This window comes from Papaver somniferum, chromosome 4, assembly GCF_003573695.1.
Source record: "Papaver somniferum cultivar HN1 chromosome 4, ASM357369v1, whole genome shotgun sequence".
NCBI lineage: Eukaryota > Viridiplantae > Streptophyta > Magnoliopsida > Ranunculales > Papaveraceae > Papaver > Papaver somniferum.
The window spans coordinates 34,997,521-35,069,609 of record NC_039361.1 but is presented as its reverse complement, the minus strand read 5'-3'; the positions used below and the strand labels follow the sequence as shown (position 1 = coordinate 35,069,609).

The 72,089-nt window shown below is 36.7% G+C and overlaps 4 protein-coding genes and 2 long non-coding RNA genes across 6 annotated transcripts; 4 read left to right on the top strand and 2 right to left on the bottom strand.

Annotated features, from left to right (window-relative positions):
* Window positions 1–21,606: 21,606 nt before the first annotated feature.
* LOC113273720 lies at window positions 21,607–24,359 on the top strand. Its single transcript, XR_003322567.1, has 2 exons — window positions 21,607–21,781; window positions 24,184–24,359. It is a non-coding gene; the product is annotated as an uncharacterized LOC113273720 (long non-coding RNA).
* Window positions 24,360–28,707: 4,348 nt separating this feature from the next.
* Window positions 28,708–30,937, top strand: LOC113272326 (probable fatty acyl-CoA reductase 5). Its single transcript, XM_026522178.1, has 9 exons — window positions 28,708–28,810; window positions 28,934–29,037; window positions 29,129–29,331; window positions 29,419–29,519; window positions 29,637–29,835; window positions 29,920–30,084; window positions 30,269–30,350; window positions 30,454–30,768; window positions 30,866–30,937. The coding sequence occupies exons 1-9, from the start codon at window positions 28,708–28,710 to the stop codon at window positions 30,935–30,937; spliced, it is 1,344 nt and encodes a 447-aa protein (XP_026377963.1).
* A 15,944-nt stretch (window positions 30,938–46,881) lies between these two features.
* LOC113273719 lies at window positions 46,882–47,397 on the bottom strand. Its single transcript, XR_003322566.1, has 3 exons — window positions 47,259–47,397; window positions 47,068–47,164; window positions 46,882–46,979 (listed from the first exon to the last, which is right to left on the bottom strand). It is a non-coding gene; the product is annotated as an uncharacterized LOC113273719 (long non-coding RNA).
* Window positions 47,398–47,419: 22 nt separating this feature from the next.
* On the bottom strand, window positions 47,420–48,575 carry LOC113272325. Its single transcript, XM_026522177.1, has 3 exons — window positions 47,735–48,575; window positions 47,526–47,639; window positions 47,420–47,427 (listed from the first exon to the last, which is right to left on the bottom strand). Exons 1-3 carry the CDS (start codon window positions 48,573–48,575, stop codon window positions 47,420–47,422), a joined length of 963 nt encoding a protein of 320 aa, XP_026377962.1.
* A 984-nt stretch (window positions 48,576–49,559) lies between these two features.
* On the top strand, window positions 49,560–51,398 carry LOC113273718 (geraniol 8-hydroxylase-like). The gene is made up of 2 exons (XM_026523350.1): window positions 49,560–50,453; window positions 50,626–51,398. Exons 1-2 carry the CDS (start codon window positions 49,569–49,571, stop codon window positions 51,232–51,234), a joined length of 1,494 nt encoding a protein of 497 aa, XP_026379135.1. The 5' UTR covers window positions 49,560–49,568; the 3' UTR covers window positions 51,235–51,398.
* Window positions 51,399–64,139: 12,741 nt separating this feature from the next.
* LOC113272324 lies at window positions 64,140–66,866 on the top strand. Its single transcript, XM_026522176.1, has 7 exons — window positions 64,140–64,154; window positions 64,278–65,114; window positions 65,218–65,439; window positions 65,526–65,618; window positions 65,793–65,895; window positions 65,981–66,203; window positions 66,309–66,866. Exons 1-5 carry the CDS (start codon window positions 64,140–64,142, stop codon window positions 65,808–65,810), a joined length of 1,185 nt encoding a protein of 394 aa, XP_026377961.1. The 3' UTR covers window positions 65,811–65,895; window positions 65,981–66,203; window positions 66,309–66,866.
* Window positions 66,867–72,089: the final 5,223 nt, after the last annotated feature.

Below are 72,089 nucleotides of genomic sequence, written 5' to 3'. Positions count from 1 at the left end.
GGTTAAGTTTGTTTTTCCTCTTAGTCTTAGAGATGGATCCTGTTTGACATGAGAAATTATCATAAAATTTACTGTCGTCAAAATAAGAGACATAGTTAGAGTTCTTACCAGAAGTGCCTTGACATGAGGAAGAAGATAATTTGTTGACAAGCTCTTTGTATCTTACAATTATCTCTTTAATATCCTTTCTTATCTTATCAATTTTCCTTTCTTCTGGAATGATCTTCTCAACAGGAACAATGTTGCATTTAGAGACAAAGCGTTGAAATTCCTTAGGATAATGTTTATTAAGACGTCTATTCTGCCCTTGAACATTGGAGGAACTCACTGTACTGACTTTCCTGGTTGCATACACAGGATAGGTACGAAAACCAATTGGTTCAATCATACGGATGTCAGTCACACCTTTGAGAATCAAATCTAGGGTGTGTTATAGTTGAACTAAGGAGTCTTTATTCAACTTGGAGTTTCTTTTCTGTCTAACAGAACACTTGGTCTCACAGACAAGACATACCTTTTGATCATAGGAATGATTGGAGGATGTAGTCTTAATATTACCGTCAGAAGAGTTGACTCTTTTACGGAATATCCCAAGTTCATGATTGGAAGAAACATTAGGAACATCTGTATTTACTTCTGAATGTAAAGCATCAGAAGTTCTTAGTACATTAGATTGCTTTGAACATCCTTGAATGGAGAGTTTATTCAAGCGGTGTTCAATATCCAAGGCATCCTTTTCGAGGCTGGCCTCAAAAGTCAAACATGAAGACTGATCTTCGGCGTTTCCATGGACTTTGCAATCTCTTACAATACCAAGAAGAGCATTGACATGGTGTTTTAACCGATTCATTCTAACAACTTGAATTCTAACAAGATTTAGAATCAATTTACTTTCTTCATCTGTATCCCATTCATTAGAAGAGAATTTCTCTTTCGAAGGGTAATCATGAACACTCATGCCATTGTTTGGTTGTGTCGTCGAACCACAAGGTTTCTCTATATTCGAGATTGAACTTTTATCTTTAATAGATTTAGACGAGAGAGAATCTTTATTACTGGTGACGCGTTTATCAGAGATAGTACTCTTGTCCATAGAGTCAGATCGCTACAAACACATACTTGTAAGGTCTTAGTGTGTTTGCCTGCTATGATACCAATTGAAAAAGCGGGGGTCTAATAACACCACCCAATATTTCTGTTAGCAATCTGTATGGACTAACTTCAAAATACTTTGCTAGAGAATCAACTAGACAGTCAGACTCAATCTAGATAAAAGTATCTCAAGGAGTTAATATTTCTCTCTTGATTTGATTTTTACTCAAGCTAAAAACAATAGCGAGTCTTTATCAAATACAAGGAATAACTTGAACGGTACCAAAGACCAATGTCCAAGTGTTAATCAATGAAATCGACAACCATAAGGTCGGATCTCCAGTCGATTAACCTTTAACGCACAACCTGTATTATTTCAATTATAAAGATAAACAATATAATGCGAAAATGAAATAATACAGACACCAAAAAAAAAATTAACGAGGAAACCGCAAATGCAGAAAAACCCTGGGACCTAGTCCAGATTGAATACACATTGTATTAAGCCGTTACAAACACTAGCCTACTCCAAGCTAACTTCGTACTGGACTATAGTTTAACCCCAATCAATCTCCCACTAATTCAAGGTACAGTTGTACTCCTACACCTCTGATCCCAGCAGGATACTGCGCACTTGATTCCCTTAGATGACCTCACCCACAACCAAGAGTAACTGCAACCCAAAATCGCAGACTTGATAAGAAACAAATCGGTCTCACACAGAAAAGTCTATCAAAGGATAAATCTGTCTCCCACAGAAAAACCCTAGGTTTTTGTTCCGTCTTAAGATATGAAATCAAGGTGAACATGAACCAATTGATAATCCGGTCTTATATTCCCGAAGAACAACCTAGATTAATCAATCACCTCTCAACAGTCTTACTTGAATACACAAGAGGACGTCGAGGAATCAAAAACAGTGAGACGAAGATGTTTGTGACTTATTTATCTTGCCTATCGGAGAACTCTCACGATCTCAATCCAATCAAAGATTGTACTCGTACGATAGAAGATGCAAGATCAGATCACGCAACTACGATAAAAGTAGTATCGGTCTGGCTTCACAATCTGAATGAAGTCTTTAAGTCGTTAACCTGGTTTTAGAGAAGAAAACCAAAGGTTAGAGGAGAATCGACTCTAGCGAGCGCACTAGTATCACACAGACGTGTGGGGATTGGTTTTTCCCAATGCTAGATGTCTCCTATATATAGTCTTCAAATCAGGGTTTAACCTTAGTTACAAAGCAATCAATATTCACCGTTAGATGAAAACCTAATTTAGATTCAAGCTAATATTTATCAACTGTTAGATCGAAAACTTATCTTGTCACACACACTTGAGATATACGTCTACTGGGTTTGTGAAAACCATGCCCAAACGTGTACGTGTATGTTGGTTCAACATAGTAACCCAAAAGGTCAACCATATGAGCATTTCATATTAACGTTGTTCTTCTTCACCATAACTAGTTCAATTTACTCAAATGAACTAGTTACAGAGTTGTTCAATTGCTATGAGATCTTATGTAACTACACAAGACACAATTGAAACAAAGATGATTCGATTCGATTGAATCGGCTCATGAACTTTATAGCCACGGTTTGCATACTGCATTCCTTAGTAATTTAAGTTTCATGTTCAGAGCACATCTTTAGATCATAACCCACTCAAGTACGCAAACAAGTTCGCGGATTAAGACAACCGGCAGAGTTTTCCAAACTCAGCATAAAATCTCGGCAAGGAGACTTCCGCCAGTTCGCGGACTAGGTTCGCGGACTAAACACGCAAATGAGTTTTTGGAAAATCCAGCAGAAATTCTCGGGAAGAGAACTTCCGTCAGTTCGCGGACTGAGTTCGCAAACTGAGTTCACGGGCTTGGCAAATCCAATTCCTCCGGTTTCTCTCAATCAACAAAGTTCGCAAACTTCGGATTAAGGAATAGGACTTATGCACATATGTGTTTCCACACAATGCTTATATCCATCATTGGTTATATAGACCTAAACTCTCATTCCAACCATTGAAACATTCTTAGAGGACGTTACATAGCTGTTGCGCATTATATATCTCGGTCATAGACCTCCCCCACCAGCTAAACTCAACGCCCTCGTCGATTCTTTTCGCATTAGGTAAGCCTGAGATTTGTTATTCAAATTTCCACAATCTAGTATCCTTATCCCAAGAAGCTTCGGAGTCTGTTAATAAGCCAAGCCACTTTACCAAATAATAAGTTCTCATATTCTTCTTGCTTTGACCCTCAATTCGATCATTAAGTATAGCCTCAACTTTCTTGTGGAATTGAGATCTGATTATTGGTTGTGCACGCTTCGCTTGTTGTCTCGAAGTGTCCAGCAAATCAGGATGTTACTTTTTCAAGAATCTTACATGAAAAGTGGGATGCACTTTCAATCATTCCGGCAAAACGAGTCTGTAAGCCATCTTACCAACTCTTTTCATCACTTCAAAAGGACCCTCGTACCTTGGAATTAGGCCTCCATGCACTGTCTTGTTAGAAATCTTCTTCCAAATTTAGGGCTTTAGCTTCACCAACACCATATCTTCCACCTCAAATTCCACATCTCTACGACGTAAATCAGCATACTTCTTCATTCATATCACTTCCTTGGATAAATTGTCACGCGCTTGCTCAGTCATCTCCGTTTTAGACCTTGCACAGCGATGTGTTGCTGGACAGGAGCCTTGCTTCTTAGCCTTTGGCACCTCATGAGAGGTTAATGGTTGTTGGACTGTTGTTAACTCAAAAGGACTCAACTCTGTTGATGAACTCTTGTGCAAATTGTAACAAAATTGGGTTGTATCGAACAACGCCACCCAATTTCCCTAGCCTGCCGTCACATAATGACGCAAGTACTCTTCTAGCAATGCATTTATCCTCTCGGTCTGAACATCATTTGGGGGTGATTGCTAGTAGAAAATGTTAGAGAACTGCTCGGTCGAACTCGCAGGCGTTTCTATCTCAAGCTTGTTTGTCAAGTTTAGTTGCCAAAACTATAGGTCTTGATTTCTAGTCTACCTATAGCTAAGTCTCGGACTAGGATAAAAAGTGTAGTTGAGCTCTAGACTCCACGGTGTTCATCATACAAAGACGAAGAACTACTCAAGGAACTGGTGGAACTTCATCGACAAAAATGTATTTGGAGACTTGAACTTATCTATCACTCAAAATTATATCTAGTTTATCTCCTATCTTGAGAAAAAAGTCGTATTTCTATATAGACTTCGATTATACGCATTTGTTATTTCGAGCCGAGTTTATCTCGCTTATCTATTTCTCGAAATATGTGTTGGTAATCTTTCGCTTTGGCCAAGTTCATCTTTACAAGTGAAGAAAGTCATGTTGATTGTTTCAATATCTTGAAAATCGCTTTGATGAAAAATATTGTGTGAATAACCGCTATATAACATCCTCTAAGAATGTTTCAATGATTGAAATGAGAGTTTAGAATATGTAACCATCTTTGAATATAAGCATATAGTGTGTTCGCACATTAGTGTATAAGTCCAAAACCGGGAACCAAATGTATGCATACTTGTGTTGGTACTAAATGGTTGATAGAGACTGGGTAAGTACGCGTACCCGTACACATACTGGCGGAAGTTCACGATCGTGAATTTCTGCTGATTTTGGAAATCAAACCCAACTCGATCTGGATACCTAAGTATGCGTACCCGTACGCATACTGGCGGAAAGTTCACATCCGTGAATTTCCGCTGAGTTTGAAAACCAAAACAAACCCAAATCCGGTTACTTAAGTAGGCATACCCGTACGCATACTTAAGTGTGTTACTTTCTAAAGTTGGTTTGTTCATGAACTAAAACATTTATATATTAAGGAATGCAATTTGTAAACCTTGACTATAATGTTCATGAATCGATTCGAGTGAACCAAAACCGATTTTGCTTCGATAATGTCTTGTATACTTCTATAAGATATAAGCAATTGAACAACTCTCTAACTAGTTATTTTGAGTCATTTGAACTAGTTATGGTGAAGATGAACATGGTTCATATGAAAGTTATCATATGTCTAACCATTTGGTTAAGTACTGTTGAACCAACTAGGTGTACACGTTTAGGTACGGTTACACAAACCTAAATGAACGTGCATTTCATTTGTGTATAACAAGCTAATATTCGATCAAACGGTTAAAAGATATTATCTTGAATCTAATCAGGTTTTCATCTAACGGTGAATATTGAATGTTTTTTTTACCAAGGTAGCATTGATTGCAAACCCTGATTTGAAGACTATATAAATGAGAACTCTAGCAACTGGGAAACCTAATACCCACACTTCCTGTGTGATACTAGTTGTATAAGCTAGAGTCGATTCTCCTTTAACTTTAGGTTTCTATCGATACCCTGTAGGTTAACGACTTGAAGACTCTATTGGAATTGTGAAGCCAGAGCCAACTATTTTCTCTGTAGTTGCGTGATCTGATCTTGCTGTTTCTATCGTATTGAGTACAATTTTAAAATTGGTTCGAGATTAATTTCTCCAATAGGCAAGATAGAAAAGTAGTCACAAACATGTTCGTCTCATCGGTTGTGATTCCACAATATCTTGTTTCTCTAGTCGATTAAGATTATTGTGAGGTGATTGATAATTCTAGGTTCTTCTTCGGGAATATAAGTCCGGGTTATCGATTGGTTCCTTTTCACCTTAATTTATCAAAAGACAGAACAAAACTCGCAGGTATTTGAGACAGATTTATTTATTCCTGTAGACTTTTCTGTGTGATACAGATTTGTTTATTAAAGTCTTCGACTTTGGGTCGTAGCAACTCTTAGTTGTGGGTGAGATCAACTAAGGGAATCAAGTGTGTAGTATCTTGCTGGGATCAGAGACGTAAGGAACACAACTGTACCTTGATTCAGTGTGAGATTGATTAGGGTTCAACTACAGTCCAGTCCGAAGTTAATTGGTAGTAGGTTAGAGTCTGTAGCGACTTAATACAGTGTGGTGTTCAATCTGGACTAGGTCCCGGGGTTTTCTGTATTTTGCGGTTTCCTCGTTAACAAAATTCTGGTGTCTGTGTTATTTCTTTTCCGCATTATATTTTTTTATATAATTGAAATATCACAGGTTGTGCGTTAAGGTCAATCAATTAGAATATCCAACATTTGGTTGTTGATTTACATTAATCGACACTTGAACATTGGTCTTTGGTACCATTCAAGTAACTCCTCTTATTCAATCGGGCTCGCAGATTTCTATTTGCTGATTCGGATTGAATTAAGAGTTAGAGATATTAAACTCTTTGATATAATTTACTCTAGATTGAGTCTGAATGTCTAGTTGATTCTCTAGAAAGTGTATTCGAGTAAGTCCTCTCAGATTTCCAAACGAATTGTTGGGTGTGGTTGTTAGACCCCCGCATTTTCAATTGGTATCAGAGAAGGCAAACACGCTAATACCTCATAAGTCTGTGTTTGAAGCAATCTGATTTTTATGGACGATTATATCTCTAATAACGTTCCAGTTCATAAATTACCAGATGATTTTCAAAGCTTAGATTCATATGAGAGAATTGTCACATCTAGGTCAGTATTTAAACATTCTCTTAATGTAGAACCTGTTGAAGTTTGGGAAATACGCCTAGAAGAATAGTTGGATGAACTTTCTGATGAAGGCGATTCAGATATTGATAGAGATGTTGATGAGGAAGTCTCAGAGTATGTTAAGGTTTTGAAATCATTGGAAAAGAAGAAGATGACAACTTCTCATGTCACACCTCTTCCGACTCCTCTCTGTCGAGAAAACAAGAAATTGAGAAGATGTTACGTAGGTGTTTATGTTTCGAATCGTTCTAACGAATCGATCCTCAAGGATTCTGAGGAAAACCTACGTATAAAGTCACTTGAATGTGATAATCTTTATCAAAAGCATTTTTTGTTGGAAGAGAAACTTGCAGAATCTGAAGCAAGGATTAACTCCCAGCAAACAAGTTTTGATGATAGAGAAAGTGCTTGTCTCGCTCGAGAAAAACGCCTTGAGGCTGATTTAGCTGCTGCTCTTGATAAAATCAAGATGTTGGAAGTTGACTTGAAAAAGTTCAATACTAGTTCAAGAAATTAACCACTATGCTAGTAGCAATTAAAAATCACCGTGATACACGAGGATTGGGCTATAAGAGGGAATATATGCTCCAAGTATTAGCAAAGAGGTAAAAAATTTCAAGGTTAGTGATTCTTCTCAACAAAAGGTTTCCACTGACGGAAAAAGTGAAATACCTTCACCGGAAGTTAAGGTTAAAAAGAGCAAAGTATATAAACCTCCAAAGTCAACACACACGGATTGAGGTAAGAACATTCCTTATGTTTGCCACTATTGCGGAAATAAAGGTCACCTGGAAAGGAGATGTTGTTTCCGTATAAGGAATGAGAAACTTCATGATGTTCTTGTTTGGGCATCACAAGAAATTGTGAAACCAAGATCACATGTTAAGACTAATCCCCTTAACATTACAGGTTGTAACTGTCCAACCTTTAGGTAAAGGAATCAGTGCTGTGATAAACCTAGATTTGCCTATAAACATCATACGAATCCTTTTCACAATCGCAACGGTTATCAAAAGGATAACTTCATAAAGATGAAGACAAGATCCGATGCTCCTAATTGGAGAAAGACTAACTTGCAAAATAATATTCAATCCAATTCTTTTCAGAGAATTCTAGAAGAGAGTAATGGTAAGAAGGTTCCGGTTGTTCCTAAACACACTCATAAGTGGATATCAAATAAAGTCAATGATGTTTTGAGTGTGAAAAAGAATGATCTCCCAGAAAATTCCATGACTATGGAGAAAGTAGTATCCATGATGTTGGAACTTAATAAGTTCTTTGGAAAAATGGATTTGGATCTGAAAGGTTCTAAAAGCGATCTCCTTCATGATAATCTAAAAGTCACTTGTGGTGAGCAAGGAATGCCCTTCTTTGTATACGGTAAGGGAAGCACAAGAATTGGGGCGCACATATTATGTTCGGTAAGGTTGTAGAATTCGATTGGATACTTCTAAAAAGGTATGTCTATAGATTTGAGCAAGATTTGTGTTTTTATTTTCTTAGAGTACTTATAATGATCCATGTACCTTGATTATCGTTCATTTCTACCTAACTTGATCTGTGTTTAAGGTTCTTAAATGCTTAGGTTTGAAAATAGTAGTTCCGGATGTTTGGACTTCATGGTACACATATCAAGTATGCATACCATCATTTAAAATCAAAATCCAGGGGTTTTAGTACGCAAACCCGTTTGCATACTTCTCCAGGTCACGAAAATTCGTTTGCAAACCTGTATGCATACTGGCCTGTAAATGTGGATTTTCGGTAAACTTGTTTTGGTCGTAATTTTTTCATCCGAACTCGGAATGACCTCATTCTTTTTGCATTATATCACTCTTTGAATTATATTCAAAATGGTGATGATAATTTCTAAATTTGGATGAGCTAAGGTTATTCTTTGTCCCGTCTCTTTTTAATAAGTGCATAATTCATATGATCTTAATGTCCATTCCATACTTGTTTTAGCTGTTATTCTTGCATGTATTCGTATTATTACTCTTTTTTTCTCTTATTTGTCTCTATTAGATGAATCATCCAAAAAGGAGCTATAAAGTACTGAAAAGATCTAAGAAGAGAAGTATCCCAAGTATCCAAGCGCCCAAGTCCAACAGAAGTGGAAGAAGTGCGACGAAAAGGAGCAAAACGCTCAAAATCAAGAGAAGGGCCAAAGAACGATCTTAACTCATTCAAATTAAGGATTTATCATCATCATCTTGAAGAGAATTGAAATATAAAAAGAATTCAAAAATAATGAGGTCATTCCGAGTTCGGATGAAGAAGTTGTGGCCAAAACAAGCTTTTATTGAATACCGAAGATAGTAAAGTTCGCGAACGGGTTTCATACTTTAATTCCGAAAATTTCTGCTGGAATTTGAAGTTCACGGACTAGGTTTTCGAACTTAGCAAGTGTAAAACGTGTATTAATACCTTGGAAAGCCTAAGCTCACGTTTGGGAGTCTTTATGTCGTATTTTCGGGTCAGGTTCTTGAACCGAACTAAATACTTGATGACCAAGCAATGTAAACCTATAAAAAGGTATTAGGTAACGGAATCGATCATCTCATAATATACTTTTTTTCTTCATTAATATTTTAGGTTTTACCCCTTTAGGGGGAAACCGGGTAATTGTGTAATCATGAGAAACTAAATCCTTTGTTGATTAAGGATAAATTCAATGTTCCAAGAGTGAATCTTTATTAATAATACAAGTCTATTTGAGGTTTTAATCATCATCGTTTGTTTTCATTATATCTAGGATTTATGATTGATTCTTAGATTGGTTTGGGTGCGCAACCAGATTAGTCTATTGATCATTCTATTGCTAGTAGTGAGTTGAGCGATCCGTAATTGTTGTGCATCTCCTACACAAGTAGAAAACATGAGACCTTGCAGAGGGATTCTGTAAAGCAATCATGTGTGGAAACAAAACCAGTAAGTGAACCGAGCGTACTGAGTTTAACTGCTGGAATCAAACCTAAATTCACAAACCCTAAATCATTCGATTGAGTTACACCTTGTAAGCGTACCTCAAGGCGGCTCAGTTGAATAGAATCCGGTGACTAAGCGTACCTGTTATCCGGTGATACAAGGAGTTTTTGGGATAACTAAGCGTACCTGCTATTCTACGGTTGGTGATGAATGGTTCTAACGAAAAATAGATAAGTATTCTAATCCTGTTAACGCTTGGTAACGGCGAAGGATTCCTTAATCATCTTTCTTTTATTATTCTCTTTATATTTATATCTCATAACCAAAACCCCCCTTTGTTATTTACTTTATTTTGCTAATACAAATAACCTATTAATTACACAACTCTCTGTGGGAACGATCTCTTACTACCGCTATATTACCATTTAATTAGTGGGAAATATATTTATGAATTTGTTGAGCCTATGACAGCCCAAACAATTTTTTTGAGTGTTTTGCTCCGTTTCGTTGCACTTGTTCCAATTCTCTTGGACTTGGGTACTTGGATTATTGGAGTACTACTCTTCTAAGATCATTTGTAGCTTTTACAAGAATGATGTTGGTGAATCACAAATAAGGAAGCTCAAGAATGGGCAATAGTACACATTGCTATGGGATTCTTGAATGTTCACAATCATCTTATGTGAACTATGGTGCATGGTCGTCAATGACTTTGTATGTTCTTCTTTGTTAAGAAAATCTTTTTATACGCCTTTGATAGGTATTCTTGGTGTAAATCCGTTCGAAAAAGATTGATTCTACCCTCTAAGGAAAAACCATCTTGTATGTGCAAAAAAAAAGGATGATTTTTGCAGTATTAGTCTTTATTATTTCATATATTGCAATTTGTTATGGGATATGTGTGTTTGCGTCCGCGAACTATGATTGTCCATACGTGGTCAAAAGTTAAGTCTGTCATATGTTGATATGCAAGTATTGATAAAAGATTGAATGAACTTTTGACAAACAAAAGTTAAGCCTTTCATGTCATTTTTTGATGGAAGAAAGGATAAAACTTTTGTTTACAAGGATTATGTCTATTGAATGTCATTGTGCAAATAGTGATGGAAAATAGAATGAATCCTTGTGTATTCCGCAGTATTGGTCGATCTCTGATACATATTTTTGTACATATACTGTGTTGCTCCGTAAGTTCTCTTATGTCGAGCATGACCAATTGAATTGATCATTTTTGTGGTTGATTCAATTGAGAGTTTTGGATTCAAATTCATGTTTTCATGTGATTTGGTTATATCCAAAGAAATCCTTATTTTCTTGTAAAAGCAAGGTCGCCTTTGTTGTTCTTTCGGGAATGACATTTTGTTAGAGCATAGCTCGGTCGATCTCGCATGCGTTGTTATCTCAAGCATGTTTGTCAATGTTAGTAATCAAAACTATGATTCTTGATTTCTAGTCTACATAGTTAAGTCTCGGACTAGGATAGAAAAGTATAGTTGAGCTCAAGGACTTCATGGAAATTTATCATACAACGACGAAGATCTACTCAAGGAACCGTGGAACTTCATCAATAAAAAGGTATGTGGAGACTTGGAATTATCTATCACTCAAAATTTTATCTCTTCTATCTCCTACTTCTTATGAGACAAAAATCGTATGCTATGTAGACTGGATCATACTCATTTGATATTTCGAGCCGAGTATGTCTCGCCTATCTATATCTCGAAATCATGTGTTGGTAAAGTGTTTCGCTTTTATCGGGTTTATCTTCACCTAATGACGAAAGTCATATTGTTTCAATCACTTCTCTTTGACGAGAAATAGCGTAACAACTATATAACGTCCTCTAAGAATGTTTCAATGGTTGGAATGAGAGTTTAGGTCTATATAGCCAATGATGGATATAAGCATTGTGTGGAAACACATATGTGCATAAGTCCTATTCCTTAATCCGAAGTTTGCGAACTTTGTTGATTGAGAGAAACCGGAGGAATTGGCTTTTCCAAGTCCGCGAACTGATGGAAGTTCCCTTGCCGAGAATTTCTGCTGGATTTTCCAAAAACTCGTTTGCGTGTTTAGTCCGCGAACCTAGTCTGCGAACTGGCGGAAGTCTCCTTGCCGAGATTTTCTGCTGAGTTTGGAAAACTCTTCCAGTTGTCTTAAGTCCGCAAACTTGTTTGCATACTTGAGTGGGTTATGATCTAAAGATGTGCTCTGAACATGAAACTGAAATTACTAAGGAATGCAGTATGCAAACCGTGGCTATAAAGTTCATGAGCCTATTCAATCGAATCGAATCATCTTTGTTTCAATTGTGTCTTGTGTAGTTACATAAGATCTCATAGCAATTGAACAACTCTCTAACTAGTTCATTTGAGTCAATTGAACTAGTTATGGTGAAGAAGAACAAGGTTAATATGAAATGCTCATATGGTTGACCTTTTGGGTTACTATGTTGAACCAACATACACGTACACGTTTGGGCACGGTTTTCACAAACCCAGTAAACGTATATCTCATGTATGTGTGACAAGCTAAGTTTTCGATCTAACGGTTGAGAAATATTAGCTTGAATCTAAATCAGGTTTTCATCTAACGGTGAATATTGATTGCTTTGTAACTAAGAAAAAACCCTGATTTGAAGACTATATATAGGAGACATCTAGCATTGGGCAAAACTAATCCCCACACGTCTGTGTGATACTAGTGCGCTCGCTGGAGTCGATTCTCCTCTAACCTTTGGTTTTCTTCCCTAAAACCAGGTTAACGACTTAAAGACTTCATTGGGATTGTGAAGCCAGACCGATACTACTTTTATCGTAGTTGTGTGATCTGATCTTGCATCTTCTATCGTACGAGTACAATCTTTGATTGGCTTGAGATCGTGAGAGTTCTCCGATAGGTAAGATAAAGAAGTCACAAACATCTTCGTCTCATTGTTTGTGATTCCTCGACAAACCGCTTGTGTAGTCAAGAAGGATTGTTGAGAGGTGATTGATTAATCTAGGCTGTGCTTCGGGAATATAAGACCAGATTATCAATTGGTTCCTGTTCACCTTGATTTTATATCTTAAGACGGAACAAAAACCTAGGGTTTTTCTGTGGGAGACATATTTATCCTTTGATAGACTTTTCTGTGTGAGACAGATTTGTTTATTATCAAGTCTGCGATTTTGAGTTGCAGCAACTCTTGGTTGTGGGTGAGATCAGCTAAGGGAATCAAGTGCGTAGTATTCTGCTGGGATCAGAGGCGTAGGAGTACAACTGTACCTTGAATTAATGGGAGACTGATTGGGGTTCAACTATAGTCCAGTCCAAAGTTAGCTTGGAGTAGGCTAGTGTCTGTAGCGGCTTAATACATTGTGTATTCAATCTGGACTAGGTCCCGGGGTTTTTCTGCATTTGCGGTTTCCTCGTTAACAAAATTTCTGGTGTCTGTGTTATTTCATTTTCAGCATTATATTGTTTATCTTTATAATTGAAATAATACAGGTTGTGCGTTAAAGTTTAATCTATTAGAGACCCGACCTTGTGGTTGTCGATTTCATTGATTAACACTTGGACATTGGTCTTTGGTACCGTCCAAGTTATTCCTTGTATTTGATAAAGACTCGCTATTGTTTTTAGCTTGAGTAAAAATCAAATCAAGAGAGAGATATTAACTCCTTGAGATACTTTTATCTAGATTGAGTCTGACTGTCTAGTTGATTCTCTAGCAAAAAAGTATTGCGGAATTAGTCCATATAGATTGCTAAGCGAAATATTGGGATGTGTTGTTAGACCCCCGCTTTTTCAATTGGTATCAGAGCAGGAAAACACTTTTAAGACCTTACAAGTCTGTGTTTGTAGCGGTCTGACTCTATGGACCAATGTGCTATCTCAGTTAACGTACCACCAGTCTTCGATGGCTCAAACTACTCAGGATGGAAAGTTGCTATGTGTGCGTATCTTCAAGCTTGTGATTTTCAAACCTGGGTACGTATTGTTATAGGCTATGATCCTCCGGTTAATATAAAATGCGATGTATCTATACCTAAGGATGTTGGTAGTTATAGTCCTGAAGAATCTCTTGCTGCAATGAAAAACTCTAACGGATTAAATGTTATTAGACATGTCGTTACCCCAGACCTTCAGCACTATGTGTCTACTTGCACTAAGTCTAAAGATGCCTGGGATATCTTAGAAACTTTATTTGAATACAAGAGATACGTTTCTAAGAAACATGCCATTGTTGAGGGAAATAACCCGGATACTCTTTCCAAAGCTTCTCTAATTGGAAAGTTAAGAATTCTTGACCAAGAAACAGGAAGAGCGTTTGCACTTAACACTGTGAACGAAACTGTGATGTCTTCTTCTCACATGTCCTGGGCTGATGAATGTGATCTTTCACTAATGGTCGAAGAAGTCAAGAGTTTAATGAAGAAGAGAAAAATGTTTGCAGCTTCTTCATCTACTCTTTATGCTGAGGATATCTCAACAAAAGACGACAACCCTCCGAATAACTCAGATGAGTCTAGTCTGTGTAATTGATTTACTGCACTTACTGTAGATTCGCTTTCAACTTCAAATTCTGATTCTGAACTTGAAATGGACTCTGAGGTCATTAATCTCCTTAATAAAGAGATTCTTAATGAGAACCTTAGTCTTAAAGCCTCCTTGAGGAATGTTGAATCTTCTCTCCAGACGAAAAATATTGAGATTGAGCAACTTAATATTAAATTCGTTAAAACCTTGTCTCTAAAGGAAACTGAGATTAACTATCTCAGAGATGATCTGCAAAGATTTTCTGGAAGTTCTGACAAAATTGCGGCAATGTTGTTTGGTCAGAGATCCTTTGGAAACAATCAAGGTTTAGGATTCAACAACAAATCAGCTAAAATGATGGTGTCTGCAAATCACGAAACAATGGTCGGTTGCAGTGTCAAACAGAAAAAAATTTCTTGGTAACAGAAAATACACAATAATATGCTCCTTCTGTGGACACTCAAACCATGATAAATATACTTGTTGGATATTCAATAGGAACATCAAAAGGATCACCAAACTTCAAAAGAACATGCAACGAGTAAGTTTGGATAAAGATGTGCCAAGGAAGAATTCCAGAAGAGGTAAGAAATCTGTTAGCATAACCTACGATGACAAGCCACAGAAAAACAAATGACGTGAGCATTTGTCCCGTCCAAAGACCAAGTAAAGTGGTGATGTTTTCCTTCTCATATCTAGTTTGAGAAATATGAGAAGTGTTCCGAAAGTGGCTCAAGTCAATGTTTATTTCCTTGTATGATTGATAGGAAAAGAGTTTTCTCAAAAACTTTTCTAAGGTTTGTTGCTTATAAATCTCTAGTGTTTTGGTTGTTTCCTTCTTCTGTCATTTTGTTCTAATGGCTTTTGTAACCAGAGGTGTTACCAGAAAAGATGTAATGGAAGCTGTCAATGTACTTCGGTGCAAAGGAACTTCCTCAAGGACAATTAAGAAGAAGTCAACAATCTTTGGAAAAGGTTCCTTCTCTAACAACCTTTGGATTCTTCATTAATGAAAAAGAGTACTCAGTTGAGTATCTGAGGAAATTCTTTGTACATAGTAAGTCTTCTTTTGGATTAGTTGGAAGAATAACTAGCGTTTTGAATAGCGAAGATTGTGACTACACATAGCTATTTTGTTTTCATCTTCTTATGTTTATTTTTTAGGTTTATTGGTTTTAAATTCTAAAAATTTTTGGAGGACGATGTTATTGCAGTATTAATCTTTATGATTTTGTGATATTGCAATATTTTTATGGGATATGTATTGTTTGCGTCCGTGAACTTGAAGGTCCCATATGTTGTCAAAAGTAAAGTTGCTCGTGAATTGGTTTTCGTATTGATGAAAGGACGAATGGACTTTTGACAAATACAAAAGTTATGCCTATGCAGTCATTTACTTGATGGAAATATGATAAAATCTTTTGTGTGACAAGGATAAAGTCTATTATGTCATTATGCATATAGTGATGGAAAGATAGAATAGATCCTTGTATGTATTCCGCGGTATTGATCTTCTTTGATCCATTCTTTTTGTATTACCGTGAAGGCTCCATTGTGTGTCTTATGTTGAGAACGATACAACTAAGTCGATTATTCTTATTGGCTTTGTTGGTTGTTCCATAAGATATTATATGTTGAGCATTATGAACTAAATTAATCATCTTGGTTGGTTATTTAGTTATTTGCCCCGAAAGTCTTCTTTTGTCGAGCAAAACTTTTGACAATTAAATTGATTACTTTCGTGATTAGTTTGGTTGTTTGTATTCCAATTAGATTAATTATGGGTTCTCTTGTAATTAGTCTAGTTGAGTTTTCATATATTCCACAAGTTCTTGTGTTGAGTATCTGAACGGCTATACTAACTGTGTTCTATTGGTTGATGTAGTCGTATATTCCGTAAGGTTTTCCTTATGTTGAGTATGTGAACGATTAAGTTAGTCATCTCCGTATGATTACCTTAGTCGTAGCTCCGTAAGTTTACTTATGTTGAGCACAATCAATTAAATTGATCACTTTTGTGGTTTGATTTAGTTGTGTATTCCAATTAAATTAATCATGGGTTACTTGTGATTAATTTGATTGAGTTTTGGATATAGAAAATCATTTTCCTATGGTTTTTGGTGTCCAATTATAAATCCTTCTTTTCTTTCAAAATTAAGGTCGCTCTTGTTGTTCTCTCGGGAATGACATCAAATGGGGGAGAGTTATTTTGAACTTGTGCTTAATGGTAATATCTTGCGGGGTGTGCGGCTGTGGAATTTTATAGGGGTTATCTTGTATCTTAAAACTCCTTGATGAATGCATTTAGCTTAGGCTTTATGATTGCATCTAAATTAAGTTGCTATGTATTTCTTCTTTTAGTCTATGAAACGTCTCTTCTCGGAAATTTCATTATGAACCCATTCTTGTACCTTTGCCAATTTTATTGACAAAAAGGGGGAGAATTAATGTGTAGCTCTACTACATATACACATGGTTTTCGGATCATTGTGTAAGGGGGAGTGGTTTCCATGTGAGATGGAGTATTGACTATGGGGGAGTGATACATATCACCGTAGTATTATTGTTAAAATCGTGATGCAATTGGACGTTGATGTTACATAATAATACTATGTCACTGTATAATAATGATCGAGAATCTCGATTTCTCTCATTGTTATAGTTACGGATCTTCAACAACGGTGATGCTAAACTTACAACCTTTGGGATCATTGGAGTACTTGGAAGGACGAAGATTTCAGGGAACGTTGAAGATTAGACTATGGAATAGGAGCCACTAAAGTTTATCTTTTCTTGCATTCCATATGTATTAATAGTTTTGTCACTAAAATTGACAAAGGGGGAGATTTTTAGAGCATAGCTCGGTCGACCTCGCATGCGTTGCTATCTCAAGCATGTTTGTCAATGTTAGTGATCAAAACTATGAGTTTTGATTTCTAGTCTACATAGCTAAGTCTCGGACTAGGATAGAAAAGTGTAGTTGAGCTCAAGGACTTCATGGCGATTCATCATACAACGACGAAGATATACTCAAGGAACCGTGGAACTTCATCAACAAAAAGGTATGTGGATACTTGAACTTATATATCACTCAAAAGTCTATCTCTTCTATCTCCTACTTCTTATGAGACAAAAGTCATATGCTATATAGACTGGATCATACACATTTGATATTTCGAGTCGAGTATATCTCGCCTATCTATATCTCGAAATCATGTGTTGGTAAAGCGTCTCGCTTTGATCGGGTTTATGTTCACCTAATGACGAAAGTCATATTGTTTCAATCACTTTGAAAATCGCTTTGAACAGAAATAGCGTAACAACTATATAACGTCCTCTAAGAATGTTTCAATGGTTGGAATGAGAGTTTAGGTCTATATAACCAATAATGGATATAAGCATTGTGTGGAAACACATATGTGCATAAGTCCTATTCCTTAATCCGAAGTTTGCGAACTTTGTTGATTGAGAGAAACCGGAGGAATTGCGCTTTGCCAAGTCCGCGAACTCAGTTTGCGAACTCAGTCCGCGAACTGACGGAAGCTCTCTTGCCGAGAATTTCTGCTAGGTTTTCCAAAAACTCGTTTGCGTGTTCAGTCCGCGAATTAGTCCGCGAACCTAGTCCGCGAACTGGCGGAAGTCTCCTTGCCGAAATTTTCTGCTGAGTTTGGAAAACTCTTCCGGTTGTCTTAAGTCCGCGAACTTGTTTGCGTACTTGAGTGGGTTATGATCTAAAGATGTGCTCTGAACATGAAACTTAAATTACTAAGGAATGCAGTATGTAAACCGTGTCTATAAAGTTCATGAGCCGATTCAATCGAATCATCTTTGTTTCAATTGTGTCTTGTGTAGTTACATAAGATCTCATAGCAATTGAACAACTCTCTAACTAGTTCATTTGAGTCAATTGAACTATTTATGGTGAAGAAGAACAAGGTTAATATGAAATGCTCATATGGTTGACCTTTTGGGTTACTACGTTGAACCAACATACACGTACACGTTTGGGCACGGTTTTCACAAACCCAGTAAACGTATATCTCAAGTGTGTGTGACAAGCTAAGTTTTTGATCTAACGGTAGAGAAATATCATCTTGAATCTAAATCAGGTTTTCATCTAACAGTGAATATTGATTGCTTTGTAACTAAGGCAAAACCCTGAATTGAAGACTATATATATGAGACATCTAGCATTGGGAAAAACTAATCCCCACACGTCTGTGTGATACTAGTGCGCTCGCTAGAGTCGATTATCCTCTAACCTTTGGTTTTCTTCTCTAAAACCAGGTTAACGACTTAAAGACTTCATTGGGATTGTGAAGACAGACCGATACTACTTTTATCGTAGTTGTGTGATCTGATCTTGCATCTTCTATCGTATGAGTACAATCTTTGATTGGCTTGAGATCGTGAGAGTTCTCCGATAGGCAAGATAAAGAAGTCACAAACATCTTCGTCTCACTGTTTGTGATTGCTCGACGTCCTCTTGTGTATTCAAGTAAGACTGTTGAGAGGTGATTGATTAATCTAGGTTGTTCTTCGAGAATATAAGACCGGATTATCAATTGGTTCCTGTTCACCTTGATTTCATATCTTAAGACGGGACAAAAACCTAGGGTTTTTCTGTGGGAGACAGATTATCCCTTGATAGACTTTTCTGTGTGAGACAGATTTGTTTATTATCAAGTCTGCGATTTTGGGTTGCAGCAACTCTTGGTTGTGGGTGAAATCAGCTAAGGGAATCAACTGCGTAGTATCCTGCTGGGATCATAGGCGTAGGAGTACAACTGTACCTTGAATTAGTGGGAGACTTATTGGGGTTCAACTATAGTCCAGTCCGAAGTTAGCTTGGAGTAGGCTAGTGTCTGTAGCGGCTTAATACAATGTGTATTCAATCTAGACTAGGTTCCGGGGTTTTTTTGCATTTGCGGTTTCCTCGTTAACAAAATTTCTGGTGTCTGTGTTATTTCATTTTCGGCATTATATTGTTTATCTTTATAATTGAAATAATACAGATTGTACGTTAAAGTTTAATCGATTAGAGATCCGAACTTGTGGTTGTCGATTTCATTGATTAACACTTGGATATTGGTCTTTGGTACCGTCCAAGTTATTCCTTGTATTTGATAAAGAGTCGCTATTGTTTTTAGCTTGAGTAAAAATCAAATCAAGAGAGAGATATTAACTCCTTGAGATACTTTTATCTAGATTGAGTATGACTGTCTAGTTGATTATCTAGCAAAGTATTTCGGAGTTAGTCCATACATATTGTTAAGCGAAATATTGGGTGGTGTTGTTAGACCCCCGCCTTTTCACATTTTATAGGGGAGAGTTCTTAATTGAATTGTGCTTAATTGCCAAATCTTTGTGGGGAGTGCGGTTGTGGAATATTGTAGGGGTTTATCTTGTATCTTTATAAACTCCTTGATGGAGTGCGGCTATATGATTGCATCTAAAAAGTTGATATGTGCTTTCTTTTGGTCATGGAGTGTCTCTATGGAAATTTCATTAGGAACCCACTAGTTTTCGTGCCTTTGCCAATTTTATTGACAAAAAGGGGGAGAATTAATGTGTAGTTCACACTACAAATACATATGGTATTCGGATCATTATGTAATGGGGAGTGGTTTCCATATGAGATGGAGTATTGACTAAGGGGGAGTGATACATATCACCATAGTAATGTTGTCGAAGTTGTGATACAATTGAACTTTGATGTTGTGTAATGATACTATGACACTGTGTGACAATGATTGAGAGCTTTTGTTTTCTCATTGTTATGGTTACGGATCTTCAACAGGGATGACGCTGCATTGATTATCTTTGGAATCATTGGAGTACTTGGAAGTGACGAAGATTTCGAGTAATGTTGAAGAACCAAAGAGATCATGCATGTGGAAGAGAAGCCGAAAAGTTTATTTATTTTGTATTCCATATGTATTGATAGTTTTGTCACTAAAATTGACAAAGGGAGAGATTGTTAGAGCATTGCTCGGTCGAACTCGCAAGCGTGGCTATCTCAAGATTGTTTGTCAAGTTTAGTCGCCAAAACTATAAGTCTTGATTTCTAATATACTTATAGCTAAGTCTCGGACTAGGATAGAAAGTGTAGTTGAGCTCTAGACTCCACGGCGTTCATCATACAAAGACGAAGAACTACTCAAGGAACTGGTGGAACTTCATCGACAAAAAGGTATGTGGAGACTTGAACTTATATATCACTCAGAAGTCTATCTACTCTATCTCCTATCTTGAGACAAAAGTCGTATTGCTATATAAACTTCTATTATACACATTTGCTATTTTGAGCCGAAATTATCTCGCTTATCTATTTCTCGAAATATGTGTTGGTAAGCTTTCGCTTTGGCCAAGTTCATCTTTACAAGTGACGAAAGTCATGTTGATTGTTTCAATCTCTTGAAAATCGCTTTGATAAAAAATAGTGTGTGAATAACCGCTATATAACATCCTCTAAGAATGTTTCAATGCTTGAAATGAGAGTTTAGAATATGTTACCATCTTTGGATATAATCATATAGTGTGTTCGCACATTAGTGTATAAGTCCAAAACCGAGAACCAAATGTATGCATACTTGTGTGTGTACTAAATAGTTGATGGAGACTAAGTAAGTATGCGTACCCGTACGCATACTGGCGGAAGTTCACGACCGTGAATTTCTGCTGAGTTTGGAAATCAAAACCAACTCAATTCAGTTACCTAAGTATGCGTACCCGTATGCATACTTGCGGAAAGTTCACGTCCGTGAATTTCTGCTGAGTTTGAAAACCAAAACAAACTCAAATCCGGTTACTTAAGTACGCATACCCGTACGCATAGTTAAGTGTGTTACTTTCTAAAGTTAGTTTGTTCATGAACTAAAACATTTATATATTAAGGAATGAAATTTGCAAACCGTGGCTATAATGTTCATGAATCGATTCGAGTGAATCAAAACCGATTTTGCTTCGATTATGTCTTGTATACTTCTATAAGATCTAAGCAATTGAATAACTCTCTAACTAGTTCTTTTGAGTCATTTGAACTAGTTATGGTGAAGATGAATATGGTTGATATGAAAGTGCTCATATGGAGAAACATTTGTGTAAGGACCCTCAAGCTCGTCAACGCTATTTGACTGGTCTAACGATGATCAAAGGACGATTTAGACGATAATGACTTGATTAGTTAATATAGATTTTAATTAATAAAAATTAATATAACAACGATATAGATACGAAATTAGTACCGCTGGATAGATCTCGAAAAGTTACGTAGAATGGATTACTCGAACGTGTCAATCGGGCATCAGATGAAGAAGATATCATCAGAATTGTATGAAGGGAAAAATAGACTTTTGTTTTAGATCGACTTGGGATGCCCATATCTTAATAGTTGGGTGTCCTAGTAATTCTGGTCGGCCTTATCTTCACCAAACCGAGTGGATAAACTCTTATCCTTCATTTATCTTCTTCTTCATTCTTATTCTCTTTCTTCTTCTCCTCCTTCTATTCTCTTCTGTTTCTGATGCTTTCGAGAGATGAAAGTGAGATTTTATGTGAGGGAAATCAATTATGTAAGTTCGTTAAATGAAGAAGGGGATTATTGTTTTGTGAATCTTAAAGGATAAGATGGTACTGATAAAGAATCGAAATCAGGTAAATTAGGGTTTCGAATTGATTATTGTTTGTTTATGAAATTGCTTTATAATGTTATATTAGAGGTGGGTTTGCTGTTTATTGAAGTAATGATGGTAGTATGAAGTTTAATTTTGAGTTCATAGAGAATTAGGGTTTCTGTTCTTCCATAAATCAAAACAGAAATTAGAGTTCATGCAAGTTAGGGTGTTTGAGTCGGAATCTACAAATGAAGAAGATGAATTAGATAGAGGTGTTTGAAATTGGATACTACTTGAGTGGTACTGGAAGGAGGATGAATTAGGTTGCTGATGGTGATTTATAATTAGGTTTATGTGATCAGAGGTTGAGGAAGATGGGAGCTGTTGGGTGAGCAAGATAGGGTTGTACTGTAGTTTAGATCATGATGAAATACAGGGGATGTGAAGTTTCAAATATAATGAAGGTGATGGTTAGTGAAGTTATGGAGTGAACTAGTGATGAGGTTTGTTTATGGAGATGAAGTTGATATTGCAGGTCTGATGGAACTAGTGGAAGTATTTACAGGATGTAAAGAATTAGGTGCTTAATTTAGGATGATGTATGAATTGTTGCAGGGGAATGGAATGTTCAAACTAGTGTTGAGGTGGAAATTGCAGATAATGATGTTACTGTTGCAGGAAAGGTGTTAGTGGAGGAGAAGGGGAGTTAAGAGCTCATTCTTGAGCGGAAATGACACAGGAAGTAGTGAATTGTTGTTGAAGTTTAATTGAGAATGAGTTAGTAGATTGAAGAAAGGTTAAGGTGGTGATTGTAGAATCAAAGTGGGTAGTTTATTTGTGATCTTGGAACTGCTAAATATGCAGGTAAGTTGTAGTGATAGTAGTTGGGTTGATGTCTGGCTATGAATGTGTGTATTGGTGTAAGAAAATGAAATGGATAGCAACTGGATATACAAGTGGGTTATGCCAGATTATGAAGCTATTAATAGACATGAAGAACATGTTATCTTGAGCTGGGAATTACATATTTGCAATGATTGATGAAAACAAGACCTTGGAGATGAAGTGAATGTATGGGCAAGGACTGAGTTGTACAAGGAGTGGACTGGTACATGAAATGAAGCTGAATTTGCAGGCATAAATGGATGCACTGCTGTGTTACGGCATGAAGCTAGGAATGAGTTGTATATTGAATTGTAGAGTTCAGTTAGTAGATGTCTTTAGTTTCAATCTGGTGTTGAAATGATAATTGTTTGATTGCATCATTTTAGTTTTGGCAGGTTATGTGTTGCACCATGTTTGTACATTAGAAGTTTGGTCTGTGCAAAGGCATTGGCCTTGAACCTTTCTTTCCAGTCAGTTGTTAACCCTATTAAACTAAGGTGAATCGGTTTGACTCAGATTGACTCAGTGGATCAGTTTACCTGACCTTGACCTTTGACTGACATTGACGGTTAATTGACATAGTGACTGTCAGTTGACTCAGTTGGACCAGACCTTTTGTTAATGGGCCCGATTAATGGGCTTGGGCTTAGAACCATTAGATAGTTCACTTAGCTTATAACTAAACAATTGAATGAGATTATGTTATGAGCCTTGTATGAGCCTTTTGGCTAATCTCTTAGAGTGCTTGTGTGATTAACAGTTACTCTTTATTAACAACGACCGATTCAAAGATTGAACCAATAGATTGAGCATCTCGAGGTAAACGTGGCTTGTCATCATATCAGGTGGGAACTCTGTAACCTTCTTGTAATCATTGAGCATTATTTCTATTGCGAGCATGATGAGTCTTTATTACTTTTGGCATGGTTGTATGTTTTACTATTTATGCGAATGCTTGTATGTGTCTTGATGTGCGTGTAATATGCGTTGTATGATTTCCCCGCAAGGAGTGTCTGTGATTCCCCACGACTCATAAGTTAAGTATGGCGGCTTCTTCCCCGTTTTAATATTACTTGGTAGGGAAGCTTCTTCCCGTTTCAATATATTAGTAGGGCGGCTTCTTCACCGTTTCGATAATATATAAATAATATATAGTAGGGCGGCTTCTTCCCCGTTATAATATTACCTAGTAGGGAGGCTTCTTCCCCGTTTCGTTATTATATATATTATTTTATTTTGGGAAAATCACTCGTGTGCATATTATACTTTTCTGATCTTGATAGTAATATTCTGAATCATGGTTTCTATAGACACTCTGCGTGGACGATGATATTATTATTAAATAGAGTTTCTCGTGCGTCGTCTTCTCCAATGAGTTTGGCGAGGTTAGAGAGACACCTGCTTCATGATGCATAAATAGTTGAATACTTAGTTTCTTTTTGCTTTATTTTAATTTATAATCTTTAGAACTGCGAAGCATGTTAGTGATTACTTGAGAGTTACATGTTTTCATTGAGCACCCTTTTGGGATGATGTGCTCACTTGTTCCCACTTCAGTTTTCAGTAATCAGAGGAAATGGATGGCACGAAGATATTTGTTCCGCAGTTTAGAGCTTTATCGAATCTAGTGTTGATGTGTATCTTTTATTACATATAAGTATTCTTTCTTTATTCTGTAAACAACACAGTAATATATTCTTAACATTTGAAAGACTTTCATTTATATGATATCAGAGAGTTGGGTTTTGTTATTGGCACTTTATATAATTATGATTCTTAAAATCGGTAATCTAGTTTTAATGATTCAACTAGGTTGTAATCCTATTAGATAAGCAGGTTTAGTACTTGGGGCGTCACAATTTTGTTAACTACTGTTGAACCAACTAGGTGTACACGTTTAGGTACGGTTACACAAACCTAAATGAACGTGCATTTTATTTGTGTATAACAAGCTAAGATTCGATCTAACGGTTGAAATATATTAGTTTGAATATAATCAGGTTTTCATCTAATGGTGAATATTGAATGCTTTGTTACCAAGGTAACATTGATTGCAAACCCTGATTTGAAGACTATATAAAGGAGAACTCTAGCAACTGGGAAACCTAATCCCCACACCTTCTGTGTGATACTAGTTGTATAAGCTAGATTCGATTCTCCTTTAACCTTAGGTTTATATCGAGACCCTGTAGGTTAACGACTTGAAGACTTCATTGAGATTGTGAAGCCAGACCCAACTATTTTCTCTCTAGTTGCGTGATCTGATCTTGTTGTTTCTATCGTATTGAGTACAATTGTAAAATTATTTCGAGATTAATTTCTCCGATAGGCAAGATAGGAAAGTAGTCACAAACATCTTCGTCTCATCGTTTGTGATTCCGCAATATCGCGCTAGTCGATTAAGATTATTGTGAGGTGATTGATAATTCTAGGCTGTTCTTCGGGAATATAAGTCCGGATTATCGATTGGTTCATGTTCACCTTGATTTATCAAAATATGGAACAAAACTCGTAGGTATTTCATTGGGAGACAAATTTATCTATTCGTGTAGACTCTTCTGTGTAATACAGATTTGTTTATTAAAATCTTCGACTTTGGGTCGTAGCAACTCTTGGTTGTGGGTGTGATCAACTAAGGGAATCAAGTGTGTAGTATCCTGCTGGGATCAGAGACGTAAGGAACGCAACTGTACCTTGAATCAGTGTGAGATTGATTAGGGTTCAACTACAGTCCAGTCTGAAGTTAATTGGTAGTAGGCTAGAGCCTGTAGCGGCTTAATACAATGTGGTTTTCAATATGGACTAGGTCCCGGGGGTTTTCTGCATTTGCGGTTTCCTCGTTAGCAAAATTCTGGTGTCTGTGTTATTTCTTTTCCGCATTATATTTTGTTATATAATTGAAATATCACAGGTTGTGCGTTAAGATCAATCAATTAGAATATCCAACCTTTGGTTGTTGATTTACATTGATTGACACTTGAACGTTGGTCTGTGGTACCGTTCAAGTAACTCCTCTTATTCAATCGGGCTCGCAGATTTCTATTTTCCGATTGCGGATTGAATTAAGAGTTAGAGATATTAAACTCTTTGATATACTTTACTCTAGATTGAGTCTGACTGTCTAGTTGATTCTCTAGAAAGTGTGTTGGAGTAAGTCCTCTCAGATTGACAAACGAATTGTTGGGGTGTGGTTGTTAGACCCCCGCATTTTCAGAAAACTTTAGTTCAGATCCAAGCAATCCGAACAAGGCAGTCCAAAATCTTCCTGTAAATCGTGAGTCTCTATCACTCACAATATCTTGAGGAAGTCCCCAATACTTCACTACATTCTTGAAGAATAGATCCTCGGCAACATCTGCATTACAAGAATGGGGACAGCGAAAGAATGTAGCATACTTCGAAAAACGATCAACGACGACCATTATTGAGCTAACGGGTACGCAAACAGCAGTCCCGGACCTAACTCAGGTAGAACCGTTCACATACTAGGTATGCAAACTTGGTTCCCGGACTTCTCAGTTAAAACTGTTCGCATACTAGGTATGAAAACTTGGTTTCCGGACCCGAATCATACCAAAATAGTTTGCATACTAGGTACGCATACTGTGTTGTATCTAGATGAAGGTCATTGAAACATCCGTAAAAGACGACAATAACTGTCTCACACAAACTATTAGCTTATAACTAATTTTCAAGTGATCGAATGATCAATACGAAACTTTCCAAGTCGACATCAAATGATTGTCTCACACAAATCATGTAAGATGTTTCAAGGAAATTTCCACATGATCATATTTTGACTAAACTCGTCAAGAATGATGATGAACTAGCTAAACCAAAAAGCTTTCAACAAATATTTCGAGAAATATATAAGCGAGTTACACTCAGCTCGAAATATCAAATTTGTATAATATAATATAATAGTATATATAGCTATACAACTTAGTCTCATTATGAGATAGAATAAAATAGACTTCTGAGTGATAGATAAATTTTAGTCTCCACATACCTTTTGTTGGTGAAGTTCCTCCAAGCTCTCCTTAGTAGATCTTTGTCTTCAATCAATGAACGTCGTGAAGTCTAAATCTCAACTACACATTCTATCCTAATCCGAGACATAGCTATAAGTAGACTAGAATTCAAGACTTATAGTTTTGATCACCTAAACTTGACAAACAAGATTGAGATAACAACCTTGCGAGTTCGACCGAGCAGTGCTCTAACACATATTTTTACCTTTTTAGGTAAAGAAATTTCCACATTCGGAAGACTCCCCCATACCTTTAAGAATTTATGGGAAGGTGTACGACATTTCCGTAATTCATGAGTACTTTTCTTTTTTTATGAGATAGTTTGTTAAGGATATAATTTTTCGTAAGTACAGCTTCCCGCAACAAATTATCCAGCAAACCTGAACTTAGTAATATAGTTTTTTTTCATTTTTTCAATGAACAATTCTTGGATTCCGTAATACCGCTTGATTGTGGATTACAGTTTGCATCGTCTCTCGACTCTTTCCTTTTCATTAGATAGACGTAATAATAACGGGTGCCATCATCAAAAAAAAAAATGAAATATTTCTTTTCATTTCTTATTTGCACTAATTTAAAATCACTATGAACCAAATAATCCTGGACGTGAGGAATAAAAAAGAGGAAGAGGAATAAAAAAATTTCTTACTTGTTGGTTTGTTCGTTTTCTTATTTTTTTCTATTTCAGAGATTTAATTATTAGTGAATAAGATAAATCGAAAGGATTTCGACCTTTTTCTTAATGCAAAAATAAAATAAAAATAAAGTAATCTAATTTAGTGTATTTTTAATTTTGTTTTTACACAAGTTAAACATCTGCAATTTTAATCAAGACCTATGAGGTTAGTAATGAATCAGATCGGAAATAAATATGACCGGATCACCAGTTTACTGGTCTAACCTGCCAGTTCCGTTTTCCGTTCTCTTAACATTGGATTTTACTAGTGCCGTACATAGGTCAGTGATGAATCACATCATCATCTCATCTAAACAAACCTGTAGCCCAAGTTGGCAGACGTCACCGAAACCAAATAAAGTATGATCACTGTCAACAGCATCATATATATATGGGTAGAAAACAAATCATTAAACCACTACTAATACTAAAAAAAGGAATATATTAAGAACAATCAAGGGAAGAAACACATAATTTGGGTTAGGTTACTAACAGTCCGTTGCATCCTTTCCCTTTTGAGAGTTTTAAAAATGTAAAGAGGGGGGTTCCGTGATAGTCTCAGGTTGATGAGGCTTTGGGTATTCGATGACTAAATATTTTTACAAGATGAATCAGCAAGGCTGCTAATGGGGTGTCAGGATTAGTAGAGGGTGTACCAAGTCAAGACAAAAACAATTTTATCCTATATGAAATTGATTTTGTCTTATTATAATTTTGGAGACCACCGGTTAATTTGGTACCCCTGTTAGCATTGTTGTGAATCAAAAGATGGATCTCGATCGACTAACAATGATATTAAAATTAAAATTCCATTTCACCAAGTAAGAAACAGAATTAGGTGGTGGCTTGGTCGTTGTCATATGTGGAGTCGGAGGCGTGGGGTAGTTAGGGAGGTCGTGGTCCTTGTGCTCTAAGACGAAGAACGGGTAGGATCACATCACATGGGGTCGGATAATTTTAGGCTTCTACCCGTTCCCCAACTATGAAACTCACCGGACCTCCGGAGCCTGTACAAGAACATTCATGGGACCACCAAATCAAGATATTTTTTTGAAGGGACCACCAAATCAAGATATTTTTTTGAAGGGACCACCAAATCAAGATATTCTTAGGTTTATCACACATTTTCTGGAAAACATACTATTAATGTTTCTCTACTCCACCTACTCCACGTGTTAAGAGAAATTATTTTCCAGATAAAATATAGAGTTGAATCATTCTAGGGAGGCTATTGAAAAGTATAATGCCATCCATTGCATCTATAAAATATGGACGAAGTGCTTCTCGATTTTTTTCATAGCTAGTGTGTACATAGACTTCCAATCAAATCTTAAAAGCAAATATATTTTTTTGGGGTTACATATAAAATAAGCAATGGAACTGAATGGGATTGTACAATCCCTTGATAACACGAGCATTCTTGTCACTGGTTCAACTGGGTTTTTATCTAAGACTAATAATACTAACCTAGCTATTGGTTTTTAATTAGCTAAATTAAGTATCTTTTTCAGTGGTAAATAATAACTTTTTAAATAGCCAGATAACATCTTAATTATTCAAATTCTGTGATTTCATGTTATTATCATAAATTTTTATGCAGTGTTTGTGGAGAAGTTACTTAGGGTTCAACCAAATATGAAGCAACTTTTTCTGCTTTTAAGACCCGCTGATGCATCTTCCGCTACTCAACGTCTACGTAATGATGTATGAATTCGTTGCTTTGTTTAAATGTGGGTTGTATACATTTCGAAATTAATATAATGATACAATCTGGTTTGTTAGTGCGGTTTTGAAGGTGACAGGAAAAGAAGTATTTAGGGTGTTAAGGAAGAAACATGGTCTTGGATTTGATTCTTTTATTTCAGAAAAGGTAACACCTGTTTTCGGCGACATCAGTTTAGAGAATTTGGGAATTAAAGACTCTGCTTTGAGGAAGAAAATACATAAAGAAGTCCAAATTGTTGCCAACTTTACTGCAACTACGAATCTCGACGAAAGGTACTGCATCAACACGAATGATCCAAACCATATTTCATTTACTTGTTATAGATTTTTTTAATTCCAGTAACTATGAATTTTCTTAAGATACGATGTGGCGCTCGATGTGAATACAATGGGAGCCAAGCATGTTTTCGATCTCGCAGAGAAGTGTGAGAATCTAGAAATGATTCTCCAGAAATCTACTGGTAAGTGATGAGTTTATTACATATATAGACAACACCATAAAATCCACAATTTTATACCCATTATTAACATCTTCCACTGGTGAACGTATCCATGTGTGCATGCAAATGACTGATCAGCGTACATACATACCGGAGAGACACCTGGAGTTATTCTTGAAAAACCTTTTGATATATGTCAAACAATGAAGGAAACCTCAAAGATTCTGGACATTGATGAAGAGAGGAGATTGGTGCGAGACAGATTGAATGAACTCAAGGCTGCACAAGCCTCAAAAAAACAAGAAACCGCTGCAATGAAAGAACTTGGAGCCGAAAGGTTTGATAGATGTTAGTGTGTTCCGTTAAGATTTCTTTCTTTCTTGTCATCCTCCTACCCTAACTCGGTCGGTGCAGTGAATAGAGCTAAATTATATGGATGGCAAAACACATATGCGATTACAAAAGCAATGGGAGAGATGATAATTAGTCGGTCGTTGAAAAGAAATATTCCGGTGGAAATCGCAAGGCCTACAATTGTCAGTTCCACCTACAGGGAACCATTTCCTGGTTGGATAGAAGGCGTGAAGTATGTACTTACCCTCGATCATTACTCGATTCTAAACAATTTTTTTTTACCATTCAAGGCTAAATCACACTAAAACATCCAAGAGCTTATTAATATATTACCGGTTGATACTACATTTCCATCTATTAAATCTACCTCAAATTTAGACTGATCATGTAATTGTTTTATTGGGTGATAACTGCAGAACTTTCGACCCCTTTGTGATATATAGTGGAAGAGGGAAGTTGCCGTGTTTGCTTGGGAACCATGAGTCCTTCCTAGATATTGTAAGTTAATCCTAACAACTGATCTAATGTGTAAGTAAATGGATCAAATTTTATAATGCTTGACATGCTTGTGACTCTTATTATGAGTGGATAAATGAAACAGATCCCAGGAGATATGGTGGTGAATGCTGTAATAGTGGCGATGGTGAATCATACGAAGAGTAACAATAGAAGTGTGTCTGGTGTTGACGAAGAAGATGAGAACCATAATTATCGATATATCTACCATTTGGGTAGTTCTGCCAACCGAGAGAAGATGAACATCATTAAGGTGGTTAAATATGCTTGTGAGTATTTCTGTAAAAATCCATTGATGGATAAACATGGAAATGTTGTCGACATTGTTAAGACTGTTTTCTTCCCCACCATGGCAAGCTTCCGGCAGCACATAAATGACAATTATGTGTTACCTAAGAAGGTTGGTTAATGAAACATTACTAATGGGTACCTTAGATTATGATGAAGACAATCCCACACTTGGTTCATTTCCTTATTTTTCATTTTATTTTTGTCAGGAAGGAAAAGTTAGCGTTGCAAAGCGATTGGTGGAATTTTATGAGCATTATCTACTATTTAAGAAAATTTAAGTAGGTTCCACCTATTCAAATTAACTCTTCCAATTTTGTGCTGGAGAAGGCATTCATATATATTTGAAGAGGGAATGCAACTTAATTGGTGTAAGTTTGAATAATCCTTGCAGTTTTGACGATTCGGCTACTGAGGAATTGAGAATGTGGATGAAAGCGAACGGATCTGAAGAGGCAGATATGTTTGATTTTGACCCTAAACACATAGATTGGAAAGAATACATGTTGAATATTCATATTCCTAGACTCATGAAATATGTTATTGAAGGTTTTAATAGCACAAACTAGCTTCTTCACTGAAAATCGAGTTAACATGCATCTGACCTGATGTGTCAAAATTGAAAAGCATTACAACTTTATGGATTGTCCACTATGGGAAAATATCAAACCATGCTATTGTTCTTGTGATTATGTTTACCTTACGTACTATGTGTTTAGACAGCTCCTATGTAACAAGTTACAAGAATCGTAGCAATTAATAATAAAAATGGGTTATTTTATTTTTGGACCCAGTAAAGTAAAGTGATCACTAATGTTACTGTTGTATATATGCCTTGAATATGGATTAGTATCCTGTTTGGTCTTGAATATGGATTAGTAACCAAGAGTGTATTTCCCAATTTCCATTACTAGAGCAAGTTTGTTGTTAATACTCTGATGAGTTCTTCTTCTGAGTACCTTATTGTTGATGGTGGTTTTTAGTTCAGGGCGAAAACTGTAAAAATTTGTCTACCTGATCCGACATCAGAAATAGTGGACCTTGATATGTCTATATTCCGCAAGGAATTTGAAGAATATATCAAAATATGATAAATGCTTGTGCCTCTCTTCATATTGTATTGAAACTCAAGCTCCTAGATGAATTGTTCACTAGTATAGAGCCTAATGAGTATTCAAGCTCCTGGATGCATTATTCACTAATGCATAACCCGTTGAGTATTTATCCTATGCTATGTTCCCGGCTGAACTCTTAACATTGACATGATATGACAATTAATGCTCACTCTCAGCTGAGTAGCATGAATTTCATGAAGTGTCAAGATTAAGATGCGCATGAAAATACTTAATCGGAGGCGCGCCGAGCTGCGCTGCTCTCCCGGATAAAAATTAGTGATTTTGTATCAACATGCAAACTTCACCAAAAAAATTGACCAATTTTGTGTCGATTCACAAAATTCAATTTTGACCTAATATTGTCGATTTACAAAAAATTAGGTTTTTTCCCCCAAAACGGAGCCTGCATGATATCTCGATCCCTATTGGTTAAGACTAAACCTGGGCAAGCTAGGAAACTGGCCCCTGGAGCTAGTAGAAATAAAATTCTACCAAAAATCGGAAACCAAGAGAAAAAGGCAATTTGTGACCAATTTTAGCAGTAGCTAAAAAAACGGGGGTACAACAACCACACCCAATATTTCGCATAGCAATCTGTATGGACAAACTCCAATATACTTTCTGGAGAATCAACTAGACAGTCAGACTCAATCTAGATAAAAGTATATCACAGAGTTTATATCTCAATCTCTCAATTTGATCTTTACTCAAGCAAATAGAAATATGCGAGTCTTTATCAAAGAGAGATAACTTGGATGGTACCAAAGACCAATATCCAGGTGTCAATCAATTTAAATCAACAACCAAAAGGTCGGATATTCTAATTGATTGAACAACGCACAACCTGTGATATTTCAATTATATAAACAAATATAATGCGGAAAAGAAATAACACAGACACCAGAATTTTGTTAACGAGGAAACCGCAAAAGCAGAACAACCTCGGGACCTAGTCCTGATTGAACATACACTGTATTAATCCGCTACAGACACTAGCCTACTCCAAACTAACTTCGGTCTGGACTGTAGTTGAACCCCAATCAATCTCACACTGATCCAAGGTACAGTTATGCTCCTATGCCTCTGATCCCAGCAGGATGCTACGTACTTGATTCCCTTAGCTGATCTCACGCACAACTAAGAGTTGCAACGACCCAAAGTCGAAGACTTTAATAAACAAATGTGTATCACACAGAAAAGTCTAGGTGATAGATAAATCCGTCTCCCACGAATATACCTATGAGTTTTGTTTCGTCTTTTGATAAATCAAGGTGAACAGGAACCGATTGATAGACCAGACTTATATTCCCGAAGAACGGCCTAGTATTGTCAATCACCTCACAATAATCTTAATCGACGCAGCGAAAAAAGATATTGTGGAATCACAAACGATGAGACGAAGTGTTTGTGATTACTTTTCTATCTTGCCTATCGGAGATATAAATCTCGAGCCAATTATTACAATCGTACTCGTAACGATAGAAGATGCAAGATCAGATCACACAACTACAAGAAAAGTAGTACCGGTTTGGCTTCACAATCCCAATGAAGTCTTTAAGTCGTTAACCTGGTTTAGAAGAAGAAACCAAAGGTTAAAGGAGAATCGACTCTAGCTATGCAACTAGTATCACATGTAATGTGTGGGGATTAGGTTTCCCAGTTGCTAGAGTTCTCCTTTATATAGTCTTTCAAATCAGGGCTTGCAATCAATGTTAGTTTGATAACAAAGCATTCAATATTCACCGTTAGATGAAAAACTGATTAGATTCAAGCTAATATTTCTCAACCGTTAGATCGAAAACTTAGCTTGTTACACACAAATGAAATGTCCAATTTTGGGTTTACGAACCGTTCCCAAACATTAACATTTGTTGGTTCAACAATAGTTAACCAAATGGTTAGCCATATGATTACTTTCATATCCACCATATTCTTCTTCACCATAACTAGTCCAAATGACTCAAATGAACTAGTTAGAGAGTTGTTCAATTGCTTAGATCTTATGTAACTACACAAGACACAATCGAAGCAAAAACGGTTTGATTCACTCGAATCGATTCATGAACTTTAAAGCCACAGTTTGCAAAAGCATTCCTTAGTTTATATAAACATGAGTTCAAGAACAACCGGTTTTAGATATGACCAACTCAAGTTCGCGGACTGGGTTCGCGGACTTAAGCTCACGGAAGGAGTTCAAAAACTCTAACTGAAATTCTCGGGTCGAGAACTTCTGCCAGTTCGCGGACTGAGTTCGCAATTCGATGTCACCATCATGATTTATAAAATAGCACTCAAGAGATCAAAGTAGTGCTTCTATTGGTGGGAGGTTGGGTAGCTCACCATTCTACCCGGAGTTTACGTACGGTGACACACACTCTAAAAGCACAAATTTAGACACGTACAATGAATTGAAGGTCGGTGCCTCTCATGATGTAACATGGACAGTCTCCACTATAGGGGACCCCAACTCTAATACCAAATTCAGCCTGCACCTCATTTGCCACTGGGATGTTTAAATCCAACTTTAACTCTCATACAATCAAGAAACCAGATCATGTTCTTTGTCATCTCTAAGTTCAGTCATTCTTGTGAGAATCTCGATGTAACCTTAGCGACAAGTATACTAAGTGACTCTAAACTAACTACAAGTTGGAGTTTCTTTATTCACTATTTTACACAAAAGTTGAAAATTTCATGAAAAATTTACAATGCAAATGCTTAACCACTCCCCCACACTTAAACTTTACATTGTCCTCAATGTAAATTGAGTCATCCAAAGTAAGTCAAGGTGGGAAATCTTATAATGATATGCGACAAGAAATCAGAAAAAGTAAATACAAGACAAGAAAAAGCTAAAAACGAAACAAGAATATAAAAATAAGACAAGAAATACTCATCGTATGGGTTTCCTCCCATTTAGCGCTTGGTTTAAAGTCGTCAGCCCGACTTGCACGACGAATTCCCCATACACCAATAATCTGAAAAGTTGGGGATCCTTTCATGTAACCTGTTTTGCAAATAGTAACTTCACACAAACATTAGTATAATAAAGCAAAAGTGACGATATAGCCCAATAGAAGTTTCCCCCACACTTAGTCTTTTCTACACTTGGAAGTGTATAAAGAACATAAAAATCAGGAACTTCTATGGTTTCTTCCTTGCAAACATTCATAGTATGAGAATCAAATGTTGCTAATGGTGGATATCGAGAAACAAAATCATTTAACAATATTCTCGAAGCACATACATTCAAGCCAATAAGAGGTAAAGGAGAAGGATTAATAGGCAAAGGGTTAGACAAACCTTGCAACTCTCGTGTTATGGTATCCTGTTCATCCTTAAAGAATTCAAGTGAATTACTTACCTCTTGCACATCGTGGTCCTCTATCAAAACTTGCAAGCATTCTTCGTCCGTCTCTGCCTCAACCAAAGTCTCGACATCAACATCATCATTACAATGCTTTGCAAGCTCAATTGGGTCTTCCACAATATTGGTCATATCAGCTTCATTCTCAACACACTCCTCTTTGTTGTAAGGCACATACTCTTTTGCGGCTCCAAATTTCGCTATAAGAACCTTTTTTAGAAGACTCAAAAATGCATCATCCTCAAGCTCCACCCTTTGAATAGGCTCTTGATCATTATAAAGATCAATGTTTGAGTAATCTACACAAGTGTCAACATATTCCTCTTCGTCTTCATTAGATTCAAACCTTGTTGCAACGAAATTCTGTAAAACACTAGTTTCATCATACTCATGTACCTTTTGAATAGGTGCTTGATCATTATAAAGATCAAGAGTTGAGTCCACTACACTAGTGCCATCAAGTATCTCCAAAGGTTGGTCCTTTTCAACACACTCATCTTCATTTTCAGACTCACCGTAATAAGAATCTTCATCTGTTTCCCATCCTTTATCACGACGCTGTTTAAGCTCCATACGAATGGTCCTACTAATTTCATCGACAAGCTCTTCCGAGGCTCCATCGTCTTCCAACTTGTATAGTTTCTGTGCAAGTTTTCTAACGTTCACACGTTTACCACCATTGGCTACAATATGTTCTCTTTCCCATGACTTTTCCCTTTGAATGGGTGAATGATCATAACTACGATCCGGAGTCGGGTAAGAAAAAGTGTTGCAGAAATTGTTTTGTACGATGTTCAGTCCATTTATAGCATTCATCCATCTCGGATAAAGCAAATTAGAAGTAGAATTGTCCCACCTAGGTGCTTGACTTACATACCCACTACCAGGTTGTTGTTGGTATGTATGAAAATCACCATAAGCTCTTGGATATTGATCATAGCCAATAAATTGGTTCCGATCGTATCCCATAGATGGTGAGCAATCGTCATAGTGTTGAGGAGGTTGAAAACTGTATCCATTGCTCCAGTATGCTTCTTCCATGTAACAATAAGTACCTGAAACAAGAGTTCTCAAAACTACATCAAAACCAGAAAATAATAAAAAGTAAAAACAAAACTAAAAATAAGAAACCAAAAACAAGTGACAACCGCTGCCTCCCCAGCAGCGGCGCCAAAATTTGATCGTTGTCGTATGCGTCAAAAATAAATTACTTTCTCATTACTCAAAATATATAATATAGCAAGGGCAAGAAAGGATCATTCCCACAGAGAGGACTAGGTTGTCAATATATTTTCGGTTTCCTATAAATAACAAGGGGGGATTTTTCTGATTTTTAATAAACTAGACAAATATAAAAGCAAAGAAACAAATAAAACAAATCAAATTAAGTATGCGAAAGTATTGGTTAAGGATTTCGTTTTCATTCACTAACATGCTCTTGTCATAATAACTAGAATTGATATTTAATCTCTCATTATCAAAGGCCCTAGGATACCTTGATCGCAAGTTTATCCCGCAAATCTCCTCTTATCATCAACAAACACATTAAAAGATGCGAATATGAATTCTATCTAAGAGAACAACCTAACGTGTAAAAGCACTAATCAAGTTTAATTCCCTAAATGCATTAAGTTCTATGAAATCATGCCAATCAAAGCAATCGAACGTGTAAAAGCACTAATCCGATTTAACAAAGGTTATGATCCACTTGTGACTATTAGGATGTACCACTACAAGCAATATTCACAATTATGCTACTTGCAATCAGAAATTTATCACTTTTACGTATAATAAACTCTAATCTAGCAATAAAGATGAAAGCAAACTCAATCGATTCGCGACTCGACTAAACAAGTTCAAATCATGTAACAATATTAATGGTGAATCATAAACGATAATATTGAGACAAAACTAATATATCAAACAAGGATTCATGTTATGTGAAATCAACTTTATCCATAACCAAAAATAATAATCTAGCTCATGTTCATGGAGTTCATAACAAGAATAAAGAGAAGTTTCATGTTTCTAAAACCCTAGAATAAAAGTAGAAGAAGAGATAAGATTCTCCCTAATGGAGAGGTGTCTAGATAATTAGGTCTCCTCCCTCTTAAATACCTCCTGCCAAGCTCTAAATTTAGGTTGAGAGCAAATAAACTCCGCCGAAAAGCAATCTCTGGAACAGCCCATGAGTGGAGCCCAGGTCCAAATCCATCTGGGTTATCTACCTGGACCAGTGAGTCAACTCGCCGTTTCGACCAATCCAAGCCAATTTCAGGTATTTTGTTTCAGCTCCTCCAGTGCATATAATTCATTCACCAGTTATTGCTTTCAGACATTCATTCAATTCCAGTTCCCATTTCAGCTCAACTGCAGTTCACCCGATGCATCTGCAATGCTCATTTAATTGCAATTAGTCGCAACGCTCAACAATTCACACACTCCCTTGCATCTATTACCACCTTCAAGCACAAACACAATCAACAGCTCCATCTTCTGTCATTCCCATTCACAACACAATCCTCGGCAGTAACAACCACTCTTCTTAAACCATATCATCAACACCATCTCAGCTCAATTCATTCCAAGCCGCTCCTCGCATGACTGTTATCCTAACATACATCTACGAGCAACGCAGTCATTCAACCATTCTCATTTCGAACTGCAATACTCATTCTACTCACAGCAAACAACCAATTTCTCGCTCAGCTTCCTCGCATATCTTCTCAGCTCATTGAGCTCTTAAGCTTTCTTGTTCACCAGAGGTAACAACATCTGCGCCTCTCCTTCCACCTGGATCACCAACTCTTGGACACTGCACCTGCCAATTCTAATTCATGCCCTGTACCAACAGCTCCAAATGCATCACACAGCTGCACAGGCATTGCACCAGTTTGCTGTAAAATCAAACCCATTGCTACTTCTCAGTACCATCCTCAATTGCAACACACAACATCAGCTTCTAACTCCTTAGACCCAACCACAACTACTCCCTGTTAGCATTCATTCTCAGCTAAACAATCCAGCTGAACCCTTTCTATCACAGTACCACCTTTACCAGCAACAGTTACTGTACTTATCTCATTCACCACAAGCCATTGTTCATACTGAAATCACAACAAACCCCCAAGTTCACCACTTCCCAGACTCAAGCCAACATCCCGTCTGTAGCTGCAAGTTAACTGGCAAGTTCGCCATCGCTTTTCCATCGCCTGCAGTCTTCAAATCACCAGCAAACTGCATTTTTTTAGGCCACCAGAATCCATACAAACTTCCTCCATTCTGCAACTTCTTACCATCAGTTATAGCTCCTCTTCTTCCATGTTTTCCGGGGCAACCACAATCTTCATAAACTCGAGCCAAGAAACACCATCAGTGCCTGCAAATCATCTCATCTCTTCCCTGTTGCTCATTCCCATTACCGCCACTACTATCTGCTCTGTAGCTTCTTATAAATCCCATGGCCATCTGACTGCAACCACCAGTTCAACCACCTGTTAAACCAAAATCAATCTCAGATCTGTATTGTTTGTTGTCTAACCCATTTCTCAATTCCTCCAAAATCAGCACATCTTCTTCAAATCATACCCAATTCGAATCGAATTCAACCTATCCATTCATAGCTCCAGACAACTAAACAATCAAACCCTAATTTCTAATTCTTCTCCCTGTTTTCTTATCAGCACAGTTCATCATCTCCTTCACTGGTTCTTCTCAAATTCATATTAACAAACCCATTTTTTTTCTTTCTTGCTGATGATTCAAACACAAATCCATCTCTCAGATTCAATTTTATCTCTCGGCTGCTGCTTTTCTTTCTTCATTTCAGGTGGGATGGAATGAGAGGAATGATGGACGAATGAGAGAAGGACTTCTATATTTCAGGGTTAGGGTGTAATAAAACGAGATGGATGTTGGGTGTAATAAAACTGTGATGGTATTTTTCAATGATGTTGTACTCAATGTAGTCAATATCGGATACCGGTTTGTCTCGGCTGAGGACCGGTACACTGGTACAACATTGTATCGGGGAGATCTCGGTTTCAAATATCGGGGAGATATCGGTTCTAAATTTATATCTATAATTTATATTGTTTCACACAAAATTATACAACATTAAAATGCATCAATTTTAGAAAAACAAACAAGTTCATTCAAAACATAAGAGTCGTCGTATGAAGTTCAAATTGGAAAAATGGGAGAATTCACAGTTGGTTTGATAGTTTCATACAGAAAGAACACACATAAATTGATTAGATCTAACAAGAATGGAACTATCAATTAAGATGGAGAAACTAATTTGTTAATGATGAAAACCATTTTATCAAGATGTATCAAGATTTAACAAATAATTCATCAAAGAATAATTAGATACAAATCACAACAAAAGAAGAAATTAACTATCAAAACCCTAACCTCTTGTTAACAGATCGACCATCAATTGAATCTCGCCATTGACATTAAGAAGAAGAAAAAAACGGATGCCAAGAAGGGTTTCTGAAGATTTTTCTGCCAAAAATTTCGATGAGATTTAGGGATTTTATCCTTCCCTTCACTTAAAATTCCTAAATTGACCTGACGTTCACAAAACAATTCCGAAACTGTCCCATATCGGGAAAACCGGACTGTATCGTTTCGTATATATCGGCCGATATTATCGGCTAAATATCGTACCGCGATATTTGTGTTTTCGTTTCGCTCTAACACCGGTACACGAAATTCCGCCGATATTTCGGCCGGTACAAGCGAAATTGACTACATAGGTTGTACTAAGACGATTCATTCACTCAGATTTGTCGAGAATTTGTATTGAGACTTAATAAAGAAAATAAGGAAAAATATATATACACAATTTGTCATAAGATGAAGAGATGTTGAGACGCGAGATTCCACTACTTTTCATATTGTTATGGTTCAGTCATTAACTCTAGACAATATAGCTCAAACAAAAGAAGTTGTGACTCTAGTTCTTTGCCAAAAATAGATTTCGTAAAATATTATTTGTAAGTTAAAAGCATGACGCATCTAAAGTATTTAGAACTAAGCATGCTGCATCTAACAAAATAACAAATAATTAATAGAAATCATAAAGCAATTAAATCTATGCAAAAAGTCAATAAAAGAATTAATTCATTTACCACAATCATGAAAGTTGCTTCCTCCGTCGTCCCAGCGATGGGGTCTATCTCCTCATACTCAAAACACGCTCAAAATAATTTTCCATAGATCAAAAAGGTGTTTTATTGAAGAAAAGATATAAAGCAGTGTGTTTGTAACAGTTATAATTGTTACAAAACCTACTGTTACAAATGAGTTGTTACAAAGTAGCTGTTACAAGAAAACTATAGCTCAAAACTGTCGCAAAACAACAGTCTTATCTGGAAGAAAACGTAACGGTTTTTTCGACACTAGAAAACGACTGCTTTTTGCAGTCTATTGTTCTTCGTGTTCTTCTCTCATGGCAACAACAACAACTCTCTCCAACTCTAATTCCTACACTCTATTCTCACCCCTTACTCTTTATACACTTTTGTGTGTCCCCCGTCACCTATTTATACCCAACAGATGGATATCTCTCGAGTTAATACTCACATCTTCTGACGATTAATAAAGTATCTCCCAAGTATTTCTCTTTATTTTCACACGTAGAAGAGCTGTCAAAATCTTTCAGAACTTCCCTAAACTGATAGATACGAATCCCAGAGGATTTTATATTCCCATATACTGCATTAACTTGCAGATAACAGCAAATCTTCGAGATATTATTCTTTCCCTGTTGACTCAAATATACACGAAAATCTTCTATTTTGTCGATCAAACACCAGTCAGCAATCCTACTTCGGTGTGTCAAATCATTCCCAATCAATACTGTTGAAAATCTCCGACAAAATCTCCACAAGATTTCGATAGTATTTCCACCTCCTCTTTTCTATAAAAGGAAAGAAATTTTCCCTTGTTTTACTCTTCAAAACCATATACCAATCCTGTTTTACCGAAACAGGATACATCAAGTCCAAATCCTTTGATAATCTCCAACAGAACTCGTTAAAATCTTCCCCAGAAATATCGTTGCTGCTGTATATTTCTTTCCGCCAAAATTTCATTTTTAAACCGTGAAGAAGAAGTGCCACCTATCCAAAATATGGGCGCCTTTAACAGCTGGGGTGCCTGGGGGTGCCCTAATCCAAAGTGAGGGTGCCTTTTAACACTTTTTCTGGGGTACCTTTAGTAATTTTCTTTGGGGGTCCAAATAGCACTTTTCGAGCACTTTTTCCACACAAATGTATTTCTCCAAAAACACCTATCCAAACACAGAAGCACCATAATTAGTACAATATCGAGCACTAACAATACAGAACATTGAGAACAAAATAGACACATAAATGTGTCTATCAAACTAGGGTGGATATTGGCACCATTCCAATAGATAAGGGCAATCACAGTGAGATACCCTTCCATAATTTCCACTTCAAATGCAATTGAGACTCGCTAGCTCCACATTCATCAACGGCCAATGACTCCGAGCAACGAATTGAGCGTCTATTTCATGTCTTTCGCTTAAATGACTCCAAAGCACCTAATAACTCAAAACGAAACATAAGATACATAATTTACAAGAAAAATCGCAAAGAAAGCATAAACATTGATAACAAATCAAGGTGTTTACAACACCTATCATGTATGCCTTAGTGATGCGTTTAACTGGCAAAAGATTTATGTTATTCATAGCTGAGTTTTCCTAAGCTGACATTCTTTCGTGCTTTCTGAAACAGTTGTCATTGAGGAGATAGAGGATGATGAGAAACCTACTGAAAATGGGAACCCAAACAGCAAACATCCTAAGAAGTCAGATGGTGCTGACAATCAAAAACAAATTGTTGTCAAGGATAATGCTTTGGAAAGCGAAGACGAAGATGGAAATGGTTTTCCCATCACCTTTACAAATAAAATAAAGAAGTTAAATACGAGAAGAACGTAACCAAGGACGGAAAAAAGGTAAAAGATGGCAGTGTTCAAGGCGCAGGCACAAAAAGGAAAAATGAGAGCATCAATCAAGATAACAATGCTGAGAAGTGAGATGTTATTCCCTCCTTTATATTTGTAATTGATAGAGCAAAGAAAACATCATCTTTAACCATTAGTAGTTGAAATCTTTTCTTTTGTACTGCTCATTTGATTTGTAATGCAGGTTATCTGTGGAGGCTAAAGATTCATCTATTATTAGAAGAGAAATAAGGGTAAAAAAGGTGCAGCTGAGGATGAGGAAAAGAGTGACAAAATGGTAGAGGATCGTGTAGAAGACAAACCCAAAGCAGTGTAGTTAATATCATATAAATCAAAACTTAAATTATTGTATACCAAAGCAGTTTAATTAATTTGTCAAAACAATAATCAAAGCCAAATGGGCTTTATTCTGAACAACAGAGTCAATTTTGGTACTTGTTTTAAATTGACGACAACCTGTATTACAGACTGAACCGAGAAAAATGTTAGAAATCAACGAGTTTGTTTTCCCACAGTATACACACGATATTACAAATTTGTCATTAGATTGCTGGTAATCTTGTGTGTATATGCTGCAATGAGAATTAGAAATAAGGTGAATTCAAATACAACAATTAAGATTAAACCAAATTCGAGGCTATGATTATATTCTCTAGCCTTAAGACAGATTCACCCATACTAATGCTTATGGATTATCGATGTTTGTTTTTCAGGACACAACGACTTATTTCTCGATATAGTAACAATCCAAATTTCGAGAAACGGCGAAATCTGAACTCCAAATAACGAACTCTCTTTAATACCTAGTTTTTCTAACATAAACATGCGAAATTTTTTTTCTTTTTCAAGCATTTATATGAGGGTATTTATAGCTTATGCTAATATCTATTCGCTCAAGCGTCACATATGTTTCATGGAGTTTTTCAAGGGTTTTTTATGAAAGTTTATGTCTTTTCACGTTTCTGATAATGTTTCTTTCGGTTTCCAAGTTGAAACCACCCTAACTAGCTGACCAGAAATTCGCCTGGGCTAAGGATGATTACTCCAAAAACCCAATTCAATTAAGGTAGTGAATAAGGAATTTGTTCATATGAAAATTATGTTCAATTTTTCCAACATCAGGTGGTATCCCATGCAATAAAATTTGATTTTCCCGAATGAAATTTATATTTCTCTCATGACCAACACCAGTTCTAAATATCTACTGGTTGATAGGACCAAGGGGATGAGCAGTGGAAGCTGCTGGTGACCCGGTGTGATCCCAGTGATCGTTGAGATTACTAAGAAAATGGGACTGTTGAATCACAAAGTAGCTCATGGTGTACCAAACAGTCACAAATTTTTGATACTGGTCACGATTTTTCGAATTTTAACGAATCCGTCACAAATTTGACAAACAAAAAAAAACGAGAAATTGGGTTAATTGCCCAAATATTTTTAAAACATGGTTCTAAACTTCTAATGGACGAGTAAAAATTAGTCTGGGTGAAATGGACACCAAAAAATTAGCAAGAATGAATCTGGATTCATCCTGGCTTAAACTTAAAAAAATAGCGAGGGTGAAACTGGATGCATCCTGATGTAAATTAAGAATAAGAAAAAATATTTGAAAATGGGTAGGATGAAACTGTTTACATCCTGGCTATTTATACACTCTCGTCCATTTAAACAGTATCAAATTTTACATGTCTTTTTCACCCAGAAATTGTCGTTATTGGGTTAATTGACCAATTTTGTACAAAAAAAAGAACTACGATCACAACGGTTTTGGAATTATAACGCATATATTCGTCCCTAATTTGACACAAGGCACGGATCAAGATATGCATGAAAACTAGGCAAAACTTATTTTAGCTTTGTAAATTATTTGAACAGCAAACCAAACAATGTTAGTTTCTCTGCACTATAGTATACGGTATACTGCACATGATTATGGAGGTAAAAACAAGGAATCTATTTTTTTTTAAGGTGCATTAAAGTATCAATCTTTGTGCCCCAGGCATAGTGTTCCTTTACTTAGAAAATGTGTAAACATATGTGATGTTAATGTTGTGTGGCAATGTGTTTTTATTTTTAGAGTTTGTAGTAAGCCAGTTGACGCTCTAGCTAAAGATGTTAGAAAACATAATGTCTGTGGGGGAACGGTGGAATTATCCACCTAACTTGTTAATTACTCACTTAAATCATCATATAAGATCTGTTTCTATGTAATATTGGTTAAAAAAAAAAAATCCACGCAGATGCCTCCAAGGTCTAGGGTTTTAGTCGGAGTTAGCCAACCACCATAATCAGTCCTAGCAAGATTAAAAATAGGCAGCAACCACCACCGATGACATCACAGTACCACTAGTTAGATAAACTATAATGGCATTTTTCAAACGTAATAAAGTTAAAACAGGGTGCCTGACAATGTGGTGGCCTGGGCATCAGCTGCATTAATAAAATTCATGTTTTTGGTAAACGGCATTTTCAAACGTAAGTTAAAACAGGGTGACAGACAATGCGGTGGCATAGGCATTGATACAATTCGTGTGTTTCACCAAACAGAAAATTAAAATAAAAATAAAAATGGTAACATTTTCAAAACTTATTCTGTTTCTTGCGACTTTGAAGTTTGAATAGCTTCCCACTAATTTTGTTTCTTGTTGTTGGACTAATGTAACTGTCGTGAACGCTGCTGCTGGCCTGCCTATTCTCTACACCCTTTGCATTTGCAGCGCGCTTTCACCCTGCTTAGATCTATCATTTTGCTGCGTGGCACTTACCGTGCTTCCCGTTTTTAGTTTACTCTCAAGTCTCGGTTCTATCGGGGGATATAACTTATAAGGCTGTGCATATCTTATTGCAAGACGATATCTATTAAAAAAATAAGAAGAGGAGTCATGCATACATTTACAATTAATTTCTTGGGGATTTTAATAAAGTGCCACACTTCCTATTTCATGTTTAAGAAAATGTCACTGTTTTTTTCAAAGTTTATTAAATGCCACATTCTTGACTTTTTCCGTCACGTTTTTTTGAGAAAACAGTTAACTGGCGTTAGTATCCGTTAGTGCATATGTGGCATTAAATCAGCAGCGTAAAATGACATTAAAGCCCCTGAATCAGTAACTGGAACGAGTTAGCCAGTGATTGAGCAGAGAGTTAACTCGTGACTCGGTGCAGTGAAGAAAACGAGTTAACCTGGAACGAGTTAGCCACTGCATAAACAAGAATGCTACAAAGAACAATGCAAATCAGAAATGCATCTGAGAATATGTAAAAATTAACTTGAAAAGACAATTGACATGTTATCTGAAAATTAGTTCTAACTAATATCATTTTCATTCATAAAGCAAGATTATCCCATCAAAATAAAACTGATTTCTGGTACATATATATGTCCATACCAGAATCAGTGTCTAAAGCAACCAAAAAAACTAACCATCAATTAGATACTTGTCCACAACATATCTAAAACAAACAATAAAGCACACACACTTCTACTTCCTATTCTTCTTAGCCTTGGTTTGCTTTCCCTTTGTGACAGAAAGATGTTGACTGACAGATCCAATACCAGCAAAATTCTGACTGAAATTTTGATTATCTTGTGTAGATCCATGAGTGTTAGGTCCTGCTACTGGTCTTCCTTGAGTGCTAGGTCCTGTAGATGACTCACCAACAAAAAATGATGTACCTCTGGATCTGTTCACCTTGGCTTTACCCCTTGCAGTGCTACTTTCAGGCTGATCTCTCTGTGTGAAGGTGCAGTTTGCAGCATCATACTCAGTGCTTGGCTTGAATCCAGTTTGGTTTTTACCAACATCACCACCAGCACAGGTTCTCTTGTTGTGGCCAGCAATAGATCCACATTTTCCACACTTCCTTTTCTTCACCACAGTTTCAGGTTCATCATAACTTCTCATCCTCTTCTTTGCTGGTCTTCCAGTTTTTCTCTGATAAGGAGGAGGGTTTACGTTGACGTTCATGGTTTCCTGCCAGAAGAAGAGAAAACAAATGAGAAAGTTAAAGTAATGAAACCCTAAAGGGTTTGATTCTTAAATAGGGAAAAGAGAAAAATAAATAACCAATATATTGAAAATTAAATGCACCACTTTCAATAAAGTTTATAAATCTACCTTATCTTCCAATAACCATTCAGTTATGTCTTCTAAGGGTGTGACGGCACTTGCATATGTGGTCCTATAATACTCCACAGAATAGTAAGGAGCACAATAACTGTTCAATCAATAAAATAAAGGTGTGTCAGTGTACAAGGAACAATAAATAATACAAACCACTTACAAAAAAAAAGTAAATGAATAATACAAAAAAAGTAATTGAATAATACAAACCACTTACTCTTTCCATTTTGGCCTCAGCAGTTTCAATGCACATACAACATGTTGACAAGGGAATCCCTTTAGCTGCCATTGCAAACAAGTGCATTGTTTGTCTATAATATTCACTGTATATTTTCTTGGTGATCACATTAGTTACCAAATAAACTTGTCCAATCACACTGCCTTCTGTATCAAACTTTCCAACCAAGTCAAGCATCTTATTTATCAATTTAACAGCAGCAGGGACCAAACCATTTTCATTCCACTTAGCAGATTCTTCCCTTCTCTTAAATAACAAACCCATGACTAACTGACCATACATCATGCCTAGTTGGATTATAGGTTTATCTCTCATATTAGAAGCCATGGAATTAAAAGATTCAGAGAAATTGTTATTCATATGCTCACAACAATTAAGGGGATCAAAATAGGCCCTAGACCAAGTACTTGGATCTTCTTTCCTAAGATATTCACCAGCATCAGCATTTTCTTTGCATATACTGTCAAAGTGCTCCTACATTGCAAAACAATCACAATTTTATATATAACCTACAAACTAACAATCAAGAAACATAGGGGATTTTAACAAAAGAGGCACAAACCTGAAAATGCTTTACTTTGTATGCTTTGCATGCATTCCACAATGAGCTGTGCAAGGTTGGTGCCTTGTAGTATTTCTTGAAGTTCTTGTATAAGTGCCTGCATATGCAAATAAAGAGTTAGTACTTCTTCAAGTTCTTGAACCAATAGAAAAACACATACACAATGTAAACTACTGTAAAAAAACACATACCTGAAACAATATCTAACTCTTGCACCAGGGAAAACCTTAGGAACAGCTTCCAACAAGCCTTTCTGCCTATCGGAAATAAAGGTAATTCTGCCAGCATGATGTGCATTGATTGCTGGAGCCAAATCCTTGAGGAACCCAGTCCAGTTCTCCTAAGATGTTTCTTAAATGCCTTCTTGTTATTAAAAGCATACTTTACCTCAATCTTTGTAGGATCAACAGGAGCCACCTCTTCTTCTACAGGGAATAAGGGTTCTTCTTCTTCATCACTGTGCATATTGAAGTCTTCTTTCCAGTTCTTGTAATCAAACTTCGCTTTCACATCTTTATCATTTATTGCTTCAATACAATCATTATTATCATTACTCCCACCATCATTAGAAACTGCAATTAACAAACAACATCAAAGTGTTAGTACATTTAAAGAAAGGGGAAATAGACAATAAGTTATAAACATCAAAGGGTTAATACTTCAATACCTTCTTCATCATCTTCTTCACCGCTGCTTGAATGACTACTTCCATCTCCAACTTTATATGTCTTGACAATATCTTCATAATCAATATCATCCTCTTCATCACTGTCATATATTGGTGGAGCATTTGGGTCTTCAATGGGGTGACATTCATCCACAGTAGTGTTCTCTAACACCACATTCTCCTCCTCATCATCACTGCTGACCCCTGCATCATTGTTGTTCACTGCATCAATCTGGTTCACTGCATCAGTATTCTTGACTGCATCAGCCCAGTAATCATGGTTAAAGTTTTCAGTCACTTGAATTGGTACACTGCTAGAACCCACAACACTGGCTTGACTAACGCAAGAATAACCCTGAGATTCCATTTCATTTAACAGATCCACAAACAATTTCCTAGATACTCCTCCATTTGAGTTTTCAAACTTTGACTGAGCTTGCAACCTTGGTGATCTCCTTACAGTCTTTTCTGGTGATCTCCTTACAAACTTTTCCTTTGAAACTGGCTTTTTAGCAATCCTCTTATGGGACTTCTTTGGAGTCTCATCAATTACTGTCACTGGTTGTTCCATTGCAGCCTCAATGAAGTCATTGTCATTACCGAATTCAGAACTTAATATCTTCAAATGTAAACATATAAATCCTTTATCATCAGGTACTGCATGCTCCCAGAACTTAAACAAGTCCTCATTCCTATCCATAATCTCAGGAAAACATGGTTCTATCATCCAATATAAACTAGGAATTTCATTTTCAGAAAGGCGCAACTTAACACGCAACATCTGCTCAAATTCCTTGAGGTCAAATTTTTCTCTATCCATGTGAGGGAAGAACAAAGTCATATTACTGTCCATAACCAAGACGCTGATGTCTCTATATGGATAATATGTTTCATCACTGCATCATAAGTAAACAAATAAACTTCAGTAAACCCACAAATTTCTAAGCACTGAAATCCAACAATTTAAACCCTAATCATACAAATTCCAAAATTTAAGCCCTACTTACATTACATATCAAACAATCAAACCCTAATTAAAAATAAACTTCAGAAATTGAACTCATGCTTCGAATCACTATGAACTTTACTGAAACAATCAAACCCTAATGAAAAATCAGAAAACAATCAAACCAAACATCAACTCATGCTTCGATTCAAAACCCTAAGATGCAACAACATCGATTTAAGTAACAAAATGAAAAGAAGACAAAAAGAAGATGAAGAAAGAGATGGGTTTCTTCAGAAATCGAGAATAACGAAGTTAGGGTTTTAGTAAAACATACAACTGGTTGTTCTTCCCGTTCTTCTTCTTCTTCATCTTGAACTTTGCTGAAACCCTTTACTCAGATTCACAACCTAAACCAAATCCCTTTGTAGAACCCTAGTTTTCTCTAACCTAAGTTTCTCCGCTGGAAAGAGAGACATGGAGAGAACGAAATGAAAAATGAGAAAGCAAAAAACTTGGTTTGGTTTCATTTCCGTGAAGGATAGGATAGTAAATTAAAACACTACACGTGTAGTAATCTCATGAAGCTAATCTTGAACCGTCGATATATAGACAGGTGTAAGAATCTTGACCTGGTCAGCGAACTTTTGACCAATTAGGTGGGTCCAGACGGAAACACTAACAGTTGTGGCATTTAATAAACTTTTTAAAAAACGGTGGCAGTTTCTTAAACATGAAACTGGAAGTGTGGCAGTTTGTTAAAAATCCCTAATTTCTTTGTTTACGTAATAAATGCACATTGCTGATGCACTTCAGGAATCAGGGCCCTTAGTAATATATAGACTGCATTGTTTGAAATTTTCAGGTTTCAAAGAGAGAGCAAAAGATATGGAGTACTTCAACCTTCTTCTGTTAACTCTACTTCCTTTAACACTTCTCAAAGTATTCTCATGGATTACTAAATCCTCACCAACAAATCTCCCACCTGGTCCATTCCCACTACCCATCTTTGGAAATCTTTTCAAACTCGGGAAGAGGCCTCACGAGTCACTAAGTCAACTAGCTCAAATTTACGGTCCATTAATGACGCTAAAACTCGGTTCCTTAACAACAATGGTCGTTTCTTCTTCTTCTATGGCTAAAGAAGTTCTACAAAAACATGACCAGTTGCTTTCTAGTCGGATCGTCGTAGACGCTGTTAAGATATCCGGTCATCACGAATCATCAATGATATGGTTACCTCCTACTCATCAATGGAGAGCACTTAGAAAATTAACAAACACACATGTTTTCACTACCCAAAAGCTTGATTTAAACCAAGGCCTGAGGCACCAAAAGCTAGAGGAACTTGTTTCTTACATGCGGCAAAACGCAAACGCTGGTTCTGCGATTGATATTGGTCAAGCTGTTTTTACGACGGTGCTTAATTTGATATCGAATAGTTTCTTTTCAATTGATTTAGCTGATGATTTTGGTTCAGATTCGATTTGTGCATTTAAAGATGCTGTTAGAGGAATAATGTGGGAAGCAGGAAAACCGAATTTGTCAGTCTATTTTCCGATGATTAGATTCATGGATCTGCAACGTGCAAGACATGGCATGAGTAAACATTTTGGAGTATTGGATGAGATATATGAGAAGATTATACAACAGAAACTGTTGACACTACAGTCCGGAGAGGAGAAGACTGGTGACTTGCTAGATATGATACTTGATCCATCCCATGATAATGAAGTTCAGCTTCAACATCATGAAATCAAGTCTTTATTCAAGGTTAGTACTATACTTCTGTGTATTAGTCATAATTAATTTTGTGCTACCAAATTTGGGACAGTGTATTTTTCTGGTATATATTTCTTTGACACCCACTGAAACATTGGTGTGTTAGTGTGTGGTAATCAATGTGATTTTATATTAATAACATGATTCATTTATAAATCAACAGGACTTCTTTGTTGCTGGTACAGATACTACCTCGGCCACGATAGAGTGGGTAATGGCGGAGTTACTTCACAACCCGTCTAAGATGAAAAAGGCTCAACAAGAGCTTTTAGACATTTTGGAGAAAGACCAGCCAATTGAGGATTCAGATATCGTTCGACTGCCTTACTTGCAAGCAATTGTCAAAGAAACGTTGCGACTTCACCCGCCAGCTCCGTTTATGGTTCCTCATAAAACAGAGAGCAATGTTGAAATTCATAATTTCGTTGTTCCTAAAGGTGCCCAAATACTAGTCAATGTATGGGCAATTGGACGAGATCCTGCTTTATGGAAGGATCCAACCTGTTTTAACCCCGAGAGGTTTTTAGATTTGAAAACTGATTATAAAGGTCAAGATTTCGAATTGATTCCATTTGGATCTGGTCGGCGAATTTGTCCTGGTTTATCATTAGCGCATAGAATGGTACATCTTATGGTGGGTTCGCTTATACATTCATTTGACTGGAACCTGGAAAATGGGTTGAAACCAGAGGATTTGGATATGGAGGAAGAATTTGGGTTTACATTAGCAAAGGCTACTCTGCTTCGACCTATTCCAACTATAAAGTTATAAATGATGGAAGTTGCTAGCTTATTGAGGTTCCATAACATGTCTTTGTATTGTGGATTGTATTATGGATTGTATTCTAGATTTTCTTATGGAAGTATGCTTGTAATCCAATATCGTTATGTAAAACATAATTTAATATTATAAGAATGATTATTAAATTTTAATAATTATTTGCAATACGTGTTTGGATAGAAACATCATCTAGTTAGTTTAAATTCAAATTGAAGTAATTTGTGAAAACTGTGAAAGAAAGCATCATTCAATTTAAATTGTCTTATTTGAGGATGTGACTCTTCATGAAAGGATTTCTCCAAAAATTTCTTTTGGATCCGTATAAATCTCACTCATTATATATTATAGGGCTTTGAGCTATATAAAACTAGTGTTGGGAAATAGTAGCTTGCATATGTGGCTAAATGTCAAAGCAGAAATATTTGTGCTACATCAGATTGTGTTCGTTGTTTTCATTGTTATCTCACTATTATGTTAACGACGTAGGGAACTGTTGTATCTTAGGAGACATGTCGCTATCAAAACGTTATAACATATATCTGGTGAAATGACGAGGCACCGAGTACATCACAATATTTTTGTATCAACCTACTGTAGGCGTATCTCGTGTAATCTTACAGAAACAATAACTGCCAAAAGATTACTTCAACAACGTGTAACTTGGTATATAGTATAAGTTTGAAGCCAAACCAACTATCCAACCACATACCAAGAGGATAAAAGTATAATTGTATTTACGTTAATTATAAAAATACAAAACATAATGCAGAAGTAAAGTAAATCACACCGACGCACAAAATTTTGTTAACGAGGAAAACTACAAGGTAGAAAAACTCTGGGACCTAGTCCAGTTTTGAATACTCTCGGAATTAAGCAGCTATAAAAATGACTACCACAAACTCGTATAGTAGAGATCAATACTACTCCTTGTTACTCAGTTCCTTCAATATACATGCGCCAACAACCAATCTGGCCTACGCACGTGAATCCCCAAACAGAGTCGGCTATCTTGAGTCGCTTCACCTGCTGTGAAGACTTCTGCTCTCATCTTTTTTGGATCGTAACCCGAAATAGTAAATGACTAACCTGTTCCGATAACCACCTCACTTTTGTATCTCCCAAACCCCGCAAAGGTCAAAGATAAAGTTGAGTACAAAAGATCTCTTGTTTAATCAATATAAACTCCTTTTGGTCAAAGATCAAACCAAGATAAAGATTATGAAAATAATATATCTTTGTGAACAAGCTCTCTATATGTAACTTTATGAGGAGAACTAACTGGACAGTTTGTTTGATCTTTCAAGAAGTCTGATGTTTATGGAATAAATTGCTTGTTAGAATCCCAGAGAATCAAGTGTGTACGAAGTATCATAAAGATCAAAATAAAAAAACGAACAAGTCTTCAATCTTCAAAGTAACGTTACACACACTACAGGAAAAATATACATCCCTACTGGAATTTCGCAACCCTTTGCTAAATGTCGTAGAACAACCCATGTTTTGCAACTTTTTTCAAAGGAAGTGTCGTGGAAGGGCATCAGTACTAACCCCCAAGACCCAAGGGTTGCGACAAAAAAACAAACCACAACCCTTTAAGCAAAACAGTTGTGACGCCATTTAGCTTCACAACCGTTTTCTGGATACGTAGTTCATAATCCTATCGCAACCAGTCGCAAGAGTCGTTGAAGATAAACAAAATATGAAAAAAAAAATAGTGTTGAGGGGATTCGAACTTGAAACCTACTGTGTGTTAGTTCAACCCATCAACCATCCTTACAGTTCACAAGTTTTGGGTTTTTGTGTTTTTTTTTTATTCAAATGTATAACAACTATTATAAGTGTTGTTGAAGCAAAAATATAGGATGTTGGAAAAAAAACGAGGGTGCGGGGATTTGATCCTGAGCCTCATGCATGCAAGTCCATGATCAACCATGCCTACACTGTCACAACACTGTCAGGTCTGTGGTTTTTGTATATACTTACTTCATGACTACCTTTGACAACATTTATAAGAGTTGCAAAAACAAAATATGATGTTTAAAAATAAGGCTCAGTCACCTGAGCCGCAAACAGCGGAAAGCCTTCCCTGTAAACAATCCTTCCCTGAAACAATCACATACAGTCTACAATGATAATGCATCTCATCATATCTACTAGTTCCCTAGCACTTCATTTCACAGTTTAAGACTTCAAGTACCCAATTTCTTCTAATCCACCAAAAAACATAAAAAGAATGGAAATTTTTCAGAAACAATGACAACCCATAGCACCAAATGGTAACTAAACACGAAAAAGAAGACAAATTACTGTGCATATCTAGTTCTCTGACTGTAAATGACTATACCATTACATATTCCCTTCTTCTCTCCTCCTTTTACCGGGCTTGAGACCGGCAATGAAATGAAAAATCATTTTCACTGGCGGAGTTAAAAAAGGGTGTTCACTCGGAACTAAGGTCAAACATCACAATCACATTCCCAATCACAATAATAAGATCAAACATCACAATCATAAGAACATTTATAGTATCAGTAAAGGAAAAGCAAAAGATCCTGTGACAACAAGATCCACAATGACAGCAACGAGAACGACAAAGACAGTAAAAAGATATAGCAGTAAACACAATACGTACATTACGTACTAACCTAACCTGTGAACTTATTTTTCTTCTTCCTTTTGTTCTTCTTCTTTCTCGGAACCACTACGACAGCTTCAGCATCTTCTCTTACGTAACTCTCGTTCTCGCCCTCGCTATCTATTTGTAAGCCAAGAGTTGAAGTATCCACAGGTTGGCAACTTGTGTCATCGTTTTCATTGTATACCTATAATTCATGGAAATCCCTAGGTGGTGGTTTGAACATGACATACCAGTTAGATGTATCTGACTCTCGAGAATAAAAAACTTGTCGCGCTTGTGATGCTAAAATGAACGGGTCGTTACGAAATTGGTTCTTATGCTGCTTTAAGTTTACTAATGTGAATCCTTTCTCTACCTTCACACCAAAATAGGTGTGAGCCCAGTCACATTTGAATATGGGAACTTGAAGGGTAGCGTAGTCCAACACCAGAATTTCTTCTAAAACACCATAGAAAACAGTGGTTCCTGATCGTCCTGCAACTAAAGTTTTTGATTCAATTGAGACACCACTGTTTTGTGTGACTCTTTGAACATCCTTCGTAAGAAACCTAGACCCATTGATTAGCAAGCCTTTATATGACACGCAGTTTTCTAAAGGCCCTTTTGACAACCACTCTACCGTGTTTGATAATGACATGCCTTGTTCCATTTGCATATAAACCTATAAATGTATACGGTCAGAACATAAAAATATAACTAAAAATGGTTATATGAGCATGAGAAGATATATTTATAGCGATTCTGTGCCTAACATGGATAGTTTTAAGTGACAAAATCAAATAGAATATCTTGAACCCATACATGAAAACAGAATCAAACAATCTATATAGCACATCCATGGACGATGGTTCTATTTTTGTTTCTGAAGTCTCAAAAGCCATAAGTGATTAAACTATCTACTAAGGTGCGCAATCTGACTAAAAGTGGGAAAAACTTGCCTTTTTTTTAAACCAATCTCCTAATGTGTCTGACTGTATGGAAATGAGCTGGTCTTCATTGGCAACAGACCTCCCAACGGAAGATTTTAACTCATCCATATGCATTCTAAGATAAAAGTAAAATCAAAACATGACGTATTAACTGACAACCCATTTCTAATGAACAACAACGTGATACTTACGTCAGATATGGGTCAATTTCTGTTGTGTTAAAAAGCACATATCTGTGAGAAATCTTTAGCTTTTCACTATCCATACGCAGTTGTTCACCTTTAGAAAGAGGACGTACTGCCGGTGTGGTACCATAATTTTTATCAAGCCTTGGGTTTTCTCTTATTTCAGCTGCTTGATCCATGAGAATAAAATACCTAACACGCTCCATTCCAAGATAACACTTTGCTATACAAGCTTCAGGTAGTGCGTAATTTTTAACATATTCTTTGAATGTCTTCATATACTTATACGAAAGTAGCATATGAAACAGTTATACCAGTTAGAACACTTAAATATTATCTAGTAACTTTAAGCTACAAGGGAAAGCTACTGACTGCATAACACACCTTTCAAATGGATACATCCAACGATATTGTACAGGTCCACATAAACGCACTTCTCGAGCTAGGTGAATTGTCAAGTGCACCATCACATCAAAAAATGATTGAGGGAAGTACACCTCCAACATACACAAAGTCTCAGCAACTTCTACTTCAAGTTCTACTAATCTTTCGAGATGAACTACCCTTTGGCATATTTCGTGAAAATAAGAACACAACCTGAAAATCGCCTTACTTGGCCCCTCAGGTAAAAGTCCCCTCAAAGCTACAGGTAATATTTGTTGCATAAGAACATGGTAATCATGAGCCTTAAGGACACCTAAGCAACCATCTTTCGAGAAATGCTTCCTAAGATTCGAACTATACCCATATGGAACCTTCAAATTTCTCATCATATTATAAAGTATAGCCTTATTCTTGTTTCTTAAGCTGTATGGTGCTGGTCGAAGAATTGTTTTGCCATTTATCTCTTCTGGATGCAATTCTGGTCGTATTCCCATACTCTTCAGATCATTACGGGAATCCAAACCATCTTTTGTTTTGAACTTTATATTCAAAATAGTACCAATGATGCTCTCACAGACATTTTTTTCTGTATGCATAACATCAATATTATGTCGTAGTAACAAATCCTAGGAATTCATGAAAAAACCTAACATTAGTAATTCCCAAAACAAAAGATGAGTCCATGTTCAATGAAAATCAAGTTTTAGACATATATAATTACCTATAAAGCCATTTTGACAATCTAATATATATGTAGCATACTTTTGGTAGTTGCTGGTGGTTGTAATTAAGTTGATATGATTATATGTAATGAACCCAAACCGTATTAATAATGATTTGAAATTGCACATTGGTACGTGCTACTAGTACGCACTAAGAAAAAGAACTAGAAAAACAGGATACATGTAAACCAAAAAGCACATATATATATATGAAGTTATAGTGAGTTCAAGCAAACATGACAGAACCTCATAAAACTATTTGGAAGTTCAGGGGCTAATCAGGTTATAGTGAGTTCAAGCATAGATGATCATGTGCACGAAACTATTTAACAAGTAAATGTGAAGTTAGAACTGACCTTCCAGTAAGGCAGGTCGAAGAATATCGACTGTTTGTTAAACACCCGAAGCTCAGTTTCCCCGTCAGGTGCACCAAATCTAGCCGCATCAGAAACAACATCCCTTTTCCGCTTCCCACAATTAGAATTACCATCCTTTGCACCTTTTGCCGCACGACTCTGACCCTTTTCCTTTACCATCTTCTTATTAATCTTCTTCTTCTGATTCTTCTTCTTCTTTTCCTCTTTTTCTTTCCTTTTCTCCTCCTCGTTCTTCTCCGCTTTCCCAAAATCATTCACAATACTGCTCTGAAGTTCAAACACCTCAGCACCAGACATAACAGGTGGTTTTTCTCTCCTCTCAATTTCTCCATTAAATATGTCTTTTTTCTGCCGAAGAGGACAATTATCACGAAGAAATCTCCTATGATTCATGTATATAGTTTTACGAATAAATGGCAACCAGATGCTAAGTGTATTATCACCACAAAGAGGACAGGATGCCTTTCCTTTATACGTACATCCAGATAGATTTCCATATGCAGGGAAATCATTAATTGTCCACATCAATAAAGCCTTAAGTTAAAATTCTGTTTTACTAAACGAATCATACACTTTCACGCCGTTTTCCCACAACTCAATCAGATCATCAATCAATGGCTGCAAATACACATCAATGTCCTTACCCGGTTGCTTTTTTCCAGGAATCAGCATGCTTAGAATCATGTTTTCGGCTTGCATACACGTCTGGGGCGGCAAATTGTAAATCACGATCATCACCGTCCAACAACTGTGGGTTGCGGAAAGATCGCCAAACGGATTAAATCCATCAGCAACAAGCCCAAGACGCAGATTATGCGAATCTGAAGAAATACGGGAAATTTTTTGTCTATGTGCTTCGAAGCCAAAGAATCTGAAGGATGGCGCATCTTCCCATCTTTACTCTTGTTCATCGCGTGCCATATCAACTGCTCATCCATCTCTGCTGATTGATATAATCTCTTCAGTCTTGGGACAATGGGGAAGTATCTAAGAACCTTCACTGGTATCTTCTTTTTAGGCTTGTTTATCATGTCCGCAGCGTTGTCGTCCATGTTAGATGTGTCTTGCTTCCACCTAGAATAATGACATTTAGGACATTCATCTGCATCTTTCAAATCTCTTCTAAACAAGCAACAATCATTCTCACATGCATGTATTTTCTCGTAAGTCAATTGATAAGATTTCAGCAGCTTCTTCACTTCATATGTGCTTTTAGGAAGACAATGACCTGGCTGCAACATCGAACCAATTGTCTTGAGAAGCTCGTCAAAAGCCTTCCTAGATATACCACTAACTGTCTTGTGCCTATACAACTCAACAGTGATAGATAACTTTGTGTGTGTCTTACAATTGGGGTATAACGGAACGTCAGCCGCCTCATCCACCTGGTTGTCCAACCCCTCGTCCTGCCTGATTTCATGGCCCTGATCTTGATGTGCATCACCTTCAAAATTATCCTCTACTTGTATCTTTTCTAAACCATGTGTCGCTCCCTCTTGGTGAACATCATTAGAAATGATAGCCGGTTCCCCATGAAAAACCCACTCGGTATATGTAGGATCCATACCTGGTTTATCAAGTGAAGATGCACTATATTCGGAGGAAGTGGCAAAGCAAGATTCTTACAATCAACACAAGGACAACCGAACTTAGAAGGATTTCCAATTTTTTGACAAACAGTCTCTATGATATTCTTCAATGCATTCTGATATGGAAGATCACCCCTACATTAAAGATAGATAAAATCAGAACACCGTAATAATAACGTAAACAATCTAGGAAACCGATGTAAATAATATAATTAATATATATCCTTAAGTTAAACATATTAACCTTGGCCAATGAATCCAATCTTTATTCATCAGTTAGAACGAATTCAATCGATTGATATATGTTAAAATGAAACTTGAATCTGCGCGCAACAGAAAAAAAAAAGAGTTAGAATAAGGCTCACAGATCTAGCCCTGCAATTAACTTCATCATGTAAGTTATAACAAGCATAATAAGTAACCATAAAAATCATAAGTTGTAACTGAAATGAAGTACTTTTTATTTCTTTTAAATCATGGTCTTACACATAAAATTATAAATTACTACATATGAAGAATTTTCCCTAGCTTTGTAACTAGATCAGCTATTTGGTTAGTAGAAACTCTAACTTTTTCTTTTGCAGCAATGAAGATAGCATCTGAAGCCCATGTAAAAGCTCCACATTGTTCACATACAAGGTAAGCTATGTGCTTATTGTGTTGATTGTTGCATATTTTTAGGGTGAGTTTGCAGTTGCAGGTTGAAGAGAAGCACAACTGATTGTGCAGTGGACAATCTTTAAAAGAGTGATCATCTTCTCCACAAGCATTACAGCTTTTCGCTGATAATAACAACTTGGCTTTGCAAGGGTCAGAAGCATCATTAAACCATTCAAAGTAGGTGCAAGTAGGTATGGTACACTTGAAGAACATTTTTCCATAGGTTTCAGTTGTTGTAGATCGTAGAAATGCTCTCACACCGTTACAAGGAACATGCTTGCACCTAGAATAGAGCCAAGGACACACTTTTGTCTCATGGTTCCCTTGTTCACACATAGCACACTCAGTTAGGATTTTTTTTCATTCTCATCTTACTGTTGTTGTTGTTGTTGCAACTATTACTGCTACTTGGAGAGTCTTTGACACCTCCACCCATGACTGATTCAGTATTGTTATAGATAATTAGAAGCTAATTTCAGTCCCTAGCTAGTAATGCAATCCTGCCACATTTGACTACTTATTTTAACAACAAGTAAACACACACACACACATTAAACAAAGAGCTCCAAAGTCTGTGTATAACAATCAGTTCACAATGCTCTAAATATCTACAACATATACCTTTGAACTGTTCTCTCAGATTAACTTTTGTTTCCCTCCCAGTTCAGCCAAGTATGTGTACACAAAATTCTCCTGATAAAATTGAATCAAATCCTGCAAAAGAATTGAAATTTGAATCAATATAATGCAAATCACCTGAATTCAATGCAAACCCTAATTATAATCATTTGAATTAAATGCAACTTAATTCACCGGAATTCAATGCAAACCCTAATTCAAAATATTAATGCAACTGATTTTATTTCAACCACCTGAATTTAATGCAATGATTGAAAAATTTAAATGAAATTAACTCAAATAAATGACCCCAATCATCAAACGAATTAAATTCAATGATTGGAAAAAAATTAAAAATCAAAAACAAAATTAAAATTAAACCCTAAAGAGATCGGGAAACCCAATTTACAGACCTGGGTAAGTCTTCAGCTAGGTCGTTTTGATGGTGAGAAACCCAATGATGGTGAGCTGTTGATGACGGTGGTTTTGATGGTTGCGGGAGATGGTGGTTTTACAGAGAAAGAAGTGATGAAGGAGGAGGAAGTTGCAGGGGATAAGGTTAGAATAAAAAAAAGAAGTGGCTGAGAAAGGTTAAGGGAAAATGAAAAAAAAAATGGACGGTTACAGATTGAAATGGATGGTTAGGATGTAATATTTTCTACATCCCCTTTCACAACCTTTAGTAGAAGTCGTCGTAAAACGTTTGTCGTTCTGCTAAATTTTTTTCAATTCTGCTAAAAAAAATTCACTTCTGCTAAATTTTTGCCGAAAAGGGTGATTTTATGCCTTAAAAGATTTTTGTACTTATAAGAGTTCGTTCCTGGCGAGGTTTCGACCTCGAAGCCAGTTTCTTTCCCGAACTTTGCGAAACTGTGTGTTTAAGGTTTTTGGAGAATATTCTAAGGGAATATTACCTGTAAAAGTTCGTTCTTACCAAGTTTCCTACTTATAGGAGTCCGCTCCTGGCGAGGTTTCGACCTCGAAGCCAGTTTCTTTCCCGAACTTGGCGAAACTGTGTGTGTTTAAGGTTTTTGGAGAATATTCCAAGGGAATCTTACCTGTAAAAGGTCGTTCTTACCAAGTTTCCTACTTATAGGAGTCCGCTCCTGGCGAGGTTTCGACCTCGAAGCCAGTTTCTTTCCCGAACTCGGCAAAACTGTGTGTGTTTAAGGTTTTGGGAGAATATTCCAAGGGAATCTTACCTGTAAAAGGTCGTTCTTACCAAGTTTCCTATTTATAGGAGTCCGCTCCTGGCGAGGTTTCGACCTCGAAGCCAGTTTCTTTCCCGAACTTGGCGAAACTGTGTGTGTTTAAGGGTTTTGGAGAATATTCCAAGGGAACCTTACCTGTAAAAGGTCGTTCTTACCAAGTTTCCTACTTATAGGAGTCCGCTCCTGGCCAGGTTTCGACCTCGAAGCCAGTTTCTTTCCCGAACTTGGCGAAACTGTGTGTATTTAAGGTTTTTGGAGAATATTCCAAGGGAATCTTACTTGTAAATCGTTCTTACCAAGTTTCCTACTTATAGGAGTCCGATCCTGGCGAGGTTTCGACCTCGAAGCCAGTTTCTTTCCCGAACTTGGCGAAACTGTGTGTGTTTAAGGTTTTTGGAGAATATTCCAAGTGAATCTTACCTGTAAAAGGTCGTTCTTACCAAGTTTCCTACTTATATGATCCCTCTCATGGCAAGGTTTCGACCTCGAAGCCAGTTTCTTTCCCGAACTTGGCGAAATTATGTGTGTTTAAGGTTTTTGGAGAATATTCCAAGGTAATCTTACCTGTAAAAGTTCGTTCTTACCAAGTTTCCTACTTATAGGAGACCGCTCCTGGCGAGGTTTCGACCTCGAAGCCAGTTTCTTTCCCGAACTTGGCGAAACTGTGTGTGTTTAACGTTTTTGGAGAATATTCCAAGGGAATATTACCTGTAAAATGTCTTTCTTACCAATATTCGTACTTATAGGAGTCCGCTCCTGGCGAGGTTTCGACCTCGAAGTCAGTTTCTTTCCCGAACTTGGCGAAACTGTGTGTGTTTAAGGTTTTTGGAGAATATTCAAAGGGAATCTTACCTGTAAAAGATCGTTCTTACCAAGTTTCGTACTTATAGGAGTACGCTCCTGACGAAGTTTCAACCTCGAAGCCAGTTTCTTTCCCGCACTTGGCGAAACTGTGTGTTTTTAAGGTTTTTGGAGAATATTCCAAGGGAATATTACCTATAAAAGGTCGTTCTTACCAAGTTTCCTACTTATAGGAGTTCGCTCTTGGCGAGGTTTCAACCTCGAAGCCAGTTTCTTTCCCGAACTTCGCGAAACTGTGTGTGTTTAAGGTTTTTGGAGAATATTCCAAGGGAATCTTACCTGTAAAATGTCGTTCTTACCAAGTTTCATACTTATAGGAGTCCGCTCCTGGCGAGGTTTCGACCTCGAAGCCAGTTTCTTTCCCGAACTTAGCGAAACTGTGTGTGTTTAAGGTTTTTGGAAAATATTCCAAGGGAATCTTACCTGTAAAAGGTCGTTCTTACCAAGTTTCCTACTTATAGGAGTCCGCTTCTGGCGAGGTTTCGACCTCGAAGCCAGTTTCTTTCCCGAACTTGGCGAAACTGTGTGTGTTTAAGGTTTTTGGAGAATATTCCAAGGGATTCTTACTTGTAAAAGGTCGTTCTTACCAAGGTTCCTACTTATAGGAGTCCGCTCCTGGCGAGGTTTTGACCTCGAAGCCAGTTTCTTTCCCGAACTTGGCGAAACTGTGTGTGTTTAAGGTTTCTGGAGAACATTCCAAGGGAATCTTACCTGTAAAATGTCGTTCTTACCAAGTTTCGTACTTATAGGAGTCCGCTCCTGGCGAGGTTTCGACCTCGAAGCCAGTTTCTTTCCCGAACTTGGCGAAACTGTGTTTGTTTAAGGTTTTTGGAGAATATTCCAAGGGAATCTTACCTGTAAAATGTCGTTCTTACCATGTTTCCTACTTAAGGGAGTCCTCTCCTGGCGAGGTTTCGACCTTGAAGCCAGTTTCTTTCCCGAACTTGGCGAAACTGTGTGTCTATATTACTTGGTTTTTTGGTTATTATTTCTAATCCAACGATCTAGAATTCAGCAAAAACAAAAACAAGGATCACTACTCAATCTAACGGTCACAATTCCTTGTTTGGTATGAGAAAAACAAACACATTTCTCAATCCGTAACCTATTCTCTTAACCAATTAAATTGCATAAAATCTAATCTAACGGCTTTAAAGCCCAAATCTAACCTATCATGCGGATTGAGGATTTTGCACCCAGCATCCCGCCCAAACATCCCGCCCATATTTTGGGACGTGTCGCTTGTTGAATTTTCGGTCAAACAAAAATTGATGACCACACAAAACTCTCTCTCGGTTCCTTCTCCTTCTCTATTCATCTCTTTCACTTTTTTTTCTCTTTCTTTAACAGAGAAAAGCTCTCTGCAAAAACTCATTCACATCGTCAAAATATCACCATTTTTGATCTTAGAAGATCAAAATAACACCATATCCTCTTATCTCAGAAGAACTCATATCCTCAAATCCACAGAAAAACTCTCAAACCTCAGAAAATATGGAACCCTCGTCAGAAAATCTCTCTATAGTGGTACAAATTAATCTCTGAAACCCTCTTTCCTTTTATTCGCTTTGGTTGATTAAAGTTTTTTGTTCTAGGGTTTATAATATTAACACGCAATTTTACAGGGTTAAAAAGCTTTTAGGTTCTTTTTTTTTAATAACATGCAATTATTTGTTGAGTGTTCTAGGATTTACTGTTTTTGTTTTGATTTTGTTTTGATTTTGTTTTGAATTTTTTTAGGGTCCGTTTTAAATTTACTGATTTTAGGGTTTTTTTTATTGATCTATGCATAATATGTGAAAATAAATGGTTAGATGGTTAGATTTGTATTCTTTAAATGGGTTGATCTATGCATGATGTTTATTCTAGCTAGGATTTTTGATTTTGTTTTAGGATTCTTTTTAATTTGACTGATTTTTGATTTTTTTTTAATAGCATGCAATTTTGTTTTGATTTTAGTTCTTTTTGCTTATTGTTACATGCTAGTAACCTTAAATTGGAGCTTGAATGGCATGCTAGTAACCATCAAGTGAATCTCTAATTGCGGGTGGTTGGAATACGGATCCCCTGGTTCATTCTCAACTGAGAATGTGCAGGGCTTCCGTATTCCAACCATCTGTTGAATAGTTGCTTGGTGGTTATTTTGTTGTTATGTTGTCCTTTAGTGATACCAAATTGTTATATTAGTTATTAATTAGGTTTGTAAAGAAGAACATGATGCTTGGTTGATATTGTTTCTGTTTAACATAATGCTTTATTTAACATGATGCTTGTTTTTAACTTGTGTGTTGCTTGGATGTTTTTTTCTTCTTATGTTGTGCTTTATTGCTACCAAATTGCTAGTTTATTGCATTGAAGAACATGATGCTTGGTTAATTTGTACTTTAATTTGGTTAAGGATTGATGAGAGCTAGTGCGCTCTCTATCATATGGTCGAGACAATTGCTTCTTAAGCGATCGACTTACTCATATGAAAGAGAGTGCACCAGCTCATTTAGAAATTATTCCAAGTTGGTATCCAATAATGCTTTTGTAAATTGATAATGTTATACTGATATTATTTTTGAATTCTGTTTTTGTAGCTCATTAATGAAAATAAATCTTACAGCAATGAGAAAGAATAAGGTAAAGACTGATTTCATTATGATTCAGTTGCTCTTGTTCATGTAAGTGATTCGCTTTGAGTTGTCAATAGATACTAATTAAGCTTTTGTATTTAATGATGCAAAAGTCAACAGTAAAGAATAATGCCTAGCAGTTTCCAATCAAGGTAAACTCTTTTCATCTCAATTTCATTATATTAACATAAAAAAAATTCTTTACCTTCTCATTTTAACTAAGTTATATATGGTTTTTGCAGCTGAAGAAGGGACTGAAGAGTCAACAATCCCAACCTGATAATGCATCTCCATCTAAAAGTGCTTCACTTGCTTCGAAGTGCCGAACACCGAGAAAGAACAAGTCCGCAGAACCAACTGATCCTATATCTCCAACTGATGCAAATACTTGTCAGAGGCGATCATCACCAAGGTTCAAAGAGGCTGCAGAACTAACAAATCCTAAAAGTACTACACACAGTACTCCTCCGTCAAGTGCACAACCTGAAACTGAACAACCAACTCCATACACTCGAAAGAAATTAGTTTCTAAGACGAAGAATGTGCTGACACCTACAAAGTCTAAAGAAGATGCTGCAAATTCCAAATGCAAGACAGTAAAGCGGAAATTGGACACAAGTACTGGCCCATGTCCAACTATTCAACTCAGGAATCCAACTGACACTTTTTCTGATTTTGAAGAGGAAGAAGATGATGAAATTTTACATACTAACCAGGACGTGCAAGAGGAAGAGTCTGATGTTGATTCTGATGAAGGAAAAGATAATGATGATGGTGATGAGACTGGTGTGGGGAAGGAATTGGAGAATGATGATAAGCCGGAAGATGAGGTTGTGGGACCAAGAAAGAGAAGAAAGTTTGTTCCACGTGGACCAACGCAGATGCATGCAATGAGGTTAGATAGCACAGATCCAAAAGCCAAAGTTCCCTTCAACTTTAAAGATCAGCCAACTGGTGATCCATCCGTGCAGCTGGCAAGTTGTCTAGGGGTGTTAGTTCGGCGAAACATTCCGTTAACATACAAGGATTGGAGAATTTTTCCTCCCCAGGCCAAGGCCAACATATGGAAGATAGTCGAGGTAATTAAAATGATTAATTGTTAACTCTTCAACTCTTTTCATTAGTCGACAACTCTTTAACTCATAGCAGATTCTAACTTAAATGATCTATATTTATTTGCAGCAACGGTTCATTGTGCCTGAACATTACCAAGACTACTATTTTGCCAAAATGGGAGCATATCTTAAAGAGTCTCGATCTAGGAAAGCCGGTTTGGTACTCGAGGCTTTGGATCAGCTACAAGAGGAAGAAAGAGAGAAAAGGCTTGCAAAGCTAATTCCTACGAGCATGTCTGTCAATGAGTGGGAGACGTTTGTGAAACGTGTAGGCTCGCATGAATTCAGAGTAAATGTTTCTAATATAATGAATGATTATATTTTATGCTTGAAAATTTGAAATTTGTCTATTGACTGCTCAATTTCCCTTTGCAGGTCAAAAGGATCAGAATGCAAGAAATTTGTTCAAAGCATAACACCCCTCACACGATTGGCCGAGAAGGTTACGCCCGACTGGAGGTTAAGATGGTATGTTCTTCCCTCGATTGAGTATTTTGTGTGTTCCATGGCCTGCTCTTTTGTGCTCTAATTTTGACTTATTAGTGTTGCATACTGATGCATGTCCAAACAATAATTAAGACAATTTACTTGACTTCATTTGTGGAAGTTGTTAACTAACTGGGATTCACATTTTCTTTGCAGCAAAAAAAATGCAACTGAACAGATTGATAGAGTTGATTTATGGGTAGCATGTCACAAACCAAGTGAAGGAAAGGAACCAAGTCCTAGTGTTCTAAGTGCTTTTGTGAGAAATCTTCTCTTCTTCCTTCTTTGAATTTATGTGTGCTTCAATAATGCAACAATATCTTATATGTTTCACATTTATACAGAAAAATTGAAGAAGCTCAAGCACAGCATGGTTCTCGTATTGGATCTTCCTTGACAGACGATGTTCTTACAAAGGATCTTGGTGAAGATAAAGGGGTGAGACTTAAAGGCATGGGGTTTGGAGCGACACGTAAAAATATTGCAGCCAATAATCACTATAAGTTGATCATTCAAGGGTGTCAGGAAACCTGTAGAGCAATGAATGATCGTCTTATGATGTTGGAGGTGAGAAGATATTTTGTTCATGGTTTGGTTTTTGGTTTTCTTTTTATAGTTGATGAATTCAAACATGACTGTGCCACTCATACCGTACATTTGTTTTTTCTACAGGAAAAGAGCTCAAAGTGTGTCTGCGCTGAAGTCCACTCTCACACTGACAGTCCAGTTGCAAGCAACAACGTGGCTAGTACTAGCATAGTTGTTCCCTGCAATGGAATAGTCTCAACTCCCAGTCCTGTCAGCAGATCAAGTGAGGTAGTGCCGGAAATATTTACACCTTGCCGGTTACTAAGTTGGTACAAGGAAGGAGAGGTGGTGGCTAATGCGAAAATTAGTGAAACGGATCCGATGCAGGAGATACATGGGAGGCCAATAGGTTTTGGAGCCTACACTGTGTGTGTGTTGATTTCCCATGTTGAAGGTGCTCATGTCTACAAGCCAACTTCAGAGTTCAAGTGTGTTGCTGATGTTTTTGGAAGTATTATCCCATGGCCCAAGGATCGAATAGTGTTTGAGTAGTGTTCTCATAGACATGTTATCTTATCTTTAACTTGGTGTGTGTTCAGGAAACTTTTAACTTTTGGTAACAAACATCTATTTCTCTGCCATTTTGTGAATGTGTGTGTTTAACACTAGAAGGTGAACTTGAATGAATGTAATGTGTTACACTGGCAGGTTTAATATGAATGTGAATTACTTTCGGCAATTCGGTTTCAGCTGTGATTTTTTTTTCAGTTTTATGCACACAACTCCAAACAAGGGTTGTAGGTCAACATTCAACTACTACAAACCTTTGTTGTATTAGAGATTATGACTACACAAGGCATAGGTTGTGAAACAATGTATAACAATACAAGTAAGGGTTGTGCAAATTGTTTCAACCAGTGTAACAAGAGTAGTAATGGTAATATTCACGCCATTCATAGATGTTGTGTTATGGACTTGTACAATACATATTAAAGGTTGTAAAAAAAAAAATCAACCATTACAACAAGAGTAGTAATAATATTATTCACAGCATTTATAGAAGTTGTGTTATTGACTTGTACTACACATATTAGAGGTTGTACAAAAACTATCAACCATTATAACAATAGTAGTAATAGTATTATTCACACCAGTCAAAGAAGTTGTGTGACTGCCTTTTACTACACTTATCAAATATTGTGAAAGCATGTATAACAATATAAATAGGAGTTGTGTGATTGACTTTTACTACACTTATCAAATATTGTGAAAGCATGTATAACAATATAAATAGGAGTTGCGAAAGAAACTCTAGAAAATTATGGTAGAGTTTGACAACCTTATTTTTTGTTGTGATAAGGCTTTCTACAATACATATAGGTTGTTGTGGAAGGATGTCATACAACTTGCGTAGGTATAGTGAAAAACGGATTCCCAACTCTTGTAGAGGTTGTATTAGGCTTCCAAAATAAAATCGAGAGAGAATCACAACTGAACCACAAGGTAGTCCAAACTTGAACCACAACTAGGTTTACGACTCTTAGCTCGGAGTCGCACTAAATCGGGGACCTTCTGCAACCCCTCCTACCTTCCGCAACCCATCGATAAGTGTCGTTGTAGATCAACTACGACACTTGTGGGGGGTTGTCAAAGTATGTTTTTCCCGTAGTGACAAACAACTTGATTCCTACTAATTAATGATCAACATACTCAGAACGAAGTTTGTTAACATTGGTTGATCAAAAATTCTATCTCCAGAGCTTGAATCACGAGATCTATAATAGTGAATCCTCAAACAAACTTGAGTTGCCTTATATCAGAAGCGAATGAAGGATAAATATATCGTTAGTCAATCAAATCAATAATTGTAAACTAAAATAACAATACGATTTAGTTTTGCATCAGCGGTACTACTAAAAGCTTCTTGATCCCAATGAAGACTTTAAATGAAAGAAACGCAAGAGATTTTACCTAATTAGATTACTCTCATCTATCAACGAGTTGGCTTCCCACACAAACAGTTAGGCAGCGCGTCAAGGGAGGAGTTTGTAAAAATATAAGTTCCACTATTTAATATGCAGTGCAAAGGAAAACCTTAACTGTAGTTAAAAGTTGTAAGAGAGAATAACAAGTCATGTTCTTCCTTTGTAAGGTTCTTTTCGATCTTCAAGCTTATAGATCATAGACCTAAGCGCTCTCAAGATCGACTATGATAAGAAAGGTCAATTGAAGCACTTATTTTGACACAAATCATGAAAAACATAAGATAAACATGATGTTAAAGAACCTCAATTTGCAGAGGAACAACTGTTTTTAGCGCCATATTGTGCATGATAGCCATTTTCTAGCTATAGAACCAAAGGATCTAAACCTTAAATCTAGATTGAGAAGTTAAAGATATGAAGCATAATAATAAGAGAAACATGATTATATAACTGAACATAAGAGTTATAGTGGTTCGGTATTATACCTACGTCCACTTTGAATCGGGATTTTTTTAACGGAAAGTAGAACACAATACAAGAGGATAGAAGATTTATTTGGAAATCCTAATATTTCACGGAGTGAAGATATCAAAATCCAACCTAAATTCCCCATAGATTTACTCTTTATTTATAGGCAAAGTACTTATACATCACACTTTGTTATAGTACAATATATCTGATTTGATGGACTTGGCCACGTGTGTTAGAGCATTGCTCGGTCGAACTCGCATGCGTTGCAATCTCAAGTATGTTTGTCAATGTTAGTGATCAAAACTATAAGTCTTGATTTCTAGCCTACATAGCTAAAGGTCTCGGACTAGGATAAAAAGTGTAGTTGAGCTCAAGAACTCCATGGCAATCATCATACAAGACGAAGGACTACTCAAGGAACTGGTGGATCTTCATCGACTAAAAGGTATGTGGAGACTTGAACTTATCTGTCACTCAAAAGTCTATCTATTCTGTAGCGCCCCCAAAGCTAGCATCTAACTAATCCAAGAGATTAACTAAATAAGAGGCACTAAGAAAAGAAATCATAAACTTAAGCATTCAATTAAGAAAACTACTACAAAACTTAACCCAAAAATAGCCCTACTCAGAAATATATAAATACAAGAAACTTCTCTCAAATGATACATATATACAATAGTCATTTGGTTTACAAATATAATATGCAACATAATAAACATAGATGAAGTTAACCAACTAATAAAATCAACTCCTCGAAGTATTCGCTGCGCAACTCTGATCTGTCTCTGAAACTGAAAGTGGGAATGGGTGAGTACATCATCCCTAAAAGGGGTGCCTCGTAGAAATAACATTTAACTTTCAAGAAATCATGGCAAGACATGGAAAACAATACATGTTTTCCAAACATTAAAAAGTGACCAAATCACTGTAATAAACAAACATGGATATGGACAAACTCCTTCTTCATACAATGTATAATATGGTTGTGCAATTCCGAACTCGCAAATCCACACCTAATCGTATATATGGATGTAGACAACTCCAAACTCGCAAACTGCCGACCAATATATCATAAAATCACTAGGTATAAATGTGAAAGAGCGTATCCTATATATCACAGGTGGAAATTCGTATTTCCCATAACAAATCATAATGACATTCTAAACATTACAAGTCCTTTCCAAACCATGGAAAGATTAAAAGAATCAACACAATAATCATAACGCAAACTAAACAATACATGGGATGCAAAAACAGACAATGCATGAGTTCATTAAACATAAACTTTTGTAAAAGAAACAACAATGGTTTCAAAAGAGTTAAATGTATTCCCACCTCTTTTGATGACAAGCCACGCCTACCTTGAGATCCACGATCCACTGGTTCATCCTTTGAATCGATCGTTGTTAATATCTAACCGTTAATCACACAAGCAATCTAAGAATCTAGCAGAAATGGCTCACACAAGAATCATACAATTCTATCTAACGGTTCTAAGCCCACTGATGGTTTTATATCTTTTATTATCTAACTTTAGCATATCTAAGAGTTATCAATTCAAATGGGTTGATTCTATAGTCTATTAAATAATTCTTATGAATATCTACAACTTGTAGAAGGAACCAAAGGCTAATTTAGACTATAAGAGTCCAAAACATCAAACTAAGAATACATGACACTAAGCCCAAGTCCACTAGACTCGGCCCATTACACAAGTGCTGGCCCAATTGGGTCAACTAATAGTCACTGACGGTCAAAGGGTCAACTAACAGTCCATGTCCATCCAAGGTCAAGTCCAGGGTCAAGCGAGTCAACTGGTCATTAACTCAGGTCTAGTGACTCAGTGAGTCAAACTGATTCGACTCAGTCAGATTGACTAAGTCAACTAGAGCCGGATACCTAGCTAGGATGAATGGAACAAGGCCAAAACTCTTGCACAGGCCAGAGCCATTGCTCAGGCCAAAGCTTCTCACACAGGTGCAACTCTGATTCCAGTTCAATTTCAATCTATTCAATACATCAATTCAATCAATCTAAATTATAACTCTAAATTGAATTACAAAAAACAACATAACCTACCTACAAGAGCAGTCCCAAGCTTTCACATGGACATTATCTACAACTCTACAATCACTATCCAACTAAGCTCAACCTCAGATTTGTTAGAGCATATCTCGGTCAACCTCGCATGCGTTGTTATATCAAGCATGTTTGTCAATGTTAGTGATCAAAACTATGAGTCTTGATTTCTAGTCTATTATAGCTAAGTCTCGGACTAGGATAGAAAAGTGTAGTTGAGCTCAAGGACTTCATGGCAATTCATCATACAACGACGAAGATCTATTCAAGGAATCGTGGAACTTCATCAACAAAAAGGTATGTGGAGACTTGAACTTATCTATCACTCAAAAGTCTATATATTCTATCTCTTACTTCTTATGAGACAAAAAGTCGTATGCTATATAGAATGGATCTTACACATTTGAAATTTCGAGCTGAGTATTCACTACTTATCTTTTTCTCGAAATCGTGTGTTGGTAAATCGTTTCGCTTTGATCAAGTTTATCTTCACCTAGTGACGAAAGTCATGAAAAGTTTCAATTACTTTGAGAATAGCTCTGACGTGAAACGGTCTGTGAATAACGGCTATATAACGTCCTCTGAGAATGTCTCAATGATTGGAATGAGAGTTTAGATTACATAACCATGTATTCCTTAATCCGAAGTTTTCGAAGTTTGTTGATTAAGAGAAACCGGAGGAATTGGCTTTGCAAAGTCTGCGAACCCAGTCCACGAACTCAGTCCGCGAACTGACGGAAGTTCTCTTACCGAAAATTTCTGCTGGGATTTTCCAAAAACTCGTTTGTGTGTTTAGTCCACGAACCTAGTCCGCGAACTGGCGGAAGTCTCTTTGCCGAGATTTTCTGCTGAGTTTGGAAAACTCTGCCGGTTGCCTTAAGTCCGCGAACTTGTTTGTGAGCTTAAGTGGTTATGATCTAAAGATGTGCTCTGAACATGAAACTTAAATTACTAAGGAATGCTTTATGCAAACCGTGACTATAAAGTTCATGAGCCGATTCATCGAATCGAATCATCTTTGTTTCAATTGTGTCTTGTGTAGTTATTTAAGATCTCATAGCAATTGAACAACTCTCTAACTAGTTCATTTGAGTCAATTGAACTAGTTATGGTGAAAAAGAACTAGGTTAATATGAAATGCTCATATGGTTAACCTTTTGGGTTACTATGTTGAACCAACATACACGTACACGTTTGGGCATGGTTTTCACAAACCCAGTAAACGTCTACCCAAGTGTGTGTGACAAGCTAAGTTTTCGATCTAACGGTTGAGAAATATTAGCTTGAATCTAAATCAGGTTTTCATCTAACTGTGGATATGGATTGCTTTGTAACTAAAGCAAAACCCTGATTTGAAGGCTATATAAAGATGACATCTAGCATTGGGCAA

Excerpts from the sequence above, each read along its gene's own strand:
- LOC113272326 (XM_026522178.1), top strand. The coding sequence starts at position 28,708 with ATGGAACTGAATGGGATTGTACAATCCCTTGATAACACGAGCATTCTT. Across the intron at positions 28,811-28,933 it reads TAATACTAACCTAGCTATTG|TGTTTGTGGAGAAGTTACTT; the intron begins GTTTTTAATTAG and ends ATTTTTATGCAG. Across the intron at positions 29,038-29,128 it reads CTCAACGTCTACGTAATGAT|GTGACAGGAAAAGAAGTATT; the intron begins GTATGAATTCGT and ends GCGGTTTTGAAG.
- LOC113272325 (XM_026522177.1), bottom strand. The coding sequence starts at position 48,575 with ATGACTTTGTTCTTCCCTCACATGGATAGAGAAAAATTTGACCTCAAG. Across the intron at positions 47,640-47,734 it reads TGAAGAAGATGATGAAGAAG|TTTCTAATGATGGTGGGAGT; the intron begins GTATTGAAGTAT and ends TGTTAATTGCAG.
- LOC113273718 (XM_026523350.1), top strand. The coding sequence starts at position 49,569 with ATGGAGTACTTCAACCTTCTTCTGTTAACTCTACTTCCTTTAACACTT. Across the intron at positions 50,454-50,625 it reads AAATCAAGTCTTTATTCAAG|GACTTCTTTGTTGCTGGTAC; the intron begins GTTAGTACTATA and ends ATAAATCAACAG.
- LOC113272324 (XM_026522176.1), top strand. Across the intron at positions 65,115-65,217 it reads ACATATGGAAGATAGTCGAG|CAACGGTTCATTGTGCCTGA; the intron begins GTAATTAAAATG and ends ATTTATTTGCAG. Across the intron at positions 65,440-65,525 it reads TAGGCTCGCATGAATTCAGA|GTCAAAAGGATCAGAATGCA; the intron begins GTAAATGTTTCT and ends TTCCCTTTGCAG.